At 45.1% G+C, this 72089-nt stretch overlaps 1 protein-coding gene across 1 annotated transcript; it reads right to left on the bottom strand.

Moving 5' to 3' along the window:
- Positions 1-22240: 22240 nt before the first annotated feature.
- EIF1AX (eukaryotic translation initiation factor 1A X-linked) lies at positions 22241-71189 on the bottom strand. Its single transcript, XM_069637079.1, has 7 exons — positions 70898-71189; positions 48498-48581; positions 45967-46070; positions 45301-45351; positions 31404-31485; positions 31233-31324; positions 22241-24481 (listed from the first exon to the last, which is right to left on the bottom strand). Exons 1-7 carry the CDS (start codon positions 70911-70913, stop codon positions 24476-24478), a joined length of 435 nt encoding a protein of 144 aa, XP_069493180.1. The 5' UTR covers positions 70914-71189; the 3' UTR covers positions 22241-24475.
- Positions 71190-72089: the final 900 nt, after the last annotated feature.

Genomic DNA, 72089 nt, shown 5'->3' with positions numbered 1-72089 from the left:
AATAGTCTACACCAGTGCATTCCCAAGACAATTATTTTCCTCTTGGGTTGAGAAGTGGGTAGTGGTGATATTGATTGGCAAGCAAATCCCTGTATCCAAGGGAAGATGTGCGTTACGGGCCTGCTCTTAGAACGCATGTTTATATTGCTTTTCTATATGCCACCAAAGATGGGCACTATGCATTTCTGGAGAAGTTTCTCCTCCAAGCCCTAAAATCCCTCCACTGGCTCCCGGTTGCTACAAGGATCAAATGCAAATACCTCTGCATCATCCACAAGGCTGTCAGGGGCCCTCTACCAATCTACCTACAACTTGCTCTCGCCAAATACTCTCCCTCCAGATCTTTACGCTCCTCCGGCTCAAACTCTCTGCATTTCAGGCAGCAAGCTGGCGGCAGATCCGGCTTGCTCCCTCCTCTGGAACAGCCTCCCCTTCCTCTTGAGCCCGATCTCCTCAAAATCCAGAAGCTCTGCAAGACGTTCCTCTTCACCTACTTCCCCCCTCACTCCATTGCCAATATCCCCAGTCACTGAGACTGGTGGCCTGGGACCTTGTGTTCTTTCGGGTCCAGTCTGCCCAATCGCCTCAGCCTACCACCATCTCAGCACTTGCCTTAGGGCAGCACTGGGTTATGTTTTCACCGGCCTGCACTTATTATTGGCAGATCACTCTGTACCATGCACTCTCTGCCAGGCACTTACTGTTTCACACAACCTACTCCTTGGCACTTCCCTCCATGGAACTCCTAGCACTTACCCCCTTCCCAGTCCATTCCCTCTCTCCCTGCACTTGCACATTGGGTATGCTCACAAGGCCTAGCAGGACCACCCCTTTCCTGTTCATCGGTTTATTCAATTGCCTTTGTTCCCATTTTCCCTCCTCTTTGACCTGTGGGCACTTCTTGATGTAGAAGCGCCTTACAAATGCACAATTAAATACACGTGCTTCCCTTTGCAGCGTGGCAGATTTTGATGGACTGCAATTTGAATATGCTGCACAACCCACTCACTAATGAATACTACCCTGCCTGTTACCAAACTGGATTTCAAACATGCAATATCCTTTGGGTCTCTGCTCCGGGAGTTGTGGGTGGTAAACACCTGGAGACTATTTCATGGGGCAGAGAATGACATCTCTTCACTCACATGTTCACGGGTGCTTCTCTGGATTGATCTTGTGCTTGTTCCCAGCACACTAATCATGCTTCAGCAGGGTCGAAATAGGCACTCTTGACATGGTCTGACCATGCCCCAGTGTCGCTTACCTTGTCAATTGTTGGTAGGCCCGAGAGACTGGCACCCATGGAAACTGCACAATACGGTCCCGAGGGATCTGGCATATCGACAGATAAGGAAGTAATAGTTAACTATTTTCAGGAAAACAGTCATTAGGGTCCTTCTCCAGGGATAGTTTGGGACAAGGCATTAGTTTGTGGTGAACTAATTAGTAAATCTTCAGTACACCATAGAGCGCGACAACTAGTCTGGCTGAACCTTAAGGGGGGGTGGTAAAACATGCTGAGCAGGAGCATAAGGGGACAGGTTTGTGCAGTGCTCAGAGTGCAAAGGACATTGCTTAAGAAGCACCTTGCTGATAGGACCATCCACGCCAAGCTGAAGACTAAGCAATTTTATTATGCTACAGGGAACCAGGACAACCATCTCCAGGTAGCTCAACTAAAGAAACTCCAAAATTGGAATGCAGTATTAGCCATACGGTATGGCCAGGGTATGCAGCAGGGTGAAAATTAGATCATGGGAAGATTTGAGGCCCACTTGTTCCATGAGGAGCTTGACAAAGCGGAAGCTCAAGCTCAATATGAGGGACACGGACAGACCAAAGCTATCAGCCGATGAACGTGAAGCTTTGGAGACCCAGATTGCATCTCGGGAGGTGGAATGGGCTATTAGGACATTGAAAAACCAGGCCCCTGGTGCAGATGGGTACACGGCTCCCTTTTATAAAACATTTGCTCTCGTGGTTCTCCCCCTCACCCTCCTCTTTGGTGGCTCGAACTCACTTTTGGTGGACAAAAGTGTGCCCCTCCCCTTATATGGGTAGCTCCTACCAGTTTTGATCCCCAAGCCAGGAAAGGATCCGACGCTATGAGATTCCCATCGTCCCATCACCCTTACCAATAGACTCAAAACTATTTTCCAAGATTATTGCTGAGCGGATGATGGACGTCCTTCCCAGGGTTATAGACAGTGAACAGACAACGTGCGGCAGGACCTCAGTCTGCTGGAGGTGGGTAAATGCTCAGTGGCGCATGTGGGGTATAATTGTGCTAGACAACCATAAGGTTTTAGGCGGGGGGGCACGCACCCTTTCACATTAGTAATACAGCCATAGAGACATTTTGGACAGGGAAAGGGGGGGTAAGCTACAAGTGGTCAGAGCAGACATTCTGCTCACTCCGCAACACATCCCACCCCCCATTGGCCAACACATTACAGGAACTGGCAGTTTTTGGTCAGGTGTACGGCTTCAAGGTCAATGACAAGTTGCATGGACTAGATATATGAAACCACAAAACCGGTTCCAGATTAGCATCCTGGCCCCAATAGTGGTCCCGGGAATCTATTCCCTTACCTAGGTGTGTGCATCCCCAGTAGGACATCAGAGGTGTTTCATTGTAATTTCCAACTATCGTTCCAAGACTTGGCTGATCTCATCAGGTGGGGATGGCAAAAGCCTGGGTTGGTAGGATTACCACAGTTAAGATTGAAGAGGCAGGGCCAGAATCTACTCCTGCTCCCCCTTCCCCCCCAGATACATGAACAGGAAGCACAGAAAGAATGATCACTCATTTTGCACCAGTCCCCAGTGCACCCATGGGTGACAAATATGCTGAAAGATACTCGCTTCACCAACCCTGTAACCTAAATAGCAACAGAAACTTTGCCCAGAATGGATGAAGAGCTTCTGGTACTAGCAGAAACATTTCAATTGACAGTCTTGACTAAAAGCGCTAAGAGGCCATGTTCAGTGCCATTAGGGCCCTCATGACAGCCACGTTAGCCATGAAAAACATGTGCCATCCACACACTAAAACACATGATTACGTGAAGACCACAGATGCACAGTTCTGTAGGGAGGACAGAAACTCGTGCATATGGTCATTCCCATTATTTTAGTCACTAGGTTAAATGTATACCACGATGCAGGAAACTGCAGGTGCAAGAGTACCAGGCTTGCCGATGCTCACATGCAATTAACCCTATGGAAAAGCAGTAGTATTTGGACCACCTAACAGCACTATAATTAATACATGCATTATAAAATGGCACAGTGGAAGCCATGTCTGGCTTCAGGACATTACAGCCACATACACCTGTCTCAGTGAAGTGGGGCTGGCACTGCGTGGATAATAGGAATGCAGCTCACAAATCCAAGCTCTCAGCCAAGGTTGTGTGCTCCAATAACATTCCCCATGTTGAACGACAGTGAACTCTGGCAGACAAACATTTTTCATTCTTCATAAATACGAGTAATTCAGAGCAGAGAAAGCCCAGAGCATGGTTGCCATCACACATGGTTCGGTAAAACTGACAGCAAGACAAAACCTGTCTTGAGAACAAAGGGCAATTTCACAAAGCCCAGACATGATTTGAAACCGTTTAACAAGACCACCTGCATGTTGCATTAAGAAGAGAGTGCACTCAAACGCAGTGATTCACGCATAATGACGCAGGAGAGATCGTTTTTTATTTTGGGAAGATACATTTCAAGCTGAGAACACTGTCTCAGGCCTGGACACATCAGCTCTAGCCAATCACCATTCCAGACTCCAGGGGTAGGGTGCTTTGAACACTAAACCAATGGGAAGACATTCACACTGCAACATTGTAGAAAGTAGATAATTGGTGAACAGCCAAGCCCTGACACAGTCGGACCAATGAAAATACCTTCTATAAGGGAGCTATATGTGGCCTATCGGACAGCACCCAATCACTGAGTGAGAGAGGTTCTGGGAACCGGCCCAAGCCATGATGTCAACAGAACAGTCTTAGAAAAGAGTCTGCACCCAAGCCCTCTGAGTGACTGGCACTTTCTTCCGTGCACAGATCCGTGTGTGTTTGTGGCCAACATACACCTGGTTTAACTTGCAGTTTGTTTGGACTTCTGCATTCCTTTTTGGCAAAAGGGGAGGTTTTGGGCCTCCCATGAGGTCTGGATCTAAGGACTCCCAGTAGCCCTACCCTACCTGGGGGTTCTCTCCTACCCAACAAGTTGAACCTTATTCCTCAGTTATTGTACTTAGTCTAGCGCTGCTGGTTAATGTTCCTTACTTCGAGCTGTGCACACTTCAGGGGGAGGATTCATACTCATATGAGGTAAGAATTTACAGAATGGTGTTATTGAAACTCTAAGGGTGGGTGGATTGGGGTCCCCGACATATTTCACTATAATTTGGTGGCACAGGTTTTACATGTGGTCACCCGGGGTGATGCCAATATGCAGCCAAAACGGATCATAAAGAGCAAGCCCAATCAGCAGTGAGCCAGAATCATCCTCCATACGTGGAGAAGATGCACAGGATTCTGGGTTCCACTTGTTAACCACAACAAGGACCACAAAATTAGATGGGGGCCGATGGGGCACAACACTGGAGGTGTGACAGCTTGCACCTATCTGGAACAATCCCATTTACAACCAGGGTGTTACAGATTTGAGGCTTGGTTGGTGACTCAGCAGTTACATAAGAATGGGGGCCCAATGACCTTTAATTAGTGCAGGAAGCCTTTTTCCTACCTAGATTCTAGCAATTTCCTTACGCTCAAATGAGACTGGGCGTGTCAGCCGCTCACAAAACAGGGAGCCACCAGGACACTGAATGCACTTGAACTGGCTGTGAATATGCGGCAGGGGGTCTCGAGACATCTCAACAGCACAAGTTTAGATACAGGGGATCCAGTGGTCCACTTGCGATAAACAAGTGTGGTGGGGAGAGACCTGGGGGTGCAATTGTAGATGAGTGTTCGAGGATATGGGAATGCATGCAGAAATCATCCAGACGAGTTACAGATAGGGAATGCTCCTATACATTGTCACAGATAATAGCTTACTCAGGCTATGCCGAATGGTAGCACTTGAAATGCTAGTTTCCCACTTAAATCTTTGTATTTTCTGTGCGCTGGCAACATTGAAATATTAAAGTATGCAACCTTGGATCCAAAAAGAAAGTTGTGTGCAAGGGTGCACCGGTGGATAAAGCGCTGTTTAGCAATGTCCCCTACGGTTTCATGCACCTTTTTGGTAGTCTCGAGTTAGCCTGCCCAAACAGGAGTGAATACTCAAACATATTGAAGTTGCCAGTCTCTTGGGTTTAATCCCTGAATCCCCGAGCCATGAACAGCACTTGAGCAGGGTGCCCTTAGCTATTACGGTTCCAGAAGTGTCGGCTGAATCAAAGGTGTTCAGAATATTTTGGGTTACAGGTTTGCACACAGTAGAGATTAAGTAGGTGGGACCCAACTGATTCGTGGAACAGAATCCAGATGCTTTTTATGTCTTGTCCCACTGCGTTTGATCATAGCTTGCAAGCAAAGTGGTGTTCGTATTGCGTGTCAAATGGGCACCAGATTTAACTTTCCTCATGGCATACAATCTTCTGCTTTCCTTAATGGTAGGTGCTTCGGCCCTAGATAATGGACCAGCCACCCTTTTTCCAGTGGTTGTGACACTAGAGAATCAGGCTTTACACGTTTCAATATAAAGAATGTCAGAAAGTGATGGCCTAAAAGCTTTCCAACCTGGAGTTGACTGCGAGTTAGTGAAGGTGTAGTGAGAGATTAGGCAGTTATTCTCTTTTTAAGAGTTGAATATTGAATAATTAGCAGCCTTCTTAACTGAACATCAGTCTTCAATGGGGAAACGTGATCACCCTCGTGTCTAACATCTAGAGTCTATAATGGTAACAGTCATCTTGATGTTCGTCAGGGTTATCCCAGGAGCATCCTGTTCTGCTTCTCCCACTTCCTGGTAGGTCATGAGGGCTGCAATATTGGGTGTGGGAGACGGTCGACACCTTGGGGATTTTGCTAAAGACGGTCCTAAATTGCCTCATTTACATGTCTTCTGCCCGAGTGCATATTTCTCCACGAATTGTACAAAAGATGTCCACCATGTCTGAAGCTCTAGAGCCAGTCCCCATCCTGGGCGTTTTGGGCAGAGGGAGCACAATAGCCTCAGGGTTTTGGTGTTCTCTAGCCCTTTTTTCAGACGAGACTGGAATCAAGGGGAGTTTCCCTATTAATATTGTGGCACCTTCTCGGAGACAGGTGTGCGAGATGTGGGCATGGGCATTTGTGTTTTTCCTTGCTAACGTGAGTCTTTGTTTTGATGCGTGGCGTGTTTCAGCATACATGAAAACATGGTACAGCCTTTTATGCACACTTGATGGCACCTTTATCACCTTGCAATAGCCAAGGATGCAGAACATGATCTTGGCACATGGTCAGTAGACCTTGATGTGCCTTCCGCTAGCATGCAGCCTTCTTTCAACGCATCCATCAAAGGCGGCTCCGGTTGTGTGCTCGCGTCTGTCACCAAGTGTTCTCCCCATAGCAGCGACTGCGTTTCTGGGCTGGGACCGATGCGCAGGAGTCCGACTATCCACTTGACATTTCTCTGGCATCCAAAACAGAGCAGTCACACCTTGGCCTTCCACGTCCGACTCGGTGCCAGTAGGGGTTTCAGATTCGTCCATCATGGCATGGGCCGCCCACCGTTGGTGCATTGTTCTTTTAGGGCCTAAATAATTTGCAGGCCACAAGTGGTCACGGGGAAGGCAATACTAGCACAATCAATGCCGTCCTTTCACATGTATTTTCTGTTGCAGCTGGGACAGAATTTAAAGGTTCTCTCCAAGGTTTATGTGAATTTTAAAGGAAACTAGACAAATCAGTGTGGAGGTATGCATTCTCTGATAAATGCATGATCAAGGCAATCAGTCCCCCACTATCCCTACTGCAAGGCAAAAGCCAGTCACTGAATCAGAGGACTGGTCAGATTCAGCAGATGGTAGCTCATGTGGTTTGCAACCGAAGAATTGAAAGTTAAATAACTGAAAATGTAGCTGCGTTAGAATCTGCCCAACATGTCTGGCCATGATAGCAGATAAAAATAATCTGAAGTACCAACACTTGAAGGATCATGGGTACAGTACACGTCACATTAGGGATATCAGAAACATGCCCAGTCGACATACCTTTCAGAAATTTGAAAACACGTGCAATGCTCTTCGCTTACCACTAGATAGGCCTTGTGATTCCAAGCAGATCCACAAGCCTCCAATAAGTTATTAAAGAATGCTTGCTAGTGCTTATTTTTAATCCAAACATACAGCCATAGTTGCAGCTGGTCTTCAGAAAAGTATTTGCAAACGTTTTGAAAGACTGCACGAATAGGATACTGGCACTCTTACAAAGTTTCTTTAAAGTCTGTACTCCCCGGACACGTACTTTTATGCCATATGATGCAGCTGCGGGCTTAGCAGCGATGTGAAAGCAAATTGGTCAAGCGAGGAAACAATTTAGAAGCTTGAGGCACACCAAAGTACCATTGGCGTTGCACTAGTTAAACCATGAGCATATGTTGCCGTGTTGCAAAACTTTAATGGCTGATGCTACAAAAGAACAAGTTACTTTCTTACCTGGTAACGTTCTTTCGACGGGATGTTCCTCCGACATATTCCTTATCTTTGATATACGTTTCCAGCTTGCTGGCCTCGGACATTTTTTCTCTGTAGAGGGCGCTGCGCGTCCACGTCCGCCGAGTCGATGTCCCTCGACGGCCACCGTATCGGCGCCGACGTCACCATGCCCATTGCATGCGTCCGTTGCTCAGTTTCGTTTTGTAGTATAAGAAAGACATGCCTGAATTGGTTAGTAACCTTGAAGGAGCGAAAGCTGCAACCGCAAGGGAAATTATCACTGTGGGGATGGATGGGAGGGGCGATGAGGAATACATCGGAGGAACATCCCGTCGAAAGAACGTTACCAGGTAAGAAAGTAACTTGTTCTTTGAAGGGATTGTGTCCTCCGACGTATTCCTCATCTTTGATAGACTCCCATAGCAGTGGTATGTAATTGGAGGAGGGAATGATAGTGTTATATATCCCTTTAGGGATGGACCGAGTAATACAGCTTTGCCAAATCTGGTCTCTTGAGCAGTGGAGGAATCCAGATTGTAAAGTTTTGTGAATGTATGTGCGGACGACCATGTGGCAGCCGCACATATGTCCCGGACCGGTACCCCTCTCTGGAGAGCCGAAGAAACTGCAATATCCCTGGTTGAATGAGCCCTGAGGTTTTGGGGTGGCTCTTTCTCTGCTAGTCTATAACATTCCAGGATGGCCAAGATAATCCACCTGAAGATGGTTTTTGTTATGGGTAGTCCCAACTTGTGACCCGAGTATCCTACAAACAGCTGGTCTGCTTGCCTGATTCTAGCCATTCTGCTGATGTAAAAGCTGAGAGCTCGCCTAGGGTCCAGCCTGTGTAGCCTTTCCTCCTCTTTCCCCGGATGAGGAGGAGGGTAGAATGAAGGCAAGGTAATTTTCTGAGTAATATGGAATTCAGAAACCACCTTTGGAAGAAAATTAGGCTTCACCTGGAGGACAACCTTGTCTTTGTGGAAGATTGTATGTGGGGGTTTACAGGAGAGAGCTTGTAGCTCACTCACCCTCCTAGCCGATGTTAGTGCTACAAGTAGGACAGTTTTAAGTGTGAGAAATCTTAATGCGTAAGAGTGAAGTGGCTCGAATGGAGTGCCCATTAAGAAGTTTAAGACTAAATTTAAGTCCCATAATGGAACCTGGAATGGTTTTGGAGGGTAAACATTAGTCAGACCCTTGAGAAATTGTACCACTAGAGGAATTTTGAAATATGATGGTTCCTCCGCAGTGCGCTTGAAGATAGAAAGCGCTGCGAGATAGCCTTTTACAGTGCCAACTTGAAGGCCTGAGTTTGCCAAGTAGAGTAGAAACGATAGCACCGTTGGTGTATCGCATGAAAAAGGGTCGATATTCTCTTCCCTACACCAGCTGCAAAACTTATTCCAACGGCAGCGGTATAAAGACTTTGTTGCTGGTCTTCTGGCCGAAAGCAACACCTCCATGACGTCATCAGGGAGATCCCAATCCTTGTACTTCAACCTTTCAGAAGCCAAGCGTGAAGGTTGAGGGTTCTGATGTCTGGATGGAGAACCTGACCTCCCTTCTGCGAGAGAAGATTCTCTGAGTGGAAGACGGATTGGAGGACAGATGGACATATCTAGAAGGTCCGGGTACCACGTTCTCCTGGCCCAGTCCGGGGCAATTAGGATCATGGTTTTCCGGAATCTTCTCAACCTCCTGATCATTTGAGGAATAACAGGGACTGGTGGAAACGCGTAGAGGAGTGGAAACTCCCAGTCCACTACGAACATGTCTCCCAGAGCTCCTCTCGGAGGAAATTCCCTTGAACAGAACACACTTCCAGTTGGTGCTTGTGACGAACAGATCCACCTGAGGGGTTCCCCAAAGGGCGAAGATCTCTTGAAGGACTTCCTGAACTAGCTCCCATTCGTGGGAGACTGTGCACTGCCTGCTCAGAGCGTCCGCTGTCAGATTCTTCTCTCCGGCTAGATGGACTGCCGATAGAGATTCCATCCTGAATTGCCCAAAACCAGAGCTGCATTGCCTCTCTGCACAGTGGTAGTGATCCTACGCCTCCTCTTTTGTTGAGGTAGTGCATGGCCACCGTGTTGTCCGTCATTATCTGGACATTTCTCTGTACTGATGGCAGGAAAGCTTTCAGCGCTAGTCTGATCGCTCTCAGCTCTAATAGGTTGATATGTAGTCTGGACTCCGATGGAGACCAACGACCGCTGATGGTCAAGTCGTTGGCATATGCTCCCCCTCCCTGTGAGTGAGGCGTCTGTGACTACTGTTATTTCCGGCCATGGTTGCCAAAACAGCTCTCCTTTCAAGATGTTCTCTGAATAGGCCCACCACTGAAGGTCGTGGGCTACCTTGTCCGGAATCCAGAGGTGGTCTGACATTCTCCCTGAGAATTGTGACCACTGACTTCTCAGTGCCCACTGAAGAGATCTCATTCTCAGGCGAGCCTCTGGCACAAGGAAGATGCAGGATGCCATGAGGCCTAGCAACCTCAAAAAGTTGAAGGCTGGGAGACGTTGGGCATTTTGAAACTTGGTGACCATCTGCAGAATATCTTGAGCCCTCACCTCTGGTGGCGAGGCTTTTCCCAGGGAAGTGTCCAGGACCGCTCCAATGAACTGGAGTCTGAGATGGTATCATCTGTGACTTCTTTAAATTGAGGGAGAAGCCCAGTCTGTGAAGGAAGAGGCAGACATAATCTAGCTGGGTCCGGGCCTGTTCCGAAGATAGAGCCCTGATCAGCCAATTGTCCAGGTAGGGATAGACGTGGATCCCTTCCCTCCTTAGACTTGCCGCCACTACCGACATCAGCTTGGTGAAGACCCTCGGGGCGGAGGTCAGCCCAAATGGCAGAACTCGAAATTGATAGAGAGTTGCCAATTGCGAACCTCAGGTATTTCCTGTGCTTGAGATGGATTGGCACATGGAAATAAGCATCCTGAAGGTCCAGAGATACCAGCCAGTCCTGGAGCTGGAGGGCCTGAAGGATCTGAGAGAGTTACCATCTTGAACTTGTCCTTCCTGAGGAACTTGTTCAATTCTCTTAAGTCCAAGATGGGTCTCAGTCCTCCGTCCTTCTTTGGTATGAGAAAGTAGGGGGAGTACCAGCCTTGTTCCTGTCCGCTACAGGTACCGGTTCTATGGCACCTTTCTCTAGCAGGTCCAAAATTTCCTGCAAGAGGAGCGGATCTGGAACTTTTCGGGAGCTGTTCCCCGGTGGATGACTGAGGGATGTGTAGAAAGGGTAGGCAGTAACCTTGGGCAACTGTCTCCAACGCCCAAGCATCTGACGTTATAGCCTGCCATTCCGTCAGATGGTGAGTTAACCTGCCCCCTACAAGTGTCTTGTGTGCAAAGGCCTCAGAGTGCTTTGGGGGCGGCTGATGCAGATGCCGAGGGTAAAGAGGCACCTGCTGCGTTCTTAGTACCTTTGACCCGTCCACCTCGGGTGGATCTTCTTTGGCCTCTTTGCGCCGGCTGTCCTCTGCCTTTTCCGAATGCGGAATAATAGCAAAAGGACTTTCCTCTCCCAGAGGTTCCTGAAGGGCGAAAAGGAGTTTGGCGGATAGCAGCTCCTAAGGATTTTGCTGCTGCTTTAGAAGTCTAACTTTTCCAGACTATAATCAGCCTTTTTTCCGAATAACGAAGAGCCGGCAAAGGGCATATTCAAAAGTCTGGCCTGTACATCTGGAGCAAAGCCAGACTTTTGCAACCACGCATGCCTGCGGATTGTTGTACTAGCCGCCATGGCCCTGCTGATACTGTCAGCGGAATCGATGCCAGTTTGAAGAGACTCGCACATGGCATCTTTGCCATCTTGAATGATGTTAAGGAAGGCTTCCTTCTCTCCATCGGGTATGCAGTCAGCCGCTGATGAAGCACACTCCCATAATGTGTGACTGAACCCGGCGAGCGTGCAGGTGGCGTTGATGGACTTCAACACCATACTACAGGCAGAGAAGATTTTCTTTGCCATAGAGTCGTACCTCTGGTCATCCCTGTCCTGTGGGACAGTAGAGTAAGCAGTCCTACTGCTGGATGAAGTTGCCGCTTGAACCACACCAGGCTCTCTGGGGTCGGGTGTTTTGACAGGTATTCAGGGTCAGCAGCCGCTACCCTATACTTTCTCGACAGTCTTTTATTGACTGCTGGGATGACTTTGGGAGACTCCCAATTGGATGCGATTTTTCTTTGTAGGGCTGCATGGAAGGGGACCACCGGGTCCTCCTGTGGGCCTTTGTCCAATATATCCGTTAGATCATCCTGTTGGAAAACGGGTGAAGGCGCAGACCAACCCATAAATTCAATTATTCTTGCCATCAGGGTTCTATATGGTGTTCCCCTGGGTCTGGCTTTACAAATTCCACTTCTGGGGAAGTGTCAAGTCCACTGGCCTCATGAAGTGAGTCCTGTAGTTCCTTCAGCCTCCTTTCTTCAGAGGTGATATCCTCTGCAGCAGGCAGTGAGGATCTCTGTAAACCAAATGTTTCTTAGTCAGAGTCTTCTCTTTCTTCATAAATTGAAGACAGACCAGGGTATTCTGATCTCTCAAATGGAGTAAAGCCCATCTCTAGGGCTGAAGGAGCCAAACTCGTCGTTATTGGACAAGAAAATGTCGAAGTCGTCGACGCCGATGTAACCGGCCTCGAAGTCGCCGAAAAAACTGGAAGGGGCCTCCAAGAATTCGAGAGGATCGGGATCCTACTCGAGGGCATCGACGACGGTCTCAGCGTCGGGCCGGAGGCCCTTGAAAACACTGTTGGCTGTGGAGCCTTGGTCCTCTCATCGGCGTCGAGTCGATCGACTGATGCGTCGAGGAACCCTTCGACAACAGCGTCGATGGCGCCGACCCGTGCGTCGAGGGAATCTTAGACGACGGCGAAGGAACCCTCGACGAAGACGGTGCCTTCTTACCCGATGGCTCATGGCGCTCTCGGGTGGAATGTTTTGCCTGGTGCTGTGACTCGCAGCGTTTTGATTTTTTGGGTTTTTCACCCGGGGTATCACCCTCAGCTGTCTTCGAGGGGGTCGAGGCCGCGTTCTCGAAGATGCTTAACATTTTCTTTCTGAATTCCTCCCACTCAGTTTGAGAACTGTGTTTGGTGGGACAGGAAACTCTTTCTGGGGACACCGAAGACGAGGAATGGGACCTTCGACGTCTCTTTTTTGAGTGTCTAGATCTCGACGAATGGTGGGAGCTGCTTTGAGATCTAGAATGGGAGTGTTTGACGGCGAGGAGACGAATGCCTCGACCGACAAAACCTTCGAGGAGGTTTTGGCTGACTTAAACCTCTCGAGCTTCCCCTGTCGCTCCTTCAGGGCTTTCGCCATCATGGGCATGCAGTCCTCACACTCCGAACAATGGCGCTCGGACCCCAAGCACCATAAACAGACCCTGTGTGGATCCGTTATTGACTTTTTTTACCACAGTCTCAACATTTCTTGAACCCGGATCGCGGCATCGCCGGTTCTGATGAAGAAGCCATCGAGAACGATAAGGAATATTCGTTGAAATAGATTTGGATAAACCTGACTGAACTGAGCAACGACGTTCTGAGGCCCCACGAAGCGCAGAAAAACGGAACTGAGCAACGGACGCAGCGTGTGTCTATTTATGGGCATGATGATGTCGGCGCCGATACGGTGGCCGTTGAGGGACATCGACTCAGCGGACGTCGACGCGCAGCGCCCTCTACAGAGAAAACATTTCCGAGGCCAGCAAGCTGGAATACGTCGGAGGACACAATCCCTTCGAAATACAATCACTACAAAGTCCTGACACTACATGGATGAGGCATAACACTTGACTGGACATGCAGTACTGACCCAGTTCCTTAATTCTGTGTTTCATTCCCAATTTCAATACCAATTTTAATAGAACAGTTCTAGGAAACTACTGGGGTCCACTTTAACATTGCCCATGCCTTAAAAGGATTTTGTTAAATGCAACTTTCAGATAGAAACGTGCATCGTTTCCAAACAGGCATTTAATTCTGGAGTATTATTGACTTTACAGAATGCTGCAGTTTCCAGACCCACAATACAGGCATACTGTTGCTTCAGCCAACGAATCTAACATGTTTTTCTATCCCTTTTTTATTTTGCGATTTGGGCTGTGGTTCTTCACTAATCATTTCACTCGCACCACGTGACGAAGTCTGTGGCACTTCGAAAACAAACGCCTTTTTGAATCTACTCTACTCCATTCCTGTGTAATTTATGCCTGGAAATCCCATATGTAAATCAACATGTGCAATTGAAATCCAGAGTTGTGGTCAATAATTGCCCATCTTTTGTTTGTTTTACAATTCGCAATTATTTGGCCACTACATTTTATTGTGGGACGTTTTGGTTTTCTTGAATTGTGCCGATATTGATGTCTGCACACTATTTCAATTCATATAACTATGGTATACCACTGAGGATGAAGGCTGGGGTACAGGACTATCGCCGAAGGCTGATGTGATAGCGCCCGTCTCTTGCGCGTTTCCTACCGGTGTGGATTTCATGAACAAAGTTAATGCATGTGATTGTTGAAGCGGACCATGGTTGGTGCAGCTGGTGGTCGGTCAAAATGTCGAAAATAAAGTCAAAAGACAAATGTCGAAAAATAAGTGTCGAAAAAAAAGTCTAATTCCTCTTTTGAATTATTTATTTTGGGGTCTGGGAATAAAAAAATGGGCAAAAAAAAATTCAAACAGGGGGATTGGGGGAACCCCCCCATTTCGAAAAAAAAAAACATTAAAAAAATGACTTTTCCGACCTTTTGACCTTTGTTTTCGACTATCACTATAAACCGGTGCAGCTATCTGGTTAACTTTGGGTGTCTCTGGAGTGGGACATGCTGATTTTTTTTTATTTATTTTGCTGTGTTTTGTGAACTGGATTGCAACCCTTGAAATGTAGGCTTGGCTTGATTTGTGACTCATAAGATTCAGTGTGTGGAGATTACCTTGGATTGGGGAGGGGTGCCGGGGTATTGGGTTGGTCTCCTGTGCTTCTTTAGCACTGGCATCATTATTCTGTTGCAGGGGGTTTGGGTTTGTTTCTTTTCTGTGTTTTTTTGTTTTTGCTTTTTTGATTTTTAGTTTTTTTTTAGACCTCTTGAATTCGGTGTCATGTCTGCAGCTGGGAGCTCACAGCTTTTGATTTCATCCTGGAACGTGAATGGGCTAAATAATCCTGTCAAGAGACAGAAGATTATGAATAGTTTAAGAGATACAAGTGATTTTTTTTTTTTTTTTTTTTTAACAAGAGACATCTTTTGTTGGAGGACGTTGGGATGTTGCGCAAGAAGTGGTTGGGTGATGTTTTTTGCTGTTCCTCCAAGACCCGGAGGTAGCAATTCTTATACGGAAGGGTTCTCCTATTAAAATTCTAAAGACTAGCTGTGATCGGGAGGGGCGGGTTGTGGCTGCTTTGGTGGAAATGCAGGGTATCCAACATGTGCTATGTAATGTTTATGCTCCTTTGATAGACTCTTTCTTTGGGGAAGTGTCACAGATGGTGCTTGATTTGAATTCAGCTAATTGTTCTGGGTGGGGACTTCAATTTGGTGGTTGATCTGTCCATGGATAGCACTGGACGTTCTGTTATGCAGAGGAGGGAATGGACATTTTTGCTCTTTTCGTTCGCTGCTTGGGGATTTTGATCTGAAAGATTGCTGGAGGCTACAACACCCGGACTCCAAAGAATATACATTCTATTCTGGTGCACATAACACTTATTCAAGGATTGATATGTTTTTTACTGCCGGTGATGATTACTAATCTTTTAACTAGTCTTATTGGCTGTATAGCAATCCCCGACCACGCACCGATTTTTTTGGGCCAGTCTTTGCATTTTGCACGCTATAGAACTTTTCAATGGAAGATGAATACGTCTATTACAGGATGATACTGTTCTAGAGAGAATTAGAATGGAGGCTGAATGCTTTGTGACTGAGAATTCTTCAGAAGTTATTAGTAAGGTTATTTGGGAGGCATTCAAATGTACAATGAGGGGCATAGCTTTAGGTTTATCCTGTAGTAGGAGGAAAAGACTGTCTAAAGTGCAGATGGAAACTGATGCCTGTATTGTTGAAGTAATGGGTGATTTGGTGTGGGATCCAAATGATGTTGACAAAAGAATGGAACTGAAGAGATTGAAGAAAAACCTGAATGATGTTTTGAGCGATAGGGCTGAAAAGGATTTATACAGGATCAGAAGTGCTTATTTTGAGAAAGGCGAGAAGTGCGAGAGGTGGCTCGCCTACAGACTGAGGCAACAGATTTCGGAGGGGTCCATTAACTCTATGAAAGGCCTGGATGGAGTGGTCACTTTTGATCCTTGCCAGATTAATGCTGTTCAAGGATTTCTACATGAATTTATATGAGAATGAGGCTGGTATTTCTGGCGGTGGTGTTGGCCTCTTGGATAATTTGATGGTTTCTAAGGTTTCTGATGATGGCTGGCTTGAGCCAGACGGTTACTGTGGATGAAATTAGGCTTGCCGTTGCAAGTTTGAACTCTGGGAAAACACCGGGTCCTGATGGTCTGCCTGCCGAGTTCTATAAGATTCTTCCTGAACCGGTGTTGGGGCTTTTGAGAGACATACATTGAGTCCAGGGAGGAGGGAATTCTTCCAGTATCTACTAATCATGAGACCATCTCTGTATTCCTTAAGAAGGGAAAAGATAGTGTCCTACCTTCCAGTTATCGGCCAATTAGCTTAATAAATACCGATAACAAAATGTTGGCTAAGGTCCTCGCGTTGTGCATTGAGGATGTGATTCAGAGGCTTATTCACAGATCAATCTGGTTTTATTAAACATCGTAGAACTTCTAGCAACATTCGGAATCTTGTTGACCATGTCTCAGGCCCAGGATTTGGAGGATGTGGCTATATTTTCTTTGGATGCCGAAAAGGCTTTTCATCGTGTTAAATGGCAATATTTGTTCACTGTGATGAGGGTGATGAATTTCTTGGTTCTCACTTTTGTATGCTCGTCCCACGGCTAATGTTAAGACGAATGGTTTGTTATCTGGAACCTTTAATCTCTGGAGGGGTACTAGGCAACGATGTCCGCTTTCGCCCTTATTGTTTGTGTTGGCTATCGAGCCACTTGCAATTGCTCTGCGTAATGATTTAGCCTTGCAAGGTGCATCTTTCAATGGAGTAGAGCAGAAAATTTGGTTTATGCAGATGACCTTTTATTGGTTTTGAGGAATTTGGAAGTATCTTTGCCTTCTTTGATGAATATTTTGGACCGGTTCAATGCTCTAGTAAACTGGTCAAAGTCTGAGGTTTTACCTATCACGAGGAGTTATGTTAGATCAGTAGTGACTGGATTTGTTTTTCAATGGTGTCGACAAGATGAAATATTTGGGGATTTCACTGACTCCGGTTGTCATGGTGGAAGCAAATCTAGGGGAGGCGTTGTGAATTGAAGTCATCCACACAGATGGTCGGTTTTGCGTTTCATAGTGGGGCAAGGTGAACGCCTTGAAGATGGTCGCAGCCCCCAAAATCAACTATATTTTGAGTATGCTTCCTTTGAAGATCAGTACGTGTTACTGGAGAAAGATTGATGTTGCTATGCAAACCTTCCTCGGATGGGAAACCTCCTGTGCTTAAGTTGTGTAAGTTGCAGCTCCCTGTTGACAGAGGGGGACTTGGGGTCCCCAATTTTAAATCATATCTTGCCTTCTCGTCAGTTTTTACTTCCTTTTCTGGATGTTTCTACGGGTGATTGGGCTGTGGCGGAGGCAGGCACCTTGGGTCCTCTCGCCCCTCGAGCGATTCTTACGACTGTTCGCAAACGTGGTAGGCTGTTTCCTTTGACTGAATTTTTACGGGAGGTGTGGAGGAGCGTCCATGACATGTGTGGTTCATCTGCTCAGGCTTCGATTTGGTTTCTTATCGATCACTGAAGCTGGCAAGCCTATTTTTTGGCCGGAATGGTTTATTGGCGGTGTTCACTGGATTAAGGATATTTACAGAGGTGGGAAATGGATTGATTTTGATATGTTATGTGCTGATTTTAATATTGAGAATGTGTCCATTGCAGATTACAGGAAATTGAAAAGGTATATTGGTGAGATTGATGCGTGTGAATTTGAGGTTTTGGAAAATATGGCGGTGGATTGAGTCTGTTGCGAGCAAAATGTATCGCCGGATGGTTGCAAGTTACAAAGATAATGGTGGATTGGTGGATGAATGAGTAGACGATTGGATTGTGAGATTACAATTGATATGTGGAATGAGATGTGCGCGAATGTGCGGCTTTGCTCAGTTAATTTGTGTGAACGATCTAGGCAAATTAAAATTCTAAACAGTGTTTTGGTGTCCGGAGAGGCTCAAAAAGCGGGGCATGTCTGATTCAGATGTGTGTTGGTGTTGTGGTTTGGATGTTGGAACTCTTGAACATATGCTCTGGGATTGTGTCAGGGCGAGGGGCTTTTGGCAGGAGGTTTGCACTATGTGCTTACGGGTCCTGGATTGTAACATTTGGATTTTAAGACTATGGTTCTGGGCTGTGGTGAATTGCTTGAAGATCTTTCTATGTCTGAGAAGACATTTTTGTTCAGAGGGGCTTCCGTATCCAAGAAAATGATCTTACGGGGTTGGAAATCCCAGATCCCGCCAACAGCGGAAGGTTGGATTGAAGAGATGATTTCCTTGGCAAATATTGAGAAGGTGATGTATAGGCGATTAAAGAAATTGCAGGTAAATGCTAAGGTGTGGGAGGCATTCTTAAGTCTGTCTCTAACAAGTAGAATTTATATAAATCTGTATTAGCAAGGGGAATGTTTATATATAAAAAATTTCTCTTTCATGTATTCAAGTATTGTTTGCATTGTGGTTCTCTGTTCATATTATGCTGCATTTGCTTTGTGATCGATGTATTCTTGTTGTGGTAAAAGTTAAATAACATTTTTTAAAAAAAGAAAACGAACACTTTTCTTTTCATTTTCAATTAGCCCAATAAAAATAAAGATTAAAAACAGGCATTACGCGATTTTAACTGGATTAAGACTTTGAATGGTTTGTTTGCACTAGAAATAAGCCTAAAATACATAATCCGAGATCAAAGCCTCTAATGGGGTAGTATGTAAAATTAGAGCACACCCAAGACCGCCGTTTGAGAAAACACTATCCAAAAAAGGATAACGTGTAGAAGAACCCTTCTAAGAAAGGACAAGAGGGGTAATAAAAGAACCATTTCAAAACAACCAGAAATCCTAGGACAATAGTCTAAATAGCCAAATCGGCTGATCCTCTTGTCAAAAGCAGCAGCATGAGCCAACACAAACAGAATAGATAAGCGAAGGTGCCTGCCAAAGTATGGATTTGGTAACAGGTAAAAGTAGTCTTTGTGGAATGGGGTGGGGGTAAGGAAAACTAATCAACATAGCTGGAAATAGATTTGTGCTAAAAGCTTAGCTAAATAAAAGGTAAACAGATAGGACAAAAGTTTGAAAGTTCTGAAGGATCAAGGAAGGCTTCTTTAGTGAAGGGATAACAAATGGCGAAAATTACCACAAGCTGAGTGTTACACTTGGACCGAATTTAAAAGCATCATCTATGTGGACATGCGTAATCAGTGCAGGCTGCACGTAGGTGTGGTGATCTAAAGGAATTCTCAATGGCTTGGCAAACATTAAAGTCTCCCATCTGTGCCTGAGGCATGTGTCACGTTGTCATTTGAGTCAATCTGGAAAGGAGAAAATATGAACTTTGCAAAGCGGCACAAAGAAGTTCTTCGTGGCCAAACGGTGGAAGGGTAAAAATCGGGAGTGGATGTGCAAGAGGTAATGAATTCCTACACATGCAGGACAGGAATAGTGGCACGAGAAAAACCTTACTTTGGAAGAATAAAATTTGCTATTCCGAATCATCCATCGATTGGGAGCTAACAAAGCATGCGAGCAAAGGGTTTCACAAGCATAGAATTTCTGTATGAACTGCCCATTGCCCCAATAGGCAGTTGGAAGCTAATGTGGGGGGATTGTGGTGGGGTGGGTGAGTACAGGGAGGGAGAAATCAGGCCGTCAACTGGTCAATTTTATTTGCTTTGCCGAGTTTGTGCAGGTGTCTGCCATGCAGGGAGAAGCCAGGGAAAACAGGGGGTCCCGCACTTGGAGGGCACAGCCATTGCAGGCCTGGTGGTCAACCAGGATGGAGCTGCAATGGTAGCTTCCATTGTGAATGTCTGCAGCAAAAGGGGCCTGGAAATATGCTTTCAAACCGGACCTGCGACCATGCATAACACATTATAACCTTTAGTGTACTGAAGTGTCCTCTTGCACGATTTAGGGACCAACCATACCTAGCCATTAGCCTTCTCCCAACACTTATGTAGCCAAGGCTATTGCACTCCATGGAGTGGTTTCAGTTTCGTCTTTGGGTGAACCAGTCATACCCTTAAAATGGTTTTCACACCCCTCAGCACAATGGTGTGCAAGCACATCACATACATCTACAGATGTGAATTTGCGGTGCATCAGATTGTACATAAGATGAGCAAAAAAATCCGTGCTGGACCCAGTCTAGATTTTGCCCTACATAAAAGAAACAGCTGCTGCTGTGGTTGCAACTACTAAATTACTGCAGAACCTAAGCAAAGCCATTAGTCCAAGAGCACACAATGCAGTCATAGAAGTTTAACTACAGTGACAGACATCTAGCACTACCACCCCAAGAGATTAAGGTAAATGTTGGAGGCACTGATGGCCTCAGTTGGATAACTTGATCAATTCATCTGTACACCATGTTGGATTTTTTTTGGGACAACCAGTTGGCTCAGCAATTCAGAGATCACCAGAACCAATACGTCTGGGGAGAGGTTAGCTCCTTAGCCATCACGCAGTTCTTTGACAGTTGCCGCAGTTAAACTTTGCTTAGTTGTGTAATGTAAATAAATCTTCCAATTTATGTAGTGGCCTTCTGCCAATAATCTGAGCATAGCACTGTAAAAAACGTAGACAGGGTGCATTATTTGGATAGGCGGAAGGCAGATAGAGCAACCTGGAGTCGATTGACAAAGATGAGAAGTAGCCGTTGCCAGAGCGCCAATATGAAAGTTTGCGATGGTACACAAAGAGGAAGGTTAGCACAATGGGCAGCCCCGAGTAGAAGTACAGAATGGTTGTATATAATACGGATCAGTGTTTATAGGAATGGAAGGTTAGTGAAGTTTGCATGGCGTCTTCCTGGCCCTTGGTTGTATATTACAGCGAGATTCAGGTGGGGACCAGCGTTGCACAGCAAAGAAACCATACGTAATGCTCAAGTAGCCCGAGTTTCCGGCTGATAGTTTTTAGTCTGTTGCCTTTAGATTTCATTTATATTAAAGTGGTTGGTTGACTAGCCCAGTCTTGAGCAGTTTCCTGAAAGTTGGGAGGTTCAATTCCAGGTGGATGGAGCCATTTCAGAAGGTATTCTTGGCCAGAACAAGTTGTGACTGTGCGTGCAAGGGTAGTGATAAGGTATTTTGGTAGCCCTGGAAAACTTACGTTTGCATGAAACTGCTTATGTAACATGATCCTACAGTTTTATGCATCATTACATGATCATGCATTGTCAACCCTTGACTTTACAGACAAGCCATGCTTAAACACAGTGCATACTGCATCAGTTGCAACCATAGTAATATCCACTGGCGTTTGTCCAAATGGATAATGGCTTATGCCATGACAATTTCCCATCTGTGGTGGGAAGATAAATGGGTGTTTCTCAAGTTTGCAATTTGGAGCGAACAAAACATTAGCAGGGCAGAGATGTGAATAACTAGGGTGTATAATAAACGGCATGTCTATTTATAGACAGTGAATATTCAGAAGGAATCGGGGGCAACGCGCCATCTTGGAAGCGAGACCACAGAGAGCAACAGAGGTTCGAAATCCTGAACTAAATAAATTCAATGCAGTTTGAGCACTGTTGAATTGGCTGTGCTTGAGCTTCTCCAATCCACCCACCTAGGACAGAAAAACTGGACTAAAAGAATATTCACCAAGTGACGGGGTGCTGGGGAGGGGGGGGAATATATAGCAAATCCAGAGACTGTCAATTGTGCGGCCACAACCCATGGCTGTTCAGTGTACATTGTGCCTAAACATACAGTGGTAAAGATGCATCCTCACAATGTGTTGAAATTAAGCAGCAACCCTTTATTTGGAAGCATAACGAGCCTGTTCACAACCTAGTAAAAATGTCGATATGAGCGATATTCCCTACTGGCTATGAATAAAAACGTGGAGGACAGTTGCAAGACAGTCAGCCAAAATTCCACTCAAGTAATACTTGGAGGAACACAACCAAAAAAAGACCCAACACACCAGGTTAACTCAAGCTAAGAATGCAAAGCTGTAAGCAGAAATCCATGGTGCAGGCCAACCAGAAGAATCATGGTTACAGCGCACCTGTGGCGACCCCAGCATCCTAAACTAGTTTGAGGTTGTACTAGAGCTGAGACATTACACCAATCTGGAACAATGTCGAATTAACATTACCAATATTAGAGCAACCAGAAATAGTTGAATCTTATCTCCTGAAAAGAAGTCTAATGAGCAGTAACAAATCAGAGACGAGTGTAGATAAACATGGCAATCTTTATTTAGTTTTAGTCATGTTACCTTAGAAGATTGTGATAGTATTTTCCATTATCCAGGACCTCAACTTACTGGGCTAAGTGTTTCCACTCGCAACAGCATACTAGTAGTTGACATTTATAGTACCCATTCAATTTGATGATCATCAAGAACAGATTACCTTGTGAAGCATGGAAGGATGTAATGCGTAGGGATAGTAATAGACTGCAATCATGCTCTCTTAAGTTTGTTGAGAAACAGGCTACATTAAAATTGCACATACTCACTATTCCATAACAGATTCTAGCATGGCGAAACCCATAGTAGAAGTCAATACGTTGCTGCATAGGGTGGGAAAGAACATGGATGGAGGCATTTACCATTAAACCAAACGGGTACTGCAGAATATCTGGACCAGAAGCGTCCATCTCCGGGGTAAAAACATCCCATGTCCTCTAGAGAGCATAAGGCAAGTCAACAGGACAAAAATGAAGTGGTTTCGAAAAAATAAATGAGTTGGTGCCACATACGGGAGCTCCAAGAAAACTAAGCAAGATTTTAACAAAATATTTGCTGTTTAATGCATTGTGTTCAGTGCCATTTAAAAACTGAATATGTATGCAATATTGCAAAAACAAGTGCATGGGATGTTCGCCATCTGTTTGAATTGTTAACCATCTATGAGTAAGGTTATGTACAGTGTGCTCCTCAATGCGCGCTGGATAATTTACCAATTCTATCCAATTAGAACACTATAAATGGTGTGCTCAGATGTCACAGAAAAAGGTAACGTGTCATACAGCACAGTTCCAAAACTAGGAAACACGCTTCCTACGTTTGTTCTAGGAGTTGGTAACCAGCACACTCACAACCCAGCATTACTACCTAGCAAGCATGCCCTTGACATTCCCCAAAGCACTGAACGGGGTTGGTGGAAATGTATTCTGTGAACCACTGGCATACTGCACCACAAGGTTCTGTCATATCCCCTTTCAGATTGAAATTCTGTCCAAATGCTAAAATAGCATTTTTTGCAGTATAACATTTGGCTACAAGATCGCAATGTACCAAACCCCTTTCCAACCTGGAGGGATCTTTTAAGAATTTGATAAATGCATTGGATATAACAAATATTTGTTGCAACACTCACGGTGCATTGTCCTTCTGTTGGCATAACCAAATGGGCCAAATAGTAAATGTGGGCATCAGCCAAAACAATCGCACAAAAAGCCCCAACATTGCCTATACAAGATTCCGTAGAAAATTATTCAGTGCAGATGCAAATAGAACAGGGCTGCGATAGATTCACTGCTCAGATTCTCAGCTCCATTGCAAGAGCGCATCAAAGTGCCTCAAAGAACATTTACAAAAAGGAATCATGAAAATGTATGCTCATTAGATCCTTTTCCAGATGTACATCAACAATCAATGGAATATACTTTCAGTTTAGCCCAGGGTCAAAGTCCCACTATGCACTATAAAAGTAATATTTTTATGAATCTGCATACTGTAAAAATATTGTAGATTTATTTTAACACATCAAAAAGAAAACCATGAACAATGCAGCCACTCTTGAAAACGGGTTGTAAGATTGTAGTACAAAAACATCTACAATCAACTGAAATATGTTCAGTGAAAAATCGGCACCACACCATTTAAAAATTGCCTGCTGTCATTACACAGCAGTTTAACTTGAACAATTTTATACAAATGCAAATTTAGGACTAGAATTTGTCAGGGCAACAGATGCAATCTTTTGAAAACCTTTTTTCAAAAGTATAAAAATAGCCACATCGGACTAAAATAGCAGCGCCATAAATTGGTCAATGCAAAAATAAATATAAATTAACTCTGGGCAGGAGGAAGAGACAGTGGCTACAGACAGACTGCATCATCTTCTAACTGGAAATCATTTTAATTATTTCCATAATTACCTTGAAGACTAATTAAGAAAACTGATTAGGAAATGCATAGGCAAGAGCATAAAATTCAATGATCCACAAAGCAGAAAATTTTAGATCCTGATGCCAACATTTGATCTGTAAGAGCAGTTCATAGATGCTCTGGTTTTTATGCAGTCCAGTTCGAGCTGGTCTCTTGAGAAACATTTAAATACATTAAAAGACATTTTAGAAGATGACTTTTATTGGGCAAGCTGTCTTCTTAATGGGAGGTCTTCACGAGAAAAAAAAAATCAACACTGTAGAATCACTGGAACGGTGGAATGGAGTCCTCATTTTAGATCTGTGAAGAAAAAAAATGGAAACCACCGTTACTTTCAGTATTGTTTCTTAGCGTAAGGGGTGCTAGGAAAAACATTTGCAGAGGGTTAAGGAATACAAACTAAACCTCAAATAAAACTATCATTGCAAGCAATGTGGCAGGACCATAACCCCGCAGGATTCATGCAATGTCATGCGAAGTTATATTATAGTGCACCATCTTACGAGAAAGAATTCAGTTAAGCCCAGTTTGCCTGCACAGAGAACCAGCTTACCATTTCTGAGGAAGACTTTGTATATTGCCCATGCCCTTTCCTCCAAACGGAAATGGGGCCGAATATCTTTGAGGACTGGCCACTATTGATTTTACGCATGTCTATTTTTTTAAGCAAGAGTTAGCGAAGCACTGCTCCCCCCCCTGACTGTTTCATCCTCTTCAGAGGAAGTGTGGTGCATTTTTTGGAAAAATAATTTAAGCCCAAGAGCTATAGCGTGCCTACAACCTATGATGCAGACCCCAGTTTACTGATTTTGGGTAAAGGGATAAAAGCAAACCTAGCTACTTGCCAGACAAGGAACTGTTAATGAGATGGTGCGACCAGAAAAGCGCCAGCTTTTATTATATTGACACATTACAGATTAAGAGTAGGGAGAAAGGATTCAATATTATGAAAACAGTAGGGCTGACCACCTGGCGTAGCCCAACACAAAAGGTCATCCTAAAAGATCACCTGTTTCCTCCATCAACTGAAACTTACAATAAAATAAGAGCAAATGAGTGTCCATATTAAATCACCGATAAGACACTAGTCTGGTTTGCGTGTGGAACAGATCACTGCCATTTTCAGGGTCTCCAGGCGCTTTGGCTGATCTGAAAAGGAAAGAGGGCTTTGCTGGTGTGAGAGGGGGGGAAGCGCAAGAGCTTTGATGTTCTGTTGGTAGCTTCAGTTTGGAAAAACTGTGTGCAAAGTTTTTTTTTGGTTGGTACGGGTATGGTGGTGTTTTTTGTACAAGTGTGTTTGGGATGTTGTGTGCAATTAGTTTATTTTTCTGTTAAGTTGGGTGGCGGAGTGCCTTTTGTGGGCATTTTCGGTTTCTGCTGCTGTAGAGGCATGTGTGTCAAGTATGCAGGATATTATGTTACTCACTGTGTTGACTACCTTACTCCCTAGTCCATAGTCTCCCCCCCCCCATACTTGTGGGACATTCCGTCCTTTGGGGCGGGAGCACTTGTTAAAAAAGCATCAATTTAACTTTATTTTTACATGGGCCACTGCACGTGGCTAGACCATTTAAGAAACTATGTTACTTGAGAGGGGACGGCAGGCACATGGAGGAAAGGAGACTATGGATTAGGATTAAGGTAGTCACTACGGTGAGTGACTGTTATACTCCTATGTCCCGTCCCCTTTCGTCCATATGTGGAGATTCCCAAGCACAACCGTAGGTAGTACGGGTGGATGGAAAAATCACTACTGGAATATGTTTGAGAACAGCCTGGCCAAATTGGGCTTCAGCCCTGGAGCTCAGGTCTAAGCAGTAATACTTGCAGAAAGCAGATGGAGAGCCCCATGTAGCTGCCTTGACGATGGACTCAAAGGGACACTTTTGGAAGGCAACAGCAGCCGCTTTGCCACGGACTAGATGTGCATGGATGCCCTTTGGTGGTAGAAGGCCTTGGATCTTATAGGCCTCTGAAATACATGAGGTAATCAAGCAGGAGGTGGATGCTTTCGTAGCTGGTTTCCCTTTAGGGTCACTGAATGTAACAGTTGTGAAGAGCCGAGTTCACTCAAGGTAAAACTTCAGGGCTCGCCTGCCATCCAAATTGTATAGAACTGATGCCGTGTTCGGGAAGAGGCCTGGTAAGGAGATTGGTTCAGTAACCACCTTAGGAAGGAAGGATGCGTGCAAAGCACAACCTTATCCTTGTGGAAAGTGAGGAACAGCTGTTCCACAGAGAGCTTGGAGCTCACTTACTCGCCTTGCTGATGTCATTGCAATCAGAAAAGCAGCCTTTCAAGAGAGGTACTTCAGATCAGTAGTGGCCATGGGTTCAAACGGCTTATTTGGGATGTGGAGTCCGCACCAGCAGGACCAGATGAATGCAAAAAGCCTTTTGATGATTGAATTAGTCAAAAAGGAACAGATGTCCGCGGACAGGTAGGCTGCAGTGGCGGATGGATGCCAGAAGCTGCCAGGTGAGACAAAGGATAGAACCGTGTCGACCGAAGCATGCCTGGGACCGAGCTGTTTCGCCAACACCAGTGGCAAAAACAGAGCCATGGTACTTTACTGGGTCCTCGTAGGTTTCCTGGCCGCTTGGATAATGCTCATATTGGGCATCATTACAAGTTAGCTGGTCCGATAGTGCCGGCAAAACCGTACTAGCACAGTTTCTGGACCGGCTAACCACAAGTTCTGTGAGTGGTGTTACTCCCACCAGATCTGACCTGGTGAGAGCAATGCCACCCGCGCCTGTAGACAGAAATGGAAACACCAGCACCGTTATTTACGGTGCTGGGGTTTATATGGGACTCCAGGGGATGGGATTAACGGAATTCCGCCTCCATAATTATTGGGTCACCAGGGTTATAATGCCCCGGTGATTCCGGCAATCACGGAGGCAGTAATTGCCGGACTCATAATGAGGTCCATTGTCTTTGGACAGATTGACCTGCGCTAAAGATCTGAACTCCCAGGATTATCCTGTGTGTATGCCATTGTAGTTTGTCCGTTTAGTTGACGGGCATGTTGAGTGGCAGTTTATTTACTCTAGTGGTGTTTACCTGCCAAATTTGTTGCCCTGGATTAGTGATGTTTGGAATAGAGTGTGCTGGTCACTCCCTGGGGTCATTACCTACCATAGTTTCATCTGAACTCGCTGGGTGGGCAAGGGTTGTGGTCTCCCCCCATCCTTTGGTGAGGGGAGATCAATTTAGGGTCATGGGGTATTCCTTAAGCTCCTCGTTTCCCATTGGATGCCTGCCTAGTCGTTTCCTTCTGGTTCTGGAGCAAAGTGGAGTATTTTCCTGAATTCCAAATGACCCTTGTGTTATGTATGTTTTTGGTAGGTCATTCTGGGTTTTTGCTGACAGGTGTGAGAAAGATGATCCTCCTAATCTTTTATTGTTTGGTTCTAAGCGAATGTCGTTGCTTGATCAGAGTGGTCTTGTTGCATGGTAGAGGGTCATTTCCTCTTTTAGGAACTCTGCTACTTGGCTGTGGATTGTTCTGTGCGTTATGCACAGTGTGTTGAACTTTATTCAGTTTTATTGGTAACCAGTGTAGCATTTTTCAGCACTGGGGTAGTTAGAGCAGGAGTCAAGCTGCAGCTTTTTGGATGCGCTGAAGTTTCTTTAATAGCCGTTGTGGCATTCCTAGTTCTAGGCTGTTGGCGTAGTCTACTCTGGGCGTGACTAGAATGATGGCGTGTTGTGGGTAAAAGGATGGGTAGGATCCTTTTTACCACATGTAGGAGAGGGAAAAAAAATAAAAACACAGTTCTTGTATAGAGTGACTCAAATGTTAGTAAAGAACCTGGGAGTCTTGGACAAACGATATTTGATGGAGTTGGTGCTGTTCCAAGTTCTGCCAGCTGTGCGATGTAGTGATAGGACTTCTGTTTTGCCCAGGTTTAGTTTGATGCAGTTAGTGTTCATCCAGCAGTAGAGTTCTTGTAGGTAGTCTTCCAGTGTTCCCTTCCACCTTATATTTTGTAGACTATCAGCGTCGACTTCAGCGTACTTGTAGCATGCGAGGCCTTGTTTCTTTATTTTTTCAATGAGCCCGATTAGTGGGGCCAGGTATTTGTTGACGCAATGGGGAGAAGGAAGATTGATGGTTAGGAATGATTTATCCATAGTAAGGCTAGGTCGGCGATTCAGATCTCCTTGTTCACTACAGAACAGCCAGCCTGCTGTGTGAGTGATAGCTAGGATGTGCATGAATGGGAGAAACCAAAGGCGAGGTTTCTTGGACTGAAGGCAGAGGACACCACTGGCCGAAACATCCAAAGGAATCATGAAAAGAAGCTTGCTGCATCTTCCTGGACCATTGAACTTCCCGGTGATGCCCCGATGCTGTGCTGAAACTTACCCAAATTGACTGGAGAAGCTCTGACTAGGAGAACTTCTTCCTTTGGGTTAGTGGGACCAACTAACCACAAGACGAACTTTGCTGGAAGACCTTCCCCAACTGGCTCTACTCCTTTGCTGCTTCTGGAACAGAGTGCCCAGGGGGCAGGGTGAGTGCGGGGGTGGATGGGGGCCGAGAAATCTGTAGTCTAGCGCATAAGCTGGACCAGAGCTCTGCCCGAAGCAGGATGACCCAAGCTCGAGTCACCTCACCGAGTGCTAGACTAAGGAGCGAAGAAAGTCCATCAAGTGTCCAACATCTGCGATGGTGCCATTTGCCGGTAGCTGAAACCGTGAAGTGCAGCTGAACTGAAACGAGCCTGTTGCCACCGCCAAACTTTGAAGTACAGTGCAGGAGTCCTCCAGACGTCCGTCCTCTTGTCCCCACAACTGAGGCCCAGGAAGCCAGGATCTGCAAGACTGAAACCAAACAGAAGCCAGCTGGATCCTCTTCTTCAAACCTAAGGTACTATACTGACAAGGGGTACTTACCTCTTGTCTGTAGCTTGCATTATTTCACTGCAGACTTTTTGCAGAGCTGATCTCAGCTCGACCTTTGAGAAGCCTAACAGCTTGTGGCCCAACAGGTATTCCCTACAAACGCTAAACATTGTGGAAGACACTTGTGCCATTCAAAGAAGTGCTCCAGCTCCATTGACATTTTGACTAGCTGTCCTGGCTCCCTGCACACTCTGACCCATTGACTTTAATGCCAACTATCCCTCATATGTGGTTCCTTGTTTGAAACTGTTATTGCTGGGAAATAGTCCATCAGGAGATTTGAAAAGTGCTCACCTGCTCTGAGAACCTTTTACCTTCCTTAACCTCAGAAGTTTACTGAGTGCATAAAGAGATGTATAAATGCCAATACTGTCCTGGTAATTGAAGTCACCTCAGTGTGCAGCAAGTGTGTATGAAGCATCAAGTATTTATTCTTGCATATTGCCTTTTTAAAGGAGGCTTATTTAAAAAAGACTTATTTTACTTGTGTGTGGATTTTGATGCTACAGCTCACATTTACCCCTCTAATGTATGTCTGGCTGCTCAGTCACTCCAAGTTCTGTAGTGCAGACCTATACCAATCGGTGGGTTACCCAATACCAAGAGGACAAGACATGTAGTCTCACACAGGACCACATCTTGCCTAACAATGAGAGATAATATCTAAGGTTTATCATTCAGGGGCGATTAGATACATGGATTCACTCAGAAGGTGGGCCCACAACAATATTGCTGCCCAATAGTAAGCCTATCAGGTGGCTAGTAGTTGCTCTTGCACCAACTAAACCAGATATTAAACTTTCCCCAGAGTATCAGGTACAACATTATCTGCCACAGCACAGGAGGGCTGTTACACCAATGTTGGGGGTGGATATTAGGCTCCAGCATGCAGGGTATGATAAAAATCATGCCAGTTGAGAGCACAGGCTACAAGTAATCAATGAGGGGGTGCCATACGACACATGGTAGTGTATGTGGGGGTGGCAAGGGTGTAATGATTACAAGGGGAAAAGTGAGTACCTGGATAGTTTGACAAAACAGATGGTGTGAACTGCTATGCACAGGTTACCGAATGTGTATGTGGTTTAGTACTTTATTTGTAGAACGCGCCAAGCCCTGCGGCATCTCGGCGCATTTCTAACAGGCATATGTTATGAAGTTACATATCAGTGAATTACTAAGTACAGTGAAAGTGCAACAAGGAGTACAGGCGAAGCAGCAGGTGGAAAGAAGTCTCATGCGCGAAAAGTCACATTTTTCCTGAAAATATGGTAGGTGGGTTCTATTCTTGAAGTTATGGGTAGCGTATTCCACAGTTTAACTGCTAGTACAGGCAAGATACTACCGCCTGCCTTCTGTAGTTTGAACCTAGGGAACTTGAGGCAGTGTCCCTGTGCAGATCTGTTGGGGCGATCCGAGATGTTGCATGAGAAAAGGTTGGTCAAGTACTAGGCGCTAGATTCACGAGGCACTTTTGCTTGAGTGACAGGGTTTTTAATGCAATCCTTTGACAAATAGCCAATTCAGCAGGTTGTGTCTAGATTCGTAAATGTGTTGAGATCTCATGATATTTAGCGCGGATCTAATGGTCAGAAATACCCTGAGAGTACACTTTGTCCAAATGATGGCAAAGCTTGGTTTCAGTAACTGGGCACATCATGGGAAATCTCCTCTGCCTTCTCCCTCACTCCCCTGCTGACCTACCAGTCTACTGCACCTACTGATTGCTCAGTTACCCTCCGCGTCTCACTAGGTATCTGGCTTCTCTTGACTCCCCCTGCCCTCCACACTACCCCTAGGCTGGTCATAAACGGCACTTCTGCAGAGCAATGCTGCCCAGATTGCACTTTACCCACACACCCGCTCTGCACTTCTCCCATTACCCTTCCCCTGCACTGTTACTGCACTAGCACGATCTGAAGGACACAAGGACTAGTAAAATAGTCTGTCCTCCCTCCATACCCTCCCTTGTCGCACCTAGAAACGTGTACAGGCATGTTAGTTTTATCATAGATCATGTGGGGGTATTGGCACTAAACAGATGCAAGCACAGCAGGGTGGGGGCACACTGACCCAACAGAAATCTCTAAACCAAGACAGCGTATGCAGTTGCTGAAATAGTGCACTGCTACTTACGTCATCAATGTCTTCATCATCGTCGCCAATATCGTCAAACTGGATTTCATCATCATCACCAGGTCCAAATGTGTCAGTCTCATTAATTTTAGCTAAGAAAAAAAATAAAGTATAAGGGAACATAAAAGTTTACAAATCTCAGGAATTTAAAGTGGATGTTTATAATGTTACCATGCTCTGGAAGCTCCCCATACGCTTTTAAGCTTCTGGCTTCGTCTGCATTGTATTTGAGGATGACATCAGCCTTGTTATCCTGACAAAAGAATACATCAATCAGCGTTGTGGCTTAAACTAAACTAAAGTATCTAGGCAAAGCAAGACAAGCATATCAAAAGTACCACTAAGGAGGCAAAATTAATCTTGGCATCAAAACAATGGAAAGGCCGCCTATTAACAGCCAAAACGGTAATACAATTTAGAAATTACTCCTGAAATTTTTCCCGAGAGCATTTCCTACAGGAATGCGGCATTGAAGGCAGCCAATAGTAATTTATAGGCTAAACACTATGGCAATTACTGCATTCTCAATATAAATACTGCAGAAAGAAAATGTAGAAACTGTTAGTCTAGCTCAGTGGCAGTGCGCTCGTCTTGGAAGCAAGACGCAGAGCAACACAAGTTCGAATCCCAAATGCCCAGAAACCTCCCGGTATTATAACACGTTATAAAAACAATTACAAAATAGGGATCATCAAGTACCCTCCTTCACACTTCCTTTCAGGAGGGGCAGACGAAATTATGTGCAAAAGTGAAAATTCCCACTCCATCTACTGGGTTAGGATTTCAGACAATTCCCTTGGCCAGAAGAGAGCAAAGTTCCAATTGGAAAATTAGAGCCTTTATTCCTGAAGCTTCTAGTGTATTTGGGCACGTGCATCACTGCTACTCCGTCAAGGAAAATAATGCTTGCATGTGCTTGGGAGAAAAAGGCTCAACCGACAAATGAAAACTGATAAATACGGCCAAATGTCAGTGGTTCCTTTAGATATGAAGGTAGTTGCAGCTCTTCCACATGGTATGTAAACCGCTTTCAATTGGGGAAGATAGAAGGCAGACTATGGCGCATGTAACAAACTTGTCTGCCAATATGTGGTCTCACTTCATTGAAATTACTTACAATGGAGGGTGCTGCCTCTATAGAAACATATTGGTCCTATGTGTTGGATTGTTATGACGATCTGGAAGGGGCCATGTCTCTAGACAGCTCAATCCCACTGATAAGTTACAAGAGCGAGGCTGAACAGGTGTTAACCGATACGTAAGGAATATAGCAAACCTGGTGGAAAATCCGAAAGGGAGAAACAAATGACTGAGATTTCATGCCATTAATTGGACATCTCCAATCTGTACAAGAACCTTGTGGTTATTGATGGGTGAAGGGGCACTATGTCATATTTTAAACTATTGGCGGCACCAGTTTGAGAGGTCACCTTAACGTACAATGTACAGAAGGTTATACAGAAACATTCAGCAAGCTGTAAAATCCAGAGAATGCAGTTGCTGTAACAAGACGGGTGCATTGCAAACAAGGTGTATTGTAATGGAACGTGAAGCCTTACAATGTGCGTGAACGGGTCCACGATATGGATAGGACTAGTTGTGAAGAGCTTGGGCTATCCTGTTGCATAATCAAACTGCTGGGGTCATCCAATTGAGATGGTGAAGACAAAGGGAAATCGACTAATAATTCAGGCACTTCAGAACGAGCAATTAACAAATCTATTTGAATACATTCTGAATCTTAGGAGAGTGAAGATGATAATTGTATGTCCTTCTACAAAGTCTTATGGAAATGTTATTGGTATATTTGTATCCAACAAATGTTTTTCTCTTACAGCCATGTTGAGTTTAGGAATTTCTTCTGCAACTAATATAACCTTGTGGGCAATCATTCACAAACTTAGCATCAAGGCGCAACAGGTCAAAGACAGATCATGGGACGAGCACAATTCGACACAGGACTAAGCAAATCATTCAAAGCTGTATACACAGTACATGTTTGATTTCAAATGCCACAACCCTGGATGCAAGCAAAAAGTACTTCCTAGCCATTGCTTTCTCAGAACAAACGCCTTCATTGGCACATCCAATAACTAAAGTGTTTAAAAAAATACATTTTGACCACCAGTATCTGGTTCTAGATCATATCAAGTTCCACAAGCCCAAACATCCAGCCTCCAGTTACACGCTTATCAAAACAGTTGTAATCAAGAAAAATGCTTAGTTGATTTGAGAAGGCATGAGGAAAATGAGGCATGGCCCATCAGACCATTCACACCATCACTAGTGACAGACATTCTGAAATCACCTGAAATATAAAGAATGCCCCACCCACCTCCCATTCCCTGTCCAAAATCCCTCCAGATGCTTCACCTCTCTCTCCAATCTCACACCAGGAGTTCCTCTCCGAGCACAAAGCAGCCCGACAGGAACTGGAGGACTGTCCACCGCCCTAAAAACATCCTAACCTCAAACTGTGAAGGCAGTATTGCACGCTCAATCATGAACCACTCCCCAACATCTGGAATCTTCCTGAAAGTCTTAAAAACCTGCTACCCCAGAACTACAGGCTCTGCCCCCCCACCCCCAGATGATCATACAACACTCCCACCCAACCCCTCCACCCCCTTTATCCCCTTCCCACGGCTCAGGTTGCCAGTCTACACAGCCCTCAGCTGGTGAGCCTAGCCAATCGCATGGGAACAAAGGAAAAGCGACAATGAAAATGATCCCATCATAGCTCAAGGAATGTATAACTTGCACCAGCCATGCACTATAAAATGCAGCTATGGCTATACATCTGGTCTTGCAGCTTGCGTAGCCATCTACACGTGCCTCAACACCTCTGCCACTAGTATACAGAAACAACCTACAAAATATGTCAGTCTAGCTGGGCACACATGGAGTCTCCAGCAATAGCACTATCTGAAACTACTGACAATCACCCGCCCATGTGCCTGACCTCCGGGCTGCTTACTGGAGCCTACCCAGCTCTAAGCCCTAACCTGGGACACGCATCTAAAGTTTTGAATCTCCCACACATGGACTGGTCCATGAGGGAAATGGGAAGTGGCGCTACATAATTACCAAAACAAATTACTACAAATAAAGCAATGGCAATGCTTTTTCTAGAATGTTTAACTTTTCTGCCACCCCAAAACCAGAGCCAATGTACCATAAAGAAACTGGAGCAGATGACAAATTAGTCAGCACCTAGGCCAGATTTTCCGTTTAATAGGGTGCAATATCAGCCAACATGCCATGTCACTTACAGCCTGATCACAGTTCAGGCCAGATTTCCCTGCAGGCCACTGAACAGACTAGAAGCATGGCAATGTATTCATGTGTCTGGGACAGGAACACATTTCTAGAAGAAATCGGACATTACTGCTGCTGTTGGCAAAGTGTTTCTCCCCGTTCTCCCACTAACTTCAATGGGATCCACAGCATAAACATTACCGATTAGGACCCTGGCCGACGTTTCAAACCTGCTCAACTCAGTTTGGGCAACCCATATAGTTACCAGTGAAGGGACAACTTTCCCACCTTTATGTATGGTGGCACAAGGAATCTTAAGTGGATGACTGACACACCCAACCTTTTCGTGCTGCAAGATCCATAGTTACTTTTGATGTGCAACTCAACAGGCTGGTGTAAACAGATTTTTACCCTTTTAAAGATTAACTGTTGTGCACCTTATTTTTAACGCAATGCCAGACCATATGCTCAAAGTGGTTGTCCCTCCTGGTTGAAGCACTGTTACACTGCATAATTTGCAGTTGTCCTTCAGGTGATACAGGATACACAGTCTTGCACCAATAGGGTTCCTGCAGAAGCAGCTCAGGGAACCAGGCCTAGTTTGAACTGGGGAAGAAGGGGTGTCTTGACAATTTATTTTGCTGGGCCAATATGACCTTCCCTCACATATGGGAGCTCAGAAGAGACAAAGCCTGCACATTGAGCACACCCCCTGCAGGAGCAGGGCTGTACTTGCGAGAAAACTCAAGCCTTGGGGCTGGAAGCTTTGAGAGCATCATTGCACTGATTGGCCTGCCTTTGAGGCAGATTCTCTTCATCACAACTGCCTGGGGCCAAAGTACAACAGCTATGCTGTTGACAATGATGGTGGATGGGTGGCAAACCAACCTCTTGTTCACGTGGAGACTTCCAATTGTGTGCAACTTTGTAAAGCAGTCTTCACCCCATCCAGAGATACCAGCAAGTGTCAGACTAAACTTTGGAAGGAGCTCTGAGCCCATGCAGACAGCCATTTTGCTTACAGACTCCACAAAGTGCTCATCACTTGGATGCTGCGGTTCAACACTGAAGGACAATTGAGGACCAAGAACTGCAAGTATTCTAAATTGATATGAGAGTGTTCAATGTAAGGCTGTTGAGGATATTTTCCTAGGCTTGATTTTCCAGTGCACAGATCAATCCTTTTTTCTTACATGGCAAAAAGAAACGCCTGAGCATTCAAGGAACCTGCTTCAGAAGGAGGGTACTTTAATTTACTAAAGACTTATATTTGTACATATATATCAACTGTTCAAACTAAATATCTACAATTGACAGGCCAGATGTAACTTTACGGGACATGAAGTTATTCACACACATACCCTCTGTCAAAATAGAATTGTCCAGGAGTACAACTAGATCTTCGTTGCAACCACAAGCCACTTTATGAAACACCAAAAATACACAAGTGGTTTCTTTGTAATAAGGAACAAGCTACTTACCTGTAACTTGTGTTCTCCAGAATATTCCCTGTCGTCAGGCCAGGAATCTACAGTAAAAAGGAACACGTTTCACTTGTAATTCCTCTAAACCAATCACTGTACTCTGGGTCATATTGCCCCCCCAGCCAATGACTGTCCTCTCCTTAAGCCCCTCCTCTGGCAACCAGATTTGTTATGCAAGTAAGGGGCAGTATGACCAAGAGCAGCCACAGAGGGGGGGAGGGGGTACAAGGGAAGGGTATGCACGTGAATCCATGGCAGAGCCATGCTGGAGGAACAAGAGTAACGTGTACCTTGTCCAGCATGGGGTCTGGCATGGATATCTCATGAACGAATACATAGCTGTACAACACAACCACAGGAGGTGGCAAGGCTCAACAGAAGCAACTACTCTCACTTCTGGAACAGACACTACAAGTAAACCGGTTGCTTAGCACTGCTTGGCCGACTCTGGAATCCCTGTCGATGCAGTAGAACCTTGTGAAGGTGTGCGTAGACCTCCACGTAGCAGAGCTGCAGATGTCCAGCAGGGGCAGACCAGACAGGAACGCCGTTGTTGCAGTGATCGCACAGATGCAATGAGCTCAGCCAGCCAGGTAGCGGCCTGTTGGCCAACCGATGACAGTGCAATACAGATAGAGAGCCACATTGAGATGGAAGCCTTCGACAAGGTCTTCCCACAGTTCACAGGACCAAAGTTCGAACAGTTGAGACCTCTACCGAAAACTGTGTGCCACATAACTTCACAGCACGAACATCCAGCGAGTGCAAAGCCCTTTCAGCCAGTGATGAAGGCTTTGGAAAAAAACAGGTAACACCAAAGGCTTGAGGTGGAATTTCCGAATGAACCTTTGGCAGGAAGGAGGTGCAGCTGCAGCACCGCCCTCAATTCATGGAAAGTCAGATTGCAGGATAGGGCCTGGATCTCACCGACCCTAATGGCAGAGGTGATGGCCACAAAGAAAGCAGTTTTCCACGAACGAGAGGGGCCTGATGCATAGGCTCGAAGGGGGCACGAATGAGCCTCGTCAGCACCCCTTTGAGTTCCTACACCAGGGCAGCAGCCTTCACTGGCGGGAGGAACCCCTTGACGAGATGGTGGGACCAAAGTATCTTGCAGGAGAACTGGTGTAGCGGGAGATAGCTGCCAGATGCACCTCGAGTCAAGTCCCAGGTTAGATTACATCCGCATTAGATCTGTATAAAAAAAAATGACCTTCATTCTTTTGTACAATATATCCTTTTAATAATCCCTTATGGGTGCGGGCCATGACTTCAGAGTATTGTGTTCCCTAGCAAAGATGGAGGAAAGGACAGGCTTCAGTATTGGAGGATGAAAGGACAAAGGGAAAAAGAATGAATATTCTAAACGGCCTTTCATTTTAGTTTCTGGGAGCAGGCAATGTACATTTTTGTTCCTAGGTTGTAGGCCTAGATCTCTTCAGTGAGGCAACATTTTCAGGAAATAAAATTCAAGTCTTTGTGAGGTGAAGATTTTGGGAGTTTCATGAAAGAAGAAACCAAAAAGAAAATAAATCCTCGCATTTACTACAATGTTTTTTATGACAAGCTGTTCAATTAATTAGGGATTTTAGTTGACTGGGTGTTTGGGTTCCTGGGATAGCCGTACATCAATGTGCATTTTTTTTTTTTAATTGTATTTCTCTGGCAAGCGCAAGGTTTCCTTGTTACTTTGCCAGGCAGATTTCAGTTTGCTGCTTGAGAGGTTCGAGGGAGGAGTTTACCAGCATCGCTATCTGCGGTTAAATGTTTTGAAGGCGTTCCAAGCTATGAGCTGCTCTTCAGTAGCAAAACGGTGTGGCCCTGAGGTGAGCTATGGTCTCTGAAGCAAAAGCCGTTGAGGTGAGCTCTGGTCTTATACAGCTGTTGAGGGGAGAGGTGTGCATTCCTTTTAGTTTTCTATGCTGCATGCGTTTTTCTTTCTGCTTTGATTCTGCACGGCAGCGTGGAGATTGGGGAAGGGTAGGATTAAGACTTGATTGTTATTTTGTGAAGCGCAGATAGCACTGCAACAGTAGGTACTGCAGGCTAAGCAATTCATTTTAAAGCAAACTTTATGAACTTGGGGAAACAAAAACTGAACAGCATTTCTTGAATACCTTGGCAAGGAAGGTTTTTTGTGGAAACCACTAATGAACTCTTTTTGGAAGGAAAGCATAAGCATCTGTATTGGCAAATTCTTAAGACTCATGTGGCAAACCAATTTCCAATTCAGCAACAAGAGAATGAACATTACCAATTAAGGGCAACTTACTCTTTGGTCATTTAAATTCTTATTTGGGTACTTGCAAGAAGACTCTTCATTGGAACATTTTAGCAAACGAAGTTCTACCAGGAAAGTGTTGTACTAGTAGTAGGTTTGAACTCAATTCAAGTCTGCAACAGATCCTCTTTGATGCCAATTTAGCCCAATGAAGAGAGTATTTGTAGAGGAGAGTTCAATCATTTGTTTCTAGTAAATGTTTTAAGAGGGGAACTAAAAAGGTGTATTCATGCCGTTACTAGGATGAGTTGGGAGATCCTGATGAGTTTTATCCCTTTCCCCCTGGGTTGTGTCGAGCTCAGCTGTTTCTAGTAGGAGAGCGTAATCGTAGTGAGACTGTGGGATTCAGCAGCTCCTGCAATGTTCGAAAGATTGGTCACGACACCCTCAGAGGGGTGATCTTCTGCGACCAGCACCACGTAGCAAAATGTTTCCATTTGTGACCGTACCATTTAAGTGTTGATGCTCTGGCCTTGGCAAGCACCTCGCTGAAGTCTGCTGGCAACTCGTATCCTCAAAACTCTAGAGCTGCAGGAGCCAAGCCCTCAGGTTCAGTAACCCTGGGTCGTCATAGTGCAGGATTGCACCACCTCCTCTGGTGCGCAGATGCAGCCTGACGTTCAGTTACAAAATCTGCCTCAGCCACAAGAAGCATTATCCTGCATCGACACGGTTTGATTTGACTGAGGACTCGCAGCAGGAGGTGGAATGGGGAAACTCATACAGAAACAGACCTTCCCACGGAAAGAACGCATCCCCCTCCCCCGCCCCCCATGCTCCTCTGCTAGTGGAACCTGCTGGCAAAAGGCATTTGAATCTGCCACCACCGTCGCAAACAGATCGATCTGGGGCCTGCCCCACTTGATACAGATGTGGTCCACCTGGTCCTGCTGAAGTTCCCACTCGTGGCAGGAGCACAACTCCCTGCTGAGGGAGTCTGCAATGGTGTTCGACTCCTAACAAGTGAAAGGAGATGAGGAACATCTCTTGTCCAATGTCCCAGTGCCACAAGTTCTGCACCTCTTTGGAGAGCGCTGGGATGGAGTGCTCATCTTCCTGATGTAGAACATTGCGGTGGTGTGGTCGTCCGTGAAGAACCTCACCACCATGCCCTTCAGGGACGGAAAAAATTACTTGAGGGCCCAGAACACTGCCCGCAGCTCCAGGATATGGAGGTGGAGATCCTCCTCTGGCAGCCACAGGCCTCTGGTGTGCAGACGTCCGGTGTGGACTCGGCCCTGCAGGGAAGCTTCTTTGGTGACTGGTATGGAGGGTTTTGAAACCCTGGGCGATGTGGAATGCAGGCCCCATTGGGCGGTGAGGTGATGGAACTCCTAGTCAAGTGGGATCTTGTCCACAAAGCTTCCAGACACTTGCACCCAGCGAGCGTGCAGGAATTCCTGAAGAGGCTGCAGCCGCAACCTGCATAGTCAAATAAGGTAGATGCACGTCACCATCATGCCAAGTAGCGACTTGACGATCCGCACTGCTGGTCTTCAGTGACAACAGCTGTTCCACCTAGCCCAACACAGACACTCTCCTGTCCTCCAAGGGCGACCTAGGCAGGAGACTTGGATTGAGTCTGGCTCCCAGGAACAGGGCGTTCTGCAATGTGTAAAGATTGCCTGAGAATCCGAGATCCATCAGCAGCTGAATGGTAGTCAGTGTTTGCCGGCTACCTCTCGAATTGGCCCGGATGAGCCAGTCGTTGAGGTACGGGCACACTTTTATCCTTCGTAGATAGGTGGGCGGCCACTGGTACCAGGCACTTTGTGAACACCCTGGTGGCTGGCTGTCTTGAGGCCGAAAGGGAGGGCCTTGAACTGGTAGCGTCTCCCATGCACCATGACACATAGGAACTTCTCAATGCTTCCTGTGAATGGGGATGTGGAAGTAGGTGTGCTCCAGATGCAGCAAAGTCAAGAAGTCTCCTTCCTCCAGTTGGCCGAGTACGTGCTGCAACGTGACCATCCTGAATTTTGGACTACTTTGATATGCTGCAAGTCCACAATGGGCCTCAAGCCTGTATCTGGAGTAGACTCGGAGCACCACAGTAGTCTTGGAACTAGCTCCAATGCCCCTTTTTTTGCATGGCCCATACCTCCTGCAGGAGGTGATGGATGTGCTGCTCCTGCTGGGTCACTGGAGGGATCTGAACACTTGCTGAAACTCCAGGGTAGGCCTGTGGGTGAGAGCGTCCATCACCCATCTGTCAGTGGATATCTTTTACCACCCGCTGACGAATCCAGTCAGCCGGCCTCCCACCAGGGTGCATGGGTTGGGTGTCCTGGCCGGTTCAGTCCTGCATTCTGCCTTGGTGGTGACAACGGCGCTGACCACCTACACTGAAAGACTTGAACGGCTGCTGTAGGCCTCATGGATCGAGGAGCAGGAGGGCTATAGAGCCACCAAAGTCTCATTGGTCTGCCCAACTTTCCGTCAGAGGCGCGAAAGGCAGAGCAGTGCCGTTATGTGCCATATCCGTCTGGATGACCTGCAAGGACTCCGGGCATGTCCAGTACCCTCGTCGGGACCTCCTGGAGGAAATCGGTGGCCTTCAGCCAGCCTCAACGACGGAGGCACACTGTCCCCCCCCACCCCATCTGCTGGAAACCGATGTCCAGGGTCACTGATGGCATGGTCTGACGTAAAGTAGGATCAGGCAGCAAGGGAAGGTTAGCAGGGTAGAGGGAGAGAAAGAAGGAGAAAAGGTAGGCCTTGAGTTTGTGGAACTTCAGGACGTCTGGCTCAAGGCAGAGAGGCAGGAAGTCCAGTCAAGAACCAGGCACCTGCAGAGGAGAGCTATCGCGCCCCCCCAACCTATGCTTGGCGAAGCAACTCACTTGCAGAGAGTTAGATGAGCAAATGGCTCTAGGAGGAAGATACTTAGGAAGAGAGTGTTGTAGGTATTAAGGGCCACAGCCCCAAAAAGCGGTGGACGATTCAGAAGGTCTTACAGTTGATCCTTGCAGCCACCGTGAGACAGTGGAGGGATTTCAGGGCCGGAGAGATGCAGTCCGAGTTTGAGGCCAATAGTGTTTCAGTTGGATGAGTTGAAGAGTGTGAAGAGTAGGAGGTAGCTATTGTAGTAGTCCAGCCTAGAAAACTAGAGCTTTGGAGACTGAGCTTTGGGGGGTGGGGGGGGGGGGAGAAAAGGGGGTAAAGCTGGAATTGGGCCTTCTTGGCAAGGTCGATGTGTGGCAAGAAGGAGTCTAAGATCATTCCAAGGTTTTTGGCCTCAGGGTGAGGGCAGAGAGCTCAAGGAGGGTGGGCAGAGTGGGTGAGAAAGCCGGAGTACGGGACTGCAATGAGAAGGATCTCGGTCTCTCTAGTGTTGAGGCAGAGATTGTTAGAGTCACACCATGACTGAATAGCAGATAGTCAAGGATGGGCGAGGAGGCTGCTGCCGAGGGTAGGCCGAATGAAAGCTGTGCGTTATCCGCATAACACTGAAGGTTAGAGGTGATGGTAGGGGAGGGTCAAACGTGCCAGATGGATGTTGAAGAACCAGGGCAAGAGGATAGAGCCCTGGTGAAGTAGAATGAGGTGGTGCAGAACCACACTGGATCTGGGAGGGTGGGTCCAGGAAGAAGGTCAACCAAGCCAGAGCCTGATCCTAGATGTCAAGGGTCGCAGGGATGAGCAATCAGGATTTTGTGGTTGACGGTGTAAAAAGCAGAAGAAAGGTTGAGGCGAATGAGGACAGAGGGAGAGCTAGTGTCCAGATTTGAGAGCAGATCTTTACGGGTGCTCAGGAGTGCAGTTTGTGCCTCTGGCTGCTCTGAAGCCAGACTGATGGTCATGGAGAAAACCAACAGATTCAGTGTAGAGGGCTAGCTGGAGAGCTTCTACAGGTGTTTGCCCAGGAAAGGAGTGATTGAGATTGGGCAATAGTTTGCCGGAATGGAGGGGGTCGGAAGAAGGCTTTTAATAGGGGGTGCACAAGTGATTGTTGAGAAGAGAGGCGAAGTGCCAGCAGCGAAATCACAAAAGGCAGGAGCGAGAGAACCAACATGGTCTTGATGGTTCTGGGGAGCAGGTCCCGTTTAGATGAGGCTTTCATCTAACAGACATGAATGGCAAGATTGTATGCAGTACCCTGTGGTACTGCACCAGCCTTGTCACAATAGTTACCCCAACCTTTGGTATAAGCATGCACTACACAAGTTGGTAGAGGGACTGAGCAGCCAGGCTTAGCTCAAGAAGTCAATGTGAGCTATAGGGTTATTACACAGATTCGGGGTGGCAAGTATCCAAATAAATACACTCAAGATTTCTGAATAAGCCGGGAGCAAATATGTAAAATATACTTCACTCAGTTTCAATAAATCAGACGGTGCACAGACACTTCCTACACCGTGAGGTGACCCAACTAGGACACTGGACATTGATACATCACTTTTAGAGCAATATTGAAACAATGGTTAACAAATAAACAGGCAAGTACTTTTTGAACCCTCCAATGCAAGTAAATAAACCCTTTCCTGGAGAATTAAAAAAAAAAAAATGGGGAGAAGAGTCTTTCAGGGAGCCAGGACAGCCAATGTCAATTGAGCAAAAGTCTAGGTGAACTGAAGCACGGTAGACAAGTAAAAGTCTTGCACACCGTTTTATAAGTCTTTGTAGAAAATGAAATCAATGTAGTGCCACAAACTGGAAGGCTTGTGAGGGGCAAAGCTGCAAGCAACTCTGCAAAAGCAACCATGACAAGTCTCAACTGAGAGCTAGCAAGGCTACACAAGAGGCAAATCCGCTTAGTGTTAACAGTACCTTTGGGTTGAAGAAATTGGTTCCAGCTGGCTTTCCTGTGTAGGTCTGTATATCCTGTTCCTGGGCCTCAGTCGCGGGGACAAGAGGGAGGACGTCTGGGGACACCTGCACTACGAATGGAAGGTCAGCAGCAGAGGGCAAACTTCAGATCAGTAGCACTTCGCGGTTTCAGCTCCTCGCGGCTCACAAATAGCACCACCGCGGTTCACAGATACCTTTATGGACTTTCTTCACATCTGGGGTAAAGCACTCTGTTGAGGTGGCTTAGGCTTGGTCAGTCTTGCTTCATGTGGAGGATCGTCCTGGAGCTCGGGTCGACTTAAAAACGAGACTCAATTCTGGTGTTACTCTCCCTGGCAGTTGTTCCTGCAGCAGCAATGCAAGTACAGCCAGCTCTGAAAGGATATCCAGACAAGTTCGTTTTGGGGTTGATGGTCCCACCAGCCCAAAGGGAGAATTAGTCTGTTGCAGGGTTTCTCGAGGAGAATTTGGAGCTTCAGCAATGCAGCAGGGCTTGGCTGGGCAACCCAGCTGTCCAGGAGTTGGAGCAAGCGTGTCTTCCAAGTTCTTCTTCGGATTCCTTCATCCAGTGGTGGACTGCCTTCCAAGCAAAAAGCCTCGCCTTTTATGGGTTCCTCACATTCATTCGCAGCGTAGCTGTCAATCACACAGCAGGGTGGCTGTCCTCCAAGGACAGCCAACCAATCCTTCACCTTTGGGTGCATTCCTGTAACCATGGGGATTAAGCACATGGAGTTGTCAGGCACCTCCCTCACTCCCTGCCAGACATGCTGAAGCCAGAGGTGGTTTTCACCAGTCAATACCGCCAAAGGCAAAACGAAGGGACCAAACCTGGTTTGGCATGCAGAGTAAATCAAAAAGGACCTTCCCAACAAGAAAAGGCAAAAAAAAAAAAAACACCGGGCCATTTTGACGAAATGGGCACCCATTGGCAATTGCAGCCCGCGGTAGAAACAATGGTAGGAAAAAGGAAACCACTGCCAGCAGCCATTAGTTGTAGAACTGGTTAAATGACAAACTAGAGAGGGGTTAGTAACCTGTCCAGCACCCTATTGTAAGAGTGTGCTGGTCTAGAAAGTTACAAAATGTAAGTAGTCAATTTCACTTCAATGCTCTTGGAAACAGTTTCACCAAGAGAAGATATTTAAACCTTAGGGAAATTTATTTAAGACTTCCCTGTGCCACTGCACTGAAGGTGCTGTGTGTCACAATGTAAAGATGCCTATGGAGTTTGTCAGGAGGGGTGGGGGAAGAGTGGGAATACACATGCCAAAATAAATTAAATGAAAGGACCATAACAGTTGGGATGTTTCTAATGTAGGAGACACCAGCGCATGTATTCATAATACATCATAAACTCTATAATAAATGTGATTAGCCACCACTATGAGCTCATTATCAGCTCTCCCATCAAAATAAATTAGTACTGAATGGTTGACTAAATGAAAACCAAATTAGAAAAAACCTGAATATCGTTCACTTGATAAGTGAAGCACATTTTTTACTTCGTAAAACTAACATCTTCAGACACCACCACATCTTACCATACAATGTGGAAAATGAAGACTCTACAACCTGATAAGCTAGATGGAGGATTAGGGTGTACAAATTAACCCAGAAGCACCACCACATTGTATGGTTTAGATTAGGAAGACGTTTGAGCCATCTAAACAACGTTGCCAAGGAACACTAGAGTTATGGACATTTTGGATCAAGAGATTTTGATTTAAACAAAACTTACCAACTGAGCATAACCCCTCCAAAAAATTCAAGATTCCCCCCAATGAATCCACCTTTGTGCACAAGTGAGCTCAACCCTAAGTAGTTTGATCATTCCCAATTGGAACAATCTGAAGACTACACGGATTCTCCAAACAGTAATTCCAAGGGAATTTGCTGCCGTATACTCAAGCTGTGCTTGATCATATAAACATATAAAAGTTTTTCATTTAATGTTGTGAAAGCTAGTAGACTGTCCGCATTAATGTTCGTAAAGGCAAGTTCTTAGTGTGCGCAATTGCTGAAATGTGTACACTTTAGTGTTCAATCACAAGATTTAGGCCATCTACTTAACATTAAAAAATGATCCAACGCCTTAAATGAAGCAAGGCCCCTGCTATACAAAACGGTTTATTACAACTAGTGCGAAACAGAAGTGTTGTAGCATAAGATCAACATTCCAAGTTACAAGAATTCTTTAACTCATGCAATATAAAACAATGCACACGAAACCAAATTAACCCATTATATTTACCTGGTAATCCCTCAAACCAACCAAAATGATGTCCGAGGTGTTTATCCAAACCTGAATGTAGAATATTGAAAACAGAAGTCCTGGTTTAGCATCACTCAGGCAAGCACAATTTCACAAAACGACATTTGAATATATTCAAGCCAGTATGACGCAAGTCAAAAGAAAATTAGTTCAAAATTATGAACACACCTGGATCAATATGCAAATTAAAACTTTCTCTGCAAAGCCCAAGCAGATTAAATAAATGTAGGAGGCAGCCACACCCTCAATGAAAAGATGGTTTCTGGGAGGAGAGCAATGGTAAAAACTCTAGGGAGCAAAAAAGTGTGCCAGCCCAAGACAAGTTATTTAGTCAGGGGGCATGTTGTAGTGGGTCCTGCGAGACCCAAATCTAGTGAGAATGCAATCTTGCACCGACCCAGGAGTTTCTGCATATGAAGTTCTACTGCACCAGTAACTCTGGAAGCTACGAATGTACTGTTGGACTGAATTTACATATTTACTCAATTCAGCCACAACAGCTAACTGCTGTAAAATATCTTCAATAGTTAAGCTACCTTCGTCTCACTGTCAGAAAAAGCAGAAACAAAGGTTGCAATGCAAGACAAGTCATCCTCATTCAATACCAAAGCAAATTGTTATTTTACGTTTTGTAATCAGCCTTACCTTTTTTCTTAATTTCCCTCTAATGTGACATAACCTCTTCACACCATCAAAACACATCGCCTCCAAACGCCCATTTCCCAACATCTTGATCACCTGGGCATACTCTAATGCAAAGGAAGAAAGCGCAAGAGTAAAAATACTATTAATCTTTAACACGATTTAACTACAGCCAAATTTAAAAGCTGCACAAATAAACGTAAACATAAATTTGTAGTCAAAAACATCTTGTTTGAAATAAAACTGCCGGTCCCTCAAGTAGGTGCTTGAGAAAAAACCCTTCGTAATGAAACCCTGCTGCAATTCTCCATAACAGGACTTCCATACAAAATTAATTTCAAAATGACAATAGATTTAGCTTTACGTTAAACATGTTGGATAAATATTAAGACCTGTGAACGTAGAAAGTGGTTTACACACGAGTACTGCAAGTAAATTGCTGCAATGTTGCATTATTTCAGGACCCTCAAGAATATGCCAATCGGGTTTCCATTGTTTAATTCAGTTTCCAAGAGGTCAGTTTTATAGTTTGTTACCCTAGACCTAAATGATATTCATCCCTGTTTAAGCCAAAGCCAATTCAGCTTCTCAAAAATGGAAAACATCGGGGAAAAGCAAAGCACATGATCCAGCATAATGTCTTGGCAAGTCAGTTGAACAAGACCATCGGTATTGTTAAGGACCAATGTAGGTTTATCCCGATGTCCACCCGATTGAATAGTGGAAGGCTGCATCTGGTCCTGGGGTGGGCGAAATCTAACCAGCCACTGGACATCTAGGCACTCGAAGCCAAATAGGCCATCCGACTCCATTGAATGGGCGTATCCGATTGCATTCCTGGGGAGAATGGTTTCAGGGAAGGATTTGTGGGGAAAGAGTGCTGTATACAGGTTTTACAGCCCGGGAAAAGGGTAAAGGCATGGTTGGAAGGTTTCACGCTAGGGCGAGTACCAGACAGGTATGTCCTCTTTCACCCATGTGGTTCCCCCTGGTGGAATGGATCAGGAGTGATCTGGAGCCGGTAGGCTTTGATTGGCTTGTAGGCATAGTAGCTGATATATGCAGACGGCATCCTGCTAGATTTGAATCCAGATGAACTCCATTGTGAGGGCAACGGCCATCCTAGAAGAATTTGGATCATATTCAGGGTTTAGCATAAACTGGGACAAGGCCATCCACTACCCGGTGGTGTGGGGGCAAAGGAGACCAGAGGTGCAACACTGCTAAAAACTGGAAAATGGATTTAGATATTTAGGAGTAGTAATTCAAAGTGACGAGACCCTTATCTTGGTGGTGAGAATGTTTGGGCGAGACATCAAGCAGCGGATGTCTTTCACCGATGGGCAGGACAGCGCTTTACAATATGATGACCCTCCCAAGACCGTTATACATAAGCCAGCCCTCCCCAGAGCAATAGAGGCATGAGTTACATAGATGCGATACGGAGAGAATGCCTGTGGAAACGCAAGACGCCCAGAGTGAAGTTGGAGACACCAACTCCCAGTGGGAAGGGGGTCTTTCAACCTCCTGAGGCTGTATTACTGGGCGTCACAACTGTCCACAGTGAATGGATGGGCATACAGAGAGCAGGGACACCTTAGTAGATGCGGAACGGGTTGATGGAAAGGTAGGGGCCAAGAGGGACTCATGTACAGGGGGCACAAGAAGGGGTGATCCCACCAGTAACAAAGGTGGTGGGAATTGCATGGTTGCAGACTTGGGATGGGGTAAACAAATTACACTGGCCAGCAGGATCAGGGGGAACCGATAATGGCAATCAAAATCCGGGCGAGCGGAAGTCCGAGGGGGGGGGTGGGGTGAATTGGGGGGGAATATTGAGCTTCTGCGCGGGGGGGGGCGGTCAGGTCTTTCAGATGCTGGGCAGGCAAGGCCACTATCAATACATACAAGTCAAGCATGGGTTACCACCACACACTGGGGTGGGGGTGAACAGATCCCGTAAACCTCCAACTGAGTAACGTTTTGGATGGAGGGATTCAGTTGAACACATATCCACCCACTAGAAGGCGTTGGCTCCAAGGGCATTAAGTTAGGGAAAATGGCATCGCCCAGGCATGCAGAATCACTACATTTCCCAGGATATGTACTTCATGCATACTGTGACTAGTTTATGATTGGCGGGCAGCCACCTGTACCGGATGAATGCATACACAGATCATCATGTTATTGGGAGGAAGGTAGGACATTAGCCTTCCATGATTCTTGAGGTATGGTGCAAGTAAATGTTCTACACCTGTATGTTGCTCGAACTTGTGGACATACAGGCAGACAGCCCCATGCCAAATGAAGGACAACCAAATGGAAGTAAATGATTCTAGATAACGAGGTGTACAGAGAATTAACTACACCTAGGGGATAATTGATGTCTATGCCAAACATGGACAATGGAAAGATCATCTTCACAAACTCAAATCTGCTAAAGCCACTGGACAAAAGGTTTGCAAAATGCAAGTCATTGCCGATTACATTACAACATTCAGAAATACAAATGCAGCATCAAAATTACACCTCACCTTGTCCGTCTTCCTTAAACACCAGTTCTCTTTTCTCAGATTCGTTTTCGTTCTTACCACGTCGCCTGTTCTTACCTCCCTTACCTAAGTAGATGAAAACAGGATTAAGTCCTTGTAACATGGCCGTGTTGGAGAGAGACACATAAAACAGGAAACAGGGTCATTAGGTTAAACCGATCCGTTTCAGTAGACAAAAACAAGTAAACCCACCAGTTGGCAAAAGGGAGGTGGGTGGCACATGGACTGAGCATTTACATGGCTTTTTCCTCCCCCAGGCATGGCGCACTCGAGCACAACCCATTTATGTGGCGTTTAAGAGTGCCAAACCGAGAATGTCTGCCGAAGAAAAAGGCAATTCCGGTTTGGAGCAGGTGGACCCAGGGCCCGACCCCCCTGCTCAGACAGCAGGTAAGCATGCAACAACATGTGTTACTCCCTCTGTCCCCACAGGCCACCCCCAGCCCCTCTGATGTTCCCTTGTGCCCCCACTATTCTTGTACACAGGTGTTGCCCGTTTGGCTTGATTCTGCTACCCCATCACCCCCCTCAAGCCTACTTCTGCAGGTGTCTGTCCTGAAATTCTGGTTTCACCATCACCATGTTGTGGCCAATGCTGGATTTGACTTATGGACTTCATTCATTCACGGTGCGTCACCCTTTCTCAACTCTCATGCTGGACTTCCTTTGCATCTTGTACTCATGGTGGCCCTGAATCATGCTGTTCCCATCTTCATCTTGTATCCTGGCTTGCATTATTATGTGTTCCTACTGACTTCTGCAATTGTATCCTCTCCCCTCTTGCCTCTCCACTGTTTTGACTGCTAACTCTGTTCTCTCCTCCTTTCCCCTCCCCTTACTTTCTTCTATGCACCTACTCAATCAGAATTGTCCCTGGACCTAGTATGATAGCAACCTCGTCCATCTCCTCACCCCTCCCCTTACTGTTTTTTTTCCTCAACACCACACCTCCCCCTCCAGCACCATCTGAAATGTCATGATAGTCGCTTGTTTTGTTCCTACCTTTCTGCACCCCATACCTTTTGTTTTTCTCCGGCTCTACCACAAATATCAGGCCTAGTACAGTAGTCGCCTGTCTGTTTCCATTTCCTTCCCACTCTCCCCCTCCCTTCATCTATGTTTTAGCTCCTGCACTATCTGAAATGTTGTCAGGCCGAGTACGATAGTTAATTTCACATCCTTACTGTTCATGGCCTGTAAGAATGTCATTGTATTTTCCCTTGTTCCCTCTCTTGCCTTGAAGAGTACACATTGTGTATAGGTGCTATATAACTCATGAACTATCATGACCTCAGAGCACTCCACAGCAGGCTAAGGAGGATATTAAATATCCCATGAGTTGTGGGGGAGAGCGGGTAGAGGAACAGCAGGAGACACCCAAGCAGGACAGGGCCTTAATCTTTGTTGAGTAAGCAGGGAGTTGGAGTTCATGTAGTTGAGTGCGTCATTGAAATGAAGCATGTGCCACAAGTGTTTGTGCGTGTTGCACTAGGGAGTAGATGATTTGAAAGGTGCACGTGCCAAGTTTGCATAGGGAGGGCCACAAGTTCCCAGGTGTGCCCGCCCGGAGAGGGCGTGGCATGCAGCTATAATTTTTTTTAAAAAAATTATAAAAGCTCATGAAGGGATGCAGATTTATGCTTGCCCCGTGACGGGGCTTACAGAAATAGGTGAAATGGGGTGGTATGAACCAAAACAAACAGTACAAAAAGTACTCGGAAATGGCGAGAAAACAATTTTAAAACAGTAAGCCTTGGTTGCATTTGGAAATTTGGCATCCTACCAAGTGCTCAACCACCACATGCTAATTTTATTACCACATATCCCCGGAACCCGCTGCATAGAAAAGGTTGCGTTGGCTCAGTTTCTACCAGTAATGAGACTTTGTTTATGCGACAAACAGCCTTCTAAACATAACATGTTTTAAGCACCCATTAACTAGATCTAGTATACTCATTTAATTTTGAAAACATAGTATATTTGACTAATGTTACATGTAATATACTAAAAACAGTTTATATCTGTTCTATAGGATAACAGCAATTTTAAGTAGCCAGAATTCAAGGTTGCCTTTAAACGTCTTGTATTGTGTGTGGATACTCTGAAGCTTTTTCGGAAGCTGCCATTTTGCTCCAATCAATATGGCACTCACGTGAATGGATTTCACTCTAGCATTCCGTTACACAAGCGACCGCAAACAAAAACAACGTTGTGTTTGAAAACGCTGCGGTTTTTTCCCCCCGGGTTTCTCAGGTTCCTCCGGCTCGGAGGAGCCTGAGAAACTCGGAAAGCAAAACCGCAGCGTTTTCAAACACAACCGCGTTGTGTTTACTACAGCTTGCTGGCTTTTCCTTCATTAGTGCCGCAAAAGCAAAAGCCAGCACAGACGGGCATCCATTTCACAAAATGGATGCGCCCATGTGCTTGCTTTTGCGAATTTTGAGCTTGAATAGCTCAAAATTTTACATAGGAAGTTTAAAAAAAAAAAATGTGCCAGTATTTTTTTTTTAATGTTGCCCATCTATTTTTTAAATAGATTTTTTTACTGGACTATCCCTTTAATATCCATTTGTTAAGCAAATTAACGGCAACAGATATTAGGACCGGTTCAGCAGTATACTCCCTGGGTAATTTACTTTATACTTGCTGAGCTTAATTTAAATTATAACAATTTTTATGTACTTAATATTTCCAACTTGTGAAATGAGGCAAGTACTAAGGTTTATATTGGTTTACGCTGATCGGGATACAAGCTAGAACTCCTTATTGGTGACGGATGTGATACTGAAACGTGAGTATCTCATTGGAGACATTTTATGAAGGGCCATGTCAAGAGTTCGATGTCACATTTAAGGGCAAGTGGTTTTTATATGCATTTTTTACAGAATGCAATAATGTTACCATAGAAGAGTTGATAAGAGGTGAAATATGGCATCTAGTAGATCGGCCACACTACCCGAGTTGTGTTGATGCTAGATGGTCTTGGTCTTTTATACTATAGTCTACTCAACCATTTTTCCAATACACAAATTCACCAGAAGTTGGGGAAAATCAAAGTAGGCATTACTTAATGAGTACTAGTGGTTTGTCTCTAGTGTGGCACATCCAAGCACGTTTTGTTGAAAAAAGTTTATAAGAAATTGCCAGAGAATCCAATCCCCTCAGCAAGGAGCGAGGATGCAGTGTTAAATTCATCTGAGGAATACGTTGCTATTGCCAGGAGGGCATCATCCAACAAATGGATGTTGGCTGTCAATTGTACACTTGGGGCAGAGCCATCTGGTCTAGGGTCGTTTTTTATTTCTCCAAGAGTTCATACGAGGCCAGTCTTTATGGTGTCTGGGAATGGCCCATCAGTGACAGATGCATCAATAGTGGTGTGGGTTGATGGACAGGCCGAGGAAGTAAATTTGAGGGAGTCTAGCATTTTAGGATGTCTAGGGAGGGCCAAAATGAATTCCGTCCAGAGGGGCAGTGTGTGCTGGGGTGCAGAAGGAGCGAATGCTGTAGGTTGATCTGATCATCTGTCACATTCTGCTTATTTTGTCAAAGTGGTTAATTCTGTTGCTGGATGCCTGGGGTTAGAGCTTGGTACAATGACTCACTACTTCGAAGAAGGCACTGCTCTAGTTAGAGAGACTGCAGAGATGGTGGAGTAGTAGGCAGGTTTGGTCGTCGTAATCAGAAGCCTACGACTGTCGTGGAGATCGAGTAGTAAGTCTGCAGTTTTCTTCTAGCCCATTGATCAGGAAAGATTAAGATTTGAATGATTAGTGCAGAGTGAGGGGGCCTGACTTGTGGGCCATGGTCGAGGGTAATTGAAAAGGACAGTGGCATGGTCAGGTCAGTCGAGTGGGACAGGGTCTGTGTGCATGTGAATTGGCAGGGTGGCGATGTAGAGAAAATCTAGGATATCCTTATTGTGCAGGGTTGAGTGGGGAGAAAAAGCAATTTGCTTCAGGTCCATGAATGCAGTGGGTGCAGAGAGCATGGTTGTCTGTGTGAGACTTGGGGGACGTTAATCTCAGAGAAAGACATTACTGTGTTTTAATGTGGTAGAGGAGAGAAAGCTTGAGATGTGGGCAAGTTTGAGGTGTTCTATACATTAGGTGGAAGGTGATGATTCATTATGAGATAAAAGGGAACCAGCAGGCGAGTGGTCTATCAAGATTGTTCTAGCGAGTGGGTGGGGGGAGGGGGGAAGGCGATGGCGCACAGTCAATCCCTTCTATTTTTTTCCATTTATAAAGCGTGCAACTGCCCTAGGGCATCGTGGCGCTGTTACATCATATTCACTTGGGTGCAGGCAAAAAGCAGTGTACAGTTCCCGTTCAGGGTCATAATATATTAGGCGATAAGAGGGTCATACATATTAGGCGATAGACAGTTACTTGGTTACAGAGACAGTTCCTTGGTTACAGTGGAACATTAGGTTGTCAGACTTTCTAAAGGCTAGGAGTGATGTTTCCTTCCTGAGTTGCGGGGGGGGGGGGTAGTAGGTTCCAGGATTTTGGTGCCTTCAAAGCTAGTACCGCCGGCTTTGGCTCTATTAAAGACAGGGACCGCGAGTTGGTCAGAGTAGAGTTCTCGCTTGGGTCTGAGTGATTGTGCAGGGTGTATCCGATCAGCTAGGTATTGGGGCGCTGATTGGGAAAGACATCAGTGTGTGATTATGAGCACCTTGAATATGCGTTGATAGGGAGCCAGTGGGCATCTTGTCTGGCCTGGGAGATATGCTCTTTCCTGGGGATACTGTGGGCAGCACGGAGAGCATTATTTTGTGCAATTTGTAGCCTGTTCATGTTCTTGGCAGAAGTACCTAGCAGAAGGACATTGCAATAGTCCAGTTTGGCTCCTATGGCGGCTCTGGCAATGTCGAGACAGTTCTTGGCAGAGAGGTAGGGTTTTACCGCGTTGATGATTTTAGTAGTGCGAGCTGCTGATGAGATGTAGTAGCTGACTTGTCTATTCATGGAGAGCGTGGAGTCAAGAAAGACTGTTTTCACTGCAGTTGAGACTGGGATGATCATGTTTTCAATGCTGAAATTGCTGTATTTGGTGTCCAGTTTTTTTAGAGTTTCCTTGGGGCCTACAATTAGGAGTTCCGTTTTATCCCTGTTAAGGCATAGGCCGTTTGCTGCCATCCAGGCCTGGATGCTTGCCGATCCGCCTCATGCCCCCTTCTAGACAGTCAGCATATTCGATGCAAAAGTCTGAGGAAGGTAGTAAAAAACAGGGAGGGGTGCTTAGCCATTCAAACTATAGCAAGTGGGGAATCGCTGTGGAGGGAAGAAACAGTGATGTCTTTTGGGGAGTAGTAGGGATTACTTGCAGGTGAAATGCAGGATAGCAGGTCTTTGCACCATGGCCTCATCTAGCACATACACAGTTCTTTGTCCTTAAAGGACACCAGCGAGGAGGATGCCAGAGGAGGACTGGTTAAATAGGCGGTGGCCGGAGCAACCAAGTGGCAAGGGCTAATTGCGCAAGCAGCAGCAATCCTCAAAGCTGTAAATAAACCAACCAGAACAGCAATTGCTTTACTTGCTCCATTCCTACTAAAATGTCTACCAACTACAACCTTGCACGTTCCAAAGCCAACAGGCCTCATTCGGTCTGCTGCACTTCACAAGGCCATTACAAGTAGGGTGTTGGGCTTTCTGCCACACAGAATCTCATACAATCCAGTGACACTATGTGGCGCTATCTGATACTGGAAAGTGCTCTCCATCACAGCGCACAGCCAGTCTCCCCCAGTTGCCACTGTTATTCTGACTGCCTCCATGAGCGTTCTGTTAAACCGTTCTACACAGCCGTTACCTTGGGGATGATACAATGCTGTGGTGACCTGTTCCACACCATATCTCCCAAGAAATTCCTTAAATTCTCTAGGCACCAGTTAAGCACCATTGTCTGATAAGCACATCTTGGGGAATCCCTCTCGCCAGAACACTGGTTCCAAGAACTAAATTATCCTGCTACTAGAAATTTCCTTCAACACACATTTCGGGCCACTTGGGACAAGATCCATTACCACTAGCAAATAAATGTCCCATGATCCCCCTAATGTTGAACGGACCTAATAAGTCGAGCACTACCTCCTCCCAGGGCACTTTAGGAGTTCCTTGCACAATCATAGGCACTTTCTGAACTGTCAAACCCTTGTTCCCTGCTACACAATCCACCCAACTCTACACCTGTTCCTCAATGTCCTTATCTACCCCAGGCCACTAAAAATTGGCCCTTGCAAGACCTTTTGTTCTAGCCAAACCGAAAAGACCCACATGGGCCAACTCTATTACAGCACAACAACCAGTTGATGTGCCCCTGATGTAAGTAATCACCTTGAACCCAGTGTTCATTTCTCACCGTTCCGAACCCTTACAAGTCTTGTCACATTCGTTAATCATAATCTTTCTCACCTTGGTCAAGACATTTTGATATAATACATCTTCCATGCAAGCAGTATGCCATTTACTCCTTTGTATAGAACTCAACTTGAAAAATCTCCACTGTTTCCTCCAATTGCTTCTCTTCAATCACACCAACTTTATCTTGCTCGACACCCCTCGAAAGGCATCTGCTACAATATTGCTATCACCACGGATATGTACCCTGGTAAACCTCAATCCCTGCATGGAGCTCACCCATTTCTTTATGCAGTGAGATGGCCCCGACCCCAAGACCTCCTTTGGAAAATATGCTTACTAGCGGCTTGTGGTCAGTGCAGATCGTAGATTCTCTCCCCCACAGGAATATTTTAAATTTCTCAACGCCCCACACACAAGCAAGAGCTTCTTTCTCCACTAGAGTACCTACCCTCAGCACTTTTGAGACTTCTAGAAGCAAATGCTATAATGGGCAACTCACCGTCATCCTCTTGCATCAGAGCACCACTCAAACCATAATCACTCGCATCAACAAATATGGTCTTCCTATTATCAAATGTCTCCAAAAGGGGCACTTTGACCACTGCCACTTTCGCCTCTTCAAACTCCTTTTGATATAACTCATCCCAGGCAAAATTCACACCTTTACGTGTAAGCCTGTGCATATTTCTTGTTTGTCTGCTAGTCTCCTATCATAGAACTCAACAAGTCTCAGAAAGGATAACGCATCCCCCTTGCTTTGAGGCGCCACCATGCTCCCGATTCCCTCTACAGCATCTTCCTTAGGCCTAATTCCATCTCCTGTGATCGTGCCCAAGATATACCACTTTCTTGGCCCTAAAAATGCACTTCTCCACAGCTATGGTTAAACCAGCTTCACCCAGAAATGTCATCACTCTCCAATCTCACATGTTCCATCTCATCACTCCCACATACCAGTAAATCATCCTGGTAGCACATTACACCTGCTTCTCCCCCAGAAGTTTGTGCATTATACTCTAAAACACGCTGGCAGCTGATACTATCCCAAACGGCATTCTCGCACATCTGAACAAACCTATGGGAGTAATGAATGCTGTTAGATTCCTCGTGAAGTTCTACTTGGTGATACGCTGACTTCGAATATGGAAAACACTGTGGGTCCAGGGACCCCATCATTTTCTCGGGAGGGGAAACCGATCGGCTATTAACATGCTGTTGAGGTGTCTGAGGTCAATGCAAAGTCTTATCTGGCCATTGGCTTTCCGCACAATTACAATGGGGCTCACAATTACAATGGGGCTAACCCACTCTGAGGACTGAATTCTGACACCATCACCTTCCATTCCAACTCCTCTTCCACCTCCCTATGTAATGCTAGAGGTACTGCGTGCAATTTTGCAATTCTTGAAACCGCCCCTATCTTCAATCTAATTTTGTGTACAAAGACTTTCAGGCATCCAAGACTCCCATTCTTGCATTCATCCTTCACCCCCACCACATTATTCTTAGCGTCATTTTGCGTTTCTACTCCCTTCACCGCTAAAACTTGGTCAGGATGACTAGCATCTAGCTTAATCTTTAGCTCAGTCTGACTCCAGGATAATAATTCTCCACCCTGGTTTGCTACATAAACGGTGCCTATAGCTTTACTACCTTTTTTAAATTGTAGCTCCCCTTCAAAACGTCCCAAGATCTTTATCGGGACATCTCCATAAGCGTTGGCCTCAACCTCACCTTCCCATAATGTACAACACGTGGGTATCTCTCTACACACCCACACCAAGTGTAGTCTGCACCGCTGTCAATCAACATTCTAACCGAAATCCCATTGATTATCACCTGCGCATGGGGTTTCAGTATCTTTACCTTGCCAGCTACCGCATTTACAGAAAATATAACTTCTCTCCACATCCTCACTACTGGCAGAGATTTTCCGAATCTGAACCCCACTGAAATTCTTGCAACACCGTGTCAGATTTCCCTTCCTTCCGCACTCATGACAAATTATATGGACTGCGACACATTCTTTGTCAAATGCTAGATGTGTGGGGCTCCCACACCTAAAACATCTCCTTGTCATAGTATTCCTGAACTCCCTGGGCCCTGCAGGCCCTTTCGCATAGCCCCTCTCTCAGGCGAGTCTCTTGATGACTCGAGTCTCTATGGTTCTTGTACTCTCCTTGCCCCTCGGTTCTCCTGTCTGATCTTTCAAAACCGTATGCACAACAGCTTCTTCTGATTTAAGTCTGTCTATTGACTCCCCTTGTCAAGTTGAAGTGTCTTAATGCATTTTTCTGTATGTTCTACCATCTTTGCGATTTCAATTGCTCCATCTAAGGTAGGGTCACGCTCCTTTCTCACGACATCATTCGAACACTCAACTGATCTGTAAGATGTTCATCTTGGCAGTGCGTAAACCTACATTTGACAGCTAGGGCCCTGAGCGCTGTCACAAACTTCAATACTCTCACCTTGTTTCTGCTCCCTTGTGGCAAATCTGCAACGCTCCAGTATGTTTTCCTCAACGTGAAAATGCTTGTCCAACTTGGCAAGTGTTCTTTTGTAGGGCCCCGTCTCCCCCAGGTCGGAGGGCTCTGGTAATTTGCGTAACAAATCTTGACCAGCAGGTCCCAAAAAATGAGTGCCTCCTTCCTCTCATTTCAATAGTTCGAGCCAAATGCTGTTAAAGCATACTTAGTAAAACCCTCCTTCCAATCTGCCCATCTGATTCTGGGCTCCCCAATACTGGTAAGGAAGAAGACAGGCGCAGGTATATTCGCCATGATACTGAACGTTTTGCTGAAGATACCAAGATATTTTCCCAGAACTGCCTGCTGGCTGTCAGTTCCTCCCCTTGTAAACGCTATTAAGTGCGGCACACTAGACTTGTAATTCACCAAAGGCTTTGATATGCCTTATGTTACTGACTCAGGAAAAGTGAGTATCTCCTTTTCTCTTTTTTTTTTTAAAACAACTAATTAAAAGTGCCGATAACTCAAACAAAATTTCTCCCTCGTGACATCAGCACCGTTCTCACCCATGGAGCTGGTGCTCCTTTGAATGTGTTCTGCCTACGGTTCTCCTGTCTGCGACCCCTTGAACTCACGGGTGCTTCATTCCGAGGCCGGCGTGTGGACACATCATGCGCCACAAGCGTTACGTGTGCCTTCCTCTAAGAGAGGCCACAGCTCACGGGCCATCCCTTAGCCCAATTCAGCTTAGACGGCGGCTTCCAGATCCTCTATACCTGCCGCCCAAGCGCTTCTTAGTGCCTTGAACCCCCACCAGATCGCCTCAAGCTGAGTGCTGGACCTATCCAGTTCTCTGCAGCACTGGGGTGTTTCAATGCACGGACCACGGCAGCTCAGAGGCGCTCCTCGCAATGCCTCACAACACAGCTGCTGCACCGGATCAGGCTGTCTGACTCCATCAGAGATGACCGCCACTCCGGCAAACAATCGCCACCATCTACCCAAGAAAGGGTCCGCTGGGGTTTGCCAGAGCCTAAGTCCAGGATCCTCGTCGCCAGTTTGTGTGGAGTGACCAAGCAAACACAGGTGAGTGGCATACAACAGTACTTTATTCAGCATCAAGGTTGGCAACCCCCAGCCAGGGAGCTGACCAACTGGTCCCAATATAATTCGCACTCATAAAATGCACACTTGCGTTATGTGGCATGAACCACAACTACATGTACATGGCAACAGTAGTCAAGGAATCTTATGTGACATGACGCTAAGATAAAGAATGATGATCCCTAACAGTACCCCTACATGTGTATTGCAATTTAGCTTGTTTCTTTAAAACACACATTCCCTTGCTGACCGACTGTGCAGTCGGTCATCCAAGGGGGACTGTTCCAGTGTCTTAATGAGGGCTGTTTCCACTCGGTTTCAGTAGTTTTTCTAGTCCGTCAGCTTGCCAGCTGCTTTAGCCACTTGAAGTGGCTTCTTCCAGATGGACAATAAGCCGGTAAATAGTGGTTGGAAAAGTCTGTGAGGGCTCTTCATGATTGCATTTGGGGTGGAATAAAAGGTTTGCAAAGAAGTTGGCAACTGTTCTGGGGTCTCATGAGCTTGCAACTTGTGCTTCAATTTAAGGAACTGAAGTCAATTAAGTAGTCTCCAAATCATAGTATTCTTCCAGGTTCTCTAGGAGATTGTCATAGGGAACTCCAAATCCCATGAGCTAACTGGGTCCTGCAAGATCTGTGCCTTGATGCACAATTTCCCTCAGCCTTCCATCACCCCACCCACACAACTAATTAATGAAACCTGTATGTATTTTGGATGCTACCTTCACTGGCAGCAGCCTATTAAAGATGCAGCAGTTACATTGCATCAGTTTAATTGCATACATTAAGTCTTTATAACCACGCAAACCAGTATTGCTTTGAAAATGTTCTAAGTGAAGTGCATTCCACTTATTTTGCAGGTGCTACCTGGTCTCACCAGCAGTCATTTTACCCTTGGCCATAGTCAAACACAAATTAACATCTGTTATCGCATCCTCGGGTCAATGAAAACACCTATTCATAATTTGCCAAGTTGTCACTTGGCATACATACACTATCTCTATATATAAAACGCCTTAGTTATCTTTTCCTAACTAGGCTGATGCAATTTGGTAGGTTGCCCTCTCTGCTGTCCAAATGGCAAAGTGCACCTGCCACTTCAACAATATATATTAACTAATAGAATGAGCACGGTTCTATTGGACACATTCGGAGTAATTTCAAGTTACTACTTCCCACCCCCACCTCTTCACACAGGTCATAGCAGTTCCAGTGTCAATTGACAGTTGACTCCTTACGAGCTATAACTGAAAGTAGGTGCTGTATTATGCTACTACGCAATCTTATGCCATCACAGGGACTCTGCAATGGAACAAGGTTGACAGTTACACGTCTACAAAGATGCATCATAGAGGCCAGTGTAATTGACAGAACTTGGATGCTGTTCGTAAACAGCACATACCTCTCATTCCATCTAATACAAATGTGCCTTTCAAATGCAAAAGACAGTCGCCTTTTCATTGACCATATTTTATTTGCATTTTTAAAGCGCTCACACAGCCCGCGAGCATCGAGGCGCTGTTACAGGAATAGTTTTTTTTTGTTAGTTGCGTATTTATAATGCGCTTAAACACCCAGAGGTTTCTAAGCGCGGACCCGGGGATCAAACCAGTGTTGCTTCGTGTCTTCTTGCTTGCAAGGCGCGCACGTTGCCGCTGAGCTACCATAGCTTGCCTATCAGTGGTAATTCTGATATTCAAGCCGGGGAACAGAAGTGACCCTATGAATTAACTAAATATATTGACCAAGATATGCTACAATGGCTAGTACATATTATAAAGATAAAAATCGTGAACTTGGATGATAATTTCACAAGTCATGTCAAAAGTAAGTTAAAAAAAGCCTCTAGGTTCAATGTTAGTATTAAATACGGTTTATTCAAATAGGGAGTATTTCAAATGCCTTTTTTTCGAATGCAAAAATGGCAAACATTTCATCAAAAATTATTCAAATGTTTCTTTTCTTTATGGGTGGGGGGTCACCCCTAACGCCCGTTTTGTAAAACACTTTACATATAAAACCCCAAAAAACGTATTAAATAAAAAAAAAAATACATTTGAAAAAAAAAATCAGAACGAACATTATTTGCATTCTTTCGAAATGCATTTGACATACTGACTGGATACCAATACATACCATACATAAGAAGTGCAATCCTGAAGCTTGAATAATTTTCGATCTTATACGCCAAGCCCCAGAAATCCACAAGGCATTCTGGGGCCTGGGTCCAAAATACCTTCATCCCTCTGCAAATACCTCCCACCTTGAGCACTCTGCTCCTCTAACTCCCTCAGCGTCAGTTGTTTCTCAAAGAAACGAGCTGGGGGTAAATCCGTCTTCCGCTGGGGCCCCCCTCTGGAACAGCCTCTCTGCAACTCTAAAACTTGAGAACCAGCTCCGGAAGCACCTCAAAACCTTCCTCTTTGCTTCTGCCTTCTCCTCTCCTCTGTTGATTCTACTCTTCCTCGGCACCATGCACCTGGCCACCCTGTGTCCTCCGGGCCCTCTTCCTCAGCACCATGTACCTGGCCACCCTCTGTCCTCCGGGCCCAGGTACCTGCTCATCTTGCCACCCTCACGCACTGCCTCCGGGCCACCCCTTGCACTGGGGTCTGTATCTGTACACATACAGCCCTCCCCTTTTCTTCCTGCACTTTCAGACCTACCCAGCCTGCTGCCATAAACCCAGCACTTGCCACTTGCTGGCTGCACTCCCATTGTAGCCTTTTTATTTTTTCCTTCTCACTCCGCACTCTCCTTTTGTTCCCCCTTCTATGCACTTCTCCCCCTGTTCCCCTTCCCTTGTGCGCTCTGAAACACTTGTGTATGAGCGCGATAGAAATAAAATATCAATATCAAAGTACTAGACATATGTTGTCACATTATGCACAATTGTCATTCTCTGTTCGCCTGACCATGATCAAGGCCTGTTCTGTGACGGGTACTGCATTTGGAAATGGTCTCAAATATCTGGCCTGAGGTATCCCAAAATACATAAATGCATAAAATAAACCAATGCGTTGTTTCTCAACCCACATGCTGGACAGTCATCGGTACCTTCATCATTCAATTTGCAAATAACACTCACAATGTTAAATCTCTGCTTTTTAAGTGTACCTTACAAAAGGCGGATTAATTTTGGTCCAAATATGTCTCATAACTAAGTTGGTCTACCATTTACAGCATGCATTCGTCGTCTTCACTGTCATTGCACTTGTCTTAGTGATGGATGCAGGGTCATTCCACAGGGTATCAAGGTTCAAACGATGAAAGTATCCTTTGACATGAGTAAACCGGGACCTCCCTCTAAGCTTTATACATGGGAGATTGATTCGCTATAATCAATTCCGGGCATGCCCAGATCCGGACCGGAGCCAGTAGAAAACTGGTTTCAACCTTAAATCGCCAGCGGCTGGTTTCTGGACAAGTTCTAAGAAAACGGTAGGATTAGGGCAGCTAATAGTAAGGCTAAGGAAACTTTTCCAGAAGGCCTTTTAATCCGTCGCAAGTTTTGTCAGTTTGCCTTGTCCTAAATGTCAGATCCTATATGGCAGCCGATTTCGCTTGGGCTTTATAAGACTTGCGCGCCTGGGAAATGGCGCCACCTACGCTTGTCGAATTGGCAACAACACTACAGACTCTTGCAGTCTGTTAATGAATGTGGTTAATACGCCTTGAAACACTTAACCATGCACAACTATATTTAAGGTAAGACTGGACACAGCATTTTAATTAGTCGTTCCTCTTGTTAGAACAACACTGGCAATATCAACAACCTGGCCTAGACACACTGCATTTGAAGAAAAGCAGAGGGAGCAGCATCATTAGCAGGGCAAACAGGGTTATTGGCTATAGACTGGTTATTTGAACATCTAAAAAAAAGCAGTACATCCCACAAGCAGGGGTACATTGGAGCCCATCGTTGCGCTTGGTGAATCCTTTTAGCACAATCAAACTGGAGATAACCAATTGGAACATGTGTTAAACCATAACTTACAATGGTAGACTTGAGCAGCTGCTCTGCTAGCCCGTTCATTAGCCTGGTGCTGTAAGTATAGTATTCAATGAGCACCTAGTAGTTTGTACTCTGCTTTATAATGCCGATTTTAAGAATTCCATTATCCGCAAGTACTTTAAACATACTGCTTTGCATAAGAGTAACATTCTTTACTAATACGCCAGTATAGTTCTTTGTCAACCGAATGGTGGATAATGGGTCAACTTAATTGGTAACCAAATGATGGGGTTTAAAATTAAACGTATATCATTCCAACATGGTGGACCATACAGGCGTGTTTTTTTGTTTTTGTTTGCGGGGTTAAAAGGTAGGCGTTTTCAAAGATTAGTAAACGCCAGCTTCACAGGCAGTGAAAGCCTACTATACACCTACTGCTTTTGAGGGGTTTTGAACGACTCGGTTAAGCAGATCAAAAAGAATGGAATCATTAGCAGTGCATTCCTTTACAAGGATAAGAAGCCTTTTTATATTTGAATAAGTTAGAATGCATTCCTCTTTGCTTAAAATAGTTCAGTTTATGATGGGATGTCTTGACAGTTGTGCAGTAATACATCATGTAGTGCCATATTTGGACAAGCGAAACCCACTTTTGTAAAATACCATTCCACTATCACCGTCAGTTTGGTCAGTGCTGCAGTAGTTTGAGGTGGGAGTATGTTACGCTGCCTTGTTAAACTTTGAAGTAAACGTGATGTCAAAAGGGAAATGTAAGCTCAGAACATGACATTGATTTGGGGGCGGGGGGCTTTATAACCTGTGATCTGGTAAGTCCCTCATTTTTTTGTCTAAAGCCTCGCTTACAGCAAAAAGAGGTCTTGTCAATGAAGATGGGTCATTTTAAAACCCTCGGGTGGGGTTTCACAAATGTCAAGTGACTTCAGCCAATGGTTTTATGATTAGGCTCTTACACGATCTGGCGTGGGGAAATGTATTTTTTTTATAGCATTTGATTGTTAACTGGAGTTGTGGAATAATGAACATGCTGGCAGACCAGGGGGGTTGAGTGGGAAGGTTGTTGAAATTGATTTACAATTGGACACTAATGTTCAGGTATTCAGGGGCTCTTTTAAAAAAAAAAATGGAGTCGGGTACACCTTTGAGGCAGGGTTACGTTTCAGTCAATTTAGAGGAAGAGCTCTCACCTGTGGTTTTCGACCCGCCAAGAATTCCCCCTGTCAGATTTTGACTAACGTATGCCGATATGTTTAACTGCACCAATTGGGTTTGCAGAAATTAATTGCTGCATTTACAGTCTTTTGGAAAAACATTGCCCATCAACCCTAGTAAAACAATTATGGATTTTGCCAATTTTAAACCTGTGAATGCTTTTTAAATGACCAAAAATTACAACTATCGTATAGTTTTATCAAGTCTTCCCAGCTTTATAAGCCCCGCCAAGAGCAGACCATGACTATTTGAAAAAGCAGGCAGGGCCCCTTGGTTCACAGATAGGTTGTATTAACAGGCAATCTGGGCCATTTTCAAGTTTTTGGTGCTTTATGTGAGTAAAGTGATCCCTGAGTTACTATATGGTGTGGACATACTGCAAGAATGGGTGTATCAGAAAACGGACCGTTTGGAAGCAGTAACTTTAAATATTCCAAGGAGTGTACCGATTCATTTAAGATAGGAATGGAGTTTAATTTCCCTCCAAGCAAAGACTGGAAATATCAGATGTTAATGTGGAAGTTCTTTGATCTGGTAAAATATATTCTTCTATGCGAGAGGACATGGTCTCTACTAAATATTTAAAAAGAAAAAAAAGCCCTGTTTGTCACATAATGGAGCGAACTATAGATCCAGTCCATACTTCCTCCATGAAACGTCTTGCATATTAACACAAGAAGGTGGAAATGTTGCCAAAATATCGGTTTGTTCCCCACAAAAAAAAGGAAAAGGTGTATTTTGTTAATTTTTAGATTAAATATTTTTTGAACAAGGAGTCTCAGAAGAAAATATGAGTTAGTGTAGGTTCCTAATCTAATAGTATGGACTGAAGATTAACTGCCCGAAGCTTACAATTGTTGTATTTTAGACATCTTATTTATAATCCCGATATAGATTGTGAGGTTTTGTGGTGACTCGGAGAATGGAGTTATTTTGCTTTTAAACTTTCTGGATATCATTTAAGTGGAGATGGTTTTTGAATTCCTTTGTATAATGAATACCAAGGAGGATGTGTATTGCTTGTACGGTAATTATTTTTCAGTGTTTTATTGATTGACCGTTCTTCTGTTTTAACTTTGAATGCATTTCCTTTTTTGGTTTGGATGTATTGTAAATGTATATGGTAGATCATTCTTTCCTCATATGGAACAGGAATGTTGTGTGTCTCAACAGTACTAGATTACCGTAGATTGCATAGGTCACAGCATGGCACAAAGCACCCACACACTAGTGAATGGGCCTAGAAAATGCAAGCTACACTTGCATAGAATGGTAACAGCATATGCCTAATTCCATCACAAAAGAACATACCCAGCCCTCCCCTAACATAGAATAGGGAAGGTATTGCATTGGCGGCACCAACCGCATAGAGCAGGGACAGTAATTGCCTCTGCAGTTCAAGATCCTCATAGAACTAATGTAGTATTGATAGCAACTAGTTCAAATATGAAGGTAAACTGCTGCCGAACTCCTTCCACATAGTAGGAATAGCAAACCATAATTAAAAGTTCACGCTTGTAACACTAATTTGTGTACTTTGATAAATGAACATGACATAGGAACACCCAAAAATTTTGTGGAATGAAAGCGTTCACTAAAGCATAGATGCTTCCCAATTGTAACTAGGTTTTTCATCTTGTTACAGCTATGGCCTTAAAATGCTAGGAAAATAAATGCCAGCATAATGCTCCTTCATGAATATCTACAGACACCAAACACAGCAGCAACAAATCTGAAACGCTCCCCTTGCTGTGCTGTTTCTAACATGCTCAGAGTACACGCTATGACAAATGTGTTCACATGGCTCGCAATTTCGTCCAAATGAGAATTGATAGTGTGGTTCTTGCACTGACCTTGTTCTCATCTGGTGCCTAAATGATACACCTAGAACGATAAAAGCTGTCCTATAGTAGAATGTGTAAATGGGCCAGGAACAACTTATCTGGAGGCCTGGGCATAGTGCAGGCATTCTCATTCAAAGTATGATCTCAACCAGGGGGCAACATTTACACTTGCTATAAGTTATTGGCAATTGATAAGTATGAAATGGTGTACTTTGCGTGTAATTTATTGTGGCGGGTTAGTAGCTTGCAACTTGTCGTTTTTACCCTTCGTCTCAACCATAACAGGCTTCGAACGATGCCGCTGAATGTCTATTGAGATTATTTCCCATCTTCAGGTGTGCATATTAAGTGCTCATAATTTTCTTGAAGCTGCACAGCACTTGGCTAACATAGCATCTAAATCGCCGGTAGAAGTTACTATAAAAATGACATGACCACAAGTTATGTGTTGATGAATAACAGTTGGGTAAGAGTTAAATGTAGCTCCAACTGCCAATGTTTCATTTTGTCTACTATAGTCTAGCCATATCGTGGGGGGGGGGGGGGGGGGGGAAGCTGGGCCAATCTGAGATCTGCAATCCATCACATGAGATGGAAGGCGACACTGTATGCTTCATTGGTTTTCAGTCTTTTGATGGTGGCCAATGCAATCTAACCATGCGTGGAGTGTAGAACACATGAACCCCCTAGGTGTATGCGTAATTGGTGTATGTGAATCACTGGCCGATGATAATGAGTGGTCCGTTTAAGAACCAAATTAATACCCAACTTTCCTTTGTAAGATTTGCTACGAGTAGTTGCTAGAGTGAACTGTTTATAGTGTCTTAAAATTGGCTGTCTTCTCAATGTTTGCCTATTTTGGTCCCATGGAATTTGAAGCTTTTTTTCATAAATTTGCCATGAACAAGCTTGTGAAGAGTGAAATGTGGTTGCATGAGGAAGGACTACTTGTGAAATATTAAATATTGGTTGTGAACAATCAATCAGGATGGATAGGAAGGTCAAAACGTGTGGATGTAGACATTGAAGGTGTGAGAAAAAATATACAAGCAAGTGGAGTCAGAGCAAAGACTAGACATGATCAAAAGTATAGCTGAAGACCTTTGGTTGGGAAGGAGGGAGCGTGGATCAAAATAAAGATTCCCACCAAGGTGAGGAAATGGCCTCTTGTGTACTCTGATCCCAAACTGGTGATAAAGATTTGGGGTCTTCGGTGCTTGTTGAAGGTGGTGCTGTATTGGACAAGGAGAGGGTAGCCATTGCTAAGAGTGGTGTGCCTTGGAGTTGAGTGGTATGAGCAGGGATGCGTAAAGGTAAGTTATTTCAGTTTCTTTTCATGGGGCCATAGGCTGCCGACCTATCACATTTATGTTTTCGGATTCGTTGTACATATTCTGTTTCCACTTTTCCTTCTTGTTATTCCCAAATTTTTGTTGTTTGGGAAAGGAGGGAGGTGTTGGGGGATCTGCTCACCAGCCATCATTCTTTATCTTAGTGTCATGTCACATGAAGGTTCCTTAACTACGGTTGCCATGTACATAGTTGTGGCTCATGCCACAAAATGTTAATATGCATCTTATGAGGGCGAGTTCTATTGGGACCAGTTGATGGCCAGCTTCCTGGCTGGGGTTGCCAACCTTGATGCTGAATAAACTATTGTTGTATGCCACTGACCTGTGTTTGCCTGGTCACTCCAAACAGGTACTTTTATTGAAAGGTGCGTGCACCGTGTTTGCCCCCTCTCCATTTTGTTTTACTCCTTCCCCTGTACACACCCTCATTAAAAGGAGTAGAATAACTGTTAGCCTGGAGCCAGCACCTTAAGTGATGTGACGCATTAATGTGGGCGGATTAACTTTAATTTTAAAATACGTTTTACTATTTTCTTAATCCCCCGTTCTTATAACTAAATAAGCTATGTTACATGAAAACCATTAACTACCATCAAGTAAAATCAAAAAAGCAGTTGTGCAAATTTGAGAGTGAACTACTGCAAAGTAAAGGTTTCCATCTAAGACTGGCAGCAGTGATGTAGCTTTTGCATTCATACACCATACGGAGTCAGTGTTTATTGTACATGGATATCTATTTAAGCCATAGAAAATCAAAGCCAAAAACGACCATGTTTCATGGTTAGACTGCAAATTAAGATCACTGCACACTCCCTAGAAGAACACAAACGAGACCCTACAAGTTCAGGTTTGAATAATCTTAGTTGTATACTGTAGGTCTAAAAAACGTAGTACGTTGCATACGATGGAATAGCCCTCCGGTGATCAAGCAAAAATGCTTGACTCAAGCCCCAGAAAGCAAGGGGGGGCGGGCGAATAAACCACCAGCGGTTAGAGTAGGTATACTTGACATGGCCGAAGGACAGATGGGCTGCACTGCAATTAAGCCATCGCTAGCCGAGTTCACAAGGAAAAGTACTGTGATGCATTAGCAGAGTAGGTTCTAAAATGCATACTTCGCCCCACACATTACATCAGCAGGACCACCAGCCAAAATGTCGACAAACACATAGGTATATCGTCATTGCCTCAGGTTAGGCTTCACTCCAAAGGTGGGGTTCAAGCTGATTGTTGCAAAATACAGTTGCACAGTACGAATGTGCAACCAACGGTTTAGAAAACAAATGTAACAAAATACATTTAAAAAGCACCAGGACCCACTCTCGTAAAGGAAACCATCAAGTCTGAAAATGAAGTCTGAAAATAAAGTGCACCCTGTGTTAATAGGCAGCAGTGCTCCGGCAAACGATTTCAGTGGCCATGTTAAAGGATATGTCTTTAAAAGAGGATGGGGGAGCTGAAAAGTCACCAAGGTTCTTTAATGTGGACATGGGAGGCTTGTGCCCTTCAAATAAAACTTTAATGTGTCTTTAGGGGGTCAAGAGCACCAAGCCAGTCTTCCAAGTGCTTTACTGCAGTCGTTACAGTCTCGTTGCGCTTTCCGAACGGCGAGTCAGCATTCAAGACGTGTGAAGTCTATGCCGCCCAGCGGTTTAAGGCAACGATCCAATTGGTAGTGGAACAACGCTTCTGCTGGGTCGAATGGGCAAGGTGGTGGCTTTAAGCTGGCAGAGTGGGTATTAAGACAGTTGCTTCCCCGAAGAGGAGTCGGAATCAGGTTGAGGCAGCATATGGATGGCTCAAAGAGAAAGTAAACAATTTGTTCACAAGAGTGGGGTTGAAACCTCAAGCTTATTTGTACCTCTGCCCCTCCATAAGGCTCAGACGGTTTATTACTCTATTCTGCCTGGAGCAATTACCGACTTTGTATAATTTAGGATCCAGGAAAAAGATCCCTACTGCTGAGCGAGTATGTCGTTTATGTAACCTCCGTGAATGCCTGGAGACCGCCAAGCATTTACTAACCGAGTGCTCTGTATTGGGATCCTCAATTACCAAATATCTTGGGGAATTTGTGCACGATCTGCAAACTATATGTGAAAGACAATTCTGGCTTTATTGTACTAATACTTCTAACATGCATCTTTATATTGCATTGTATAACGTATGGCTACAGATCGAAAAAGTTATGGGCGCCTTGATTTAAAATGTCCTAATAGGAAGGTTTTATTAATATTCGAGTGACTGATTGGGAAGAGGTAATTCTTCTCCTACTCAGCTAATGGGTATAGAGGCATGATGTCTCTGGTAGGGGTGTATATAACTCCTGCATAACCATCACAATGTGTGTGCTAACATGTAGCCAAGGATAACTGGCTATATAGCATTTTGTATTTTACTTTCTCTTTGAAGTAATGTTGATGTTTGTAAAGGAACTATGTATTGATGTATATATTTATGTTCATATTTGTAAAGAGCTTATTTTTCTATGTAATTTGTAATGTGTAAAGTTTGAATTACTTTCAATCTGTATCACATTAAAGTATTAATTATTAGAGTGGGGTTTGTATCACCTGAAACAAGTAGATCAGGTCTACAATGGTCTTCAGGTGTTAAAGGTTAAAGCTGCTTCTGAAGTTACAGATTTGCCGAGTCCATGGTAAAGAGGAGTCCTTTGCTTCTCAGTTCCACTCTAGCCCCTAAACAAGGTTACCTCACCACCTCTATTGCATTGGATCCTAGTTCCAGGGCACAGACCACAAGCTCTACGTCAGTGTCACCCCAAATGCACCCCCAAGATGGCATGGGGGTGGGGGGAGAGCTTTCCTCTTCCTTGAAAACTTCAGTCTTCACTTCTGTGACAGAGGACTTATAGACGATCCACAACAGAGCAACTACAGAATGTGCCCGCCCCCTTAAAGGGAAAAATGCCACAGCAGATTTGCCCAAAGCAAGCATGTCAGGAGTCCAATCTCTGAAATACAGTGTTTGCTTTGTCTGCAGGAATTGTAAGACTCCCTAGCAGAAACCAAGACTGGGAACGCCCTCTTGGCCTGAACTCTCATCTAGGCTACGCACCTTCACCCCCTCAGTCTACTTGACTGAGAGTAACTAGGCAGCTTCTCGGGCAGGGAGTCCTTATGATGGTTGTGGAACCCTAACGAGGCAGCTAATAAAACACCTGCCCTATAGCATCATCTCTCTAAGCTGACACTAATATGACAAATTGTGCAATCCCATTATCCAACATGTCATGAAACATGGCTAACATCTGTAGTTTAATGTACCACCAGGCTGACATGGACACACTATTAGAGTTTAAATTAATACATGCAGACAGTTAAAAAGCCACCTCTGCCTAATGGAACTTGTAACAGCAGAAGTACATGAACGAGTGCACTGGGATTCTGAAATGGGACAATAAAAATGCGGGCGACTGGTTTGCAGACTAAACTTTTAGAACCAGAATTACTACTACATTTTATTTCTAAAATTGAAAAAAAGTTCATGCCACTGCACCCTAACCAGATGACATCCTATCAGTCATCTTAGGTTAAAAAGTAACGACATGTTTGAGACTACGAGTTCACCACTTCTAATTTGGACCATACTGACGTTTGACAACCGATATATGCGTACCTAGCCCGCGTAATCAGGAGTCAGACTAAGCCTTAGATGCGGTGGTAGCAATTTAATCAATTCCCAAAGGTTGACATCCTCACAGAAGTGTCCTTCGCCTATCTCTGATTACCGCTCTCCCACTTAGAAATACCCGAAACCCCTCTAGACTGCACCGGCAGGCCTGCAGTTCCAGCTGGGTAGTGACTCGATCCTCACCGGTCAGGCTGCCACACACTCCCTCGGCGGGGGTGGGAGATAACGAAGAGAGTCTCTCGTACAACTGCTGAACCCCTCAAACGGGCCCTTGCGCCTCCCCGCTCCCCGATAGATGGAACAGTTGGGGAGGGAGGTGGACCGAGTCCACTCCTGTGCTTCCGCCTCATGGTTCCGATTACAAACGGAGTTCAGACACCGAGCGGGCCCTGTCGCGCTCACCTTTATTCTTGGGCATGGCGGCTGTGGTGTCCTCGCACTGACAGTCAGCGCTGCTAGTTTGGCAATGGAAGCTCTCTGACGGTGGCCGGCTGCTACTGGTGCTTCTTCAGCAGTGAGTGGACGCTTCCAGGCACGCGCGCGAGGAAAAAGGACGACACTGCTGGCGCACGGGTTTTTGACGTCACGAAACGTCCACTCGCGCGCGCGTAAGGCCCTTCCTCTTCTCTTTCCCAACAATCGCAGCTTTCACGCGTAGATGGCAAAACAGCGCCATAGAAGTAGGAGAAAGACTGGCCGATCACAAGCAGGGACAGCAATAGAAGAAGGACTACAGAATCCACTCTTTACAACTGGAGGGTGTGGCTGTCTTAAAAGTGGTAAAACCTGCACTGGCAAAGGCCAATAACTAGGCTTTGGCTGTCATTGGACGCAGTCTCAAATGCCCTACCGGCATATATGCTAATAACATGCTTCGTTCAGGAGATGATACGCCAGTAATGTTTTTTCTTTGCCTTCTGGGACATGCACTTAGATTTCCCTTCAAGTATAAAGTCCCAAATGCAAAGAAAACAAGAATTCTATGTCAAGACCCTGAGCTGCATATATATGAAAAACATACAAGTACAAACGTAATTTCCCTTCAACTTTTAGTGTCTTTAGTAGTTTGTTCTTGATAGGATCTTCATTTCCATGTGACTCTTACGAGTACATCCATGAACACCTACATCCTACCCTGAACCGCCATCCTTCTATTTCTTTAATGCTTGGGTAGCAAACAAGTACATTTCTTTATCGGGAGTGAGTGTGTGTGATATATAAATATTGGCAAGCGCAGTGAAGGCATGCATACATGCCAACATTCTGAAGCTCCTGAGAGGGAGATTTCAGCACCGAAATCGGGAGAATGCATTTTCTCCATAGGAATGCATTGGGGATATTGTTATTTTCGGAGGGAGACAGTAACAAATAGTACTGTTATTAATGAAAAAATCGGGAGTCTCCCGCCTAAATCGGGAGGGTTGGCATGTATGGGCATGTAACCTTGTGCGCACACTCCAGAGTAAATACAACCCGCCAGGGAATAAAGCCAAGAGATAGGTTGCAAGGATAACAAGGTTTTACTAGTTATATTCGCCTACTTCTATGCGCTACAGGGCTTTTAAATATGCCCTGTGGGTGGGGGCTATTCCCC

The sequence above is a fragment of the Ambystoma mexicanum genome, chromosome 7p (assembly GCF_040938575.1).
Source record: "Ambystoma mexicanum isolate Mex_15411 chromosome 7p, UKY_AmexF1_1, whole genome shotgun sequence".
Lineage (NCBI taxonomy): Eukaryota > Metazoa > Chordata > Amphibia > Caudata > Ambystomatidae > Ambystoma > Ambystoma mexicanum.
This window is presented reverse-complemented; position numbering and strand designations above follow the sequence as displayed.

What these genes read in the sequence shown, in the direction of transcription:
- EIF1AX (XM_069637079.1), bottom strand. An exon ending in GAGGGAAATTAAGAAAAAAG is followed by an intron (nt 45,352 to 45,966) that starts GTAAGGCTGATT and finishes TTCTACATTCAG; the next exon opens with GTTTGGATAAACACCTCGGA. An exon ending in TGGGGAGCTTCCAGAGCATG is followed by an intron (nt 31,325 to 31,403) that starts GTAACATTATAA and finishes TTTTTTTCTTAG; the next exon opens with CTAAAATTAATGAGACTGAC.